Genomic DNA, 72,089 nt, shown 5'->3' with positions numbered 1-72,089 from the left:
CTTCCAGCAGAAAGGAGGAAGGATTTACCTGTAGTTTAAAGTATAAAAGAGATGGTTCTTTTAAATGTTTAGTAAATGTCAAACATTTGCTGCCTCCTCTGTTTCAGTGAAGCATCTTAAATCTAAATGCATTCTTGAGGCAAAGTCTGTTAGCCCCTGGTGTCTGAGGTGCATGGTTGAGCTGATTGACCATGGTGTAGTACACGACTTCCATGAAACCTTCCACTCTCTAAGTTTTTCCCTCTACACTCTTGATTTGTACCCTTCCTTGGTCGTTCAGGTGGTGTGGCCTTATTAAGGTCCAATGACCACCTTCCAAATTAGCAGAAAATTCACTTTATGCTGGGATCCAGCATACTGTCAGTGAGAAATCTCTTCATCAGCCTTCTCCTAACTCCTTCACCCCCTACTCGTATTGTGGCATCTGGATGATGGGGTACAAGAGCCCTTACTTCAAAGGAAGTACTGGAGCACCTACTGAAAACATCATTTACCCAGAGAATACAGTAATACTTCATATAAGGAGTAATAACTTTACTAAAAAGTCTTTAAGCAACCAAATATTGTTAAGAGACACATTTACTACAGGGGTCAATCTCATTCCGTTTTATTGTAGATGTGTGGTTTGTTTCTCTGTCCCTCTAGTCCTCCAAAGAATATAAGGCAGAAAGCAAAGTCTTGGCTCAAGCCAGACTCCTCACATGCCAGATTGGTAACATCTTCAAGAAAGCTCTAAGCTGAGGTAGTCCAGAAGGCAAAAAAGCTCAGTTTCACCACAAGACAAAGGGATTCCAGGCATTTTCCACATTTTCCTAGTAAAATTACAAGTGGGGTGCAAGGACGTGTGTCAGTGCACAAGAGAAGGGCTGACAAAACTGGAAGTCAGTAGAAAGTATGCAAGCATAGTGCATTGCCACACATCCTTTACCTCACAACCAGATCATTTGGCTCTCTCTTTCCTTTGTTCTTTCTTCCAGCTCTTCATTCCATCTGGCCTAGAAGAAAAATATGAGACCTTAATGAGATGCCACGCTATCTTTGGTTTTACCAGCTTCAAGAAAAATGTGAAGTCTTTTGATACTCTAATTGTGTAAGGCTAACAGATTTTAATTGTTTCAGTTATTTCCTTATAAAGCCTGAGTAAAGTTACCAGGCCTTCATGATTTACTCAAAGTTCATAAGAAGCATAAAGCTCCCAAATAGCACCAACTAATGGAGTTGCTTCCCCAGCTCCAAATTCATCCTTCCAGCTTCAGTGACTTCGTGAATGAGATTATCTTCTAAATGTTTCTGACCCAGTTTCCTTCTCTAGCATTCAGACTACCCTCACTTTGCTGGTACAAGTCAAATTAGGGTTCCCATGACACTCCCATGTCCTTTTCGTCCAACTCCTACCTGATCCCTTCCCCAGCAAAGTACTTTATTATACTAAGAATGCAATGGTTACACTCAATTAAACCACTGGTTTGGTTCATCTCTCAATATCTTAGCTGTGTGTAAGCTGTTGCTGAATGCATAAAATATTATTCACTGAATCATCACTGGTCATCTGTGGCGTTGTTAATGCATTAGAGTGTCTCTTCAGCTTCAAGAGCAGTTGTTGTAGCAGGTTGAAAAAAATCAATGGGCCCTTTCACATCAGATAGCACAAATCCCTTCCTGATAAATGCAGTTTCTCAGAGAATGCTAAGACAATCTGTAATGATTGAGGACCACACGAGCAGAAATGAGCTTAGCCACAGGTCTGTGCCAGAGGTTTGAAAAGATAGAGCAACTTTTGCTCTGAAATTGTAAACCTCTTTGAACTGTAGGAGGTTCTCCACCACCTATCATTTCTTGTTTCTTTTTTGTTAGATGATCCTGACAAGTAGAGAGGCACAGGCTTGACTTTATTGCATGGCCATGCCAAGCCTTCTACAGGTCCTATTATTGAGGGAGTTAATTTCCTACCTACATTAAAAAACCCTTCAAACTGATGCCTTTAAAATACATGCCAGACAGTCACCAATAGAGCTCTTCAAGAGGTCAATACATATAAATGGGTTTTAGGGAAATAAGCTCCAGAAAAGGTATCCATAAGGCCTGTATAACCTCTGCATATTCACTGTGCACACCAGACCACACTCCCTGTTGCTGCCAGAAGTCTCTTCTGCCAGTATGCGCCCAGCCCCTCTCTTCCACCCAGCTGCTTTTATCTCCAGAACTCTCCAGGCATCTCAGTGCACATTCCAGATCCCCGGTGGGACAGGAGCTGACAGCTGGAGATGTCTGGAGCGCTTTCAGCTCAGTGAAAATGAAGTGTGAGAACATGAAGCGAGCCCACGTTGTTGTTCGCCTGAATTAATTTTCTGTATTCGATATGAAGAATATTAGCGACTCGCCCGGTGTTTGTGTAGTGTGTTATCTACTCCAGAACATTATGCAGGTGAAAATTACAAATGCTGTTAACTGGTGAAATCATCTCATGAAACCTAAAGTATTGTTAATTCTTAATAGAATTTTTAATTCTTGGTAGGAGCATGTATAGTCACATTAATACCTCACATTGTGGCACTTGTTAACAGTGTGTTTTCAATGCCTTTTTGGATTGTGTGTAGCTTGCTTATTAGACAAAACCTGGAACATTCCTGATTCCTCTAGAATTAGGCTTCAGTGGACCCATATGTGGGATGGTCAGGTACAGATGAGATAAATTATCTCATCTTTAACTACTTGACACCTTTGGCAGTATTACTCAAATCTGAGTGCCAGAAGTGTGTTAGGATCACACTTAAACTGAACTAACAAATAGTTCTCCAATCTATTATGCTTTCTCAGTGTGTACAGTTTTAGCAGCATATACAAATTTTAAGCTTTTCTGTTTTAGAAGTAACTGAAATTTATCTGTCAGTGCACTAATACAGTTCCATCATGAGACCTGATCTGTGTCCCTTAAGCTTCATTACATAATCTTTTTTGTTGTAAATTAATACCTTGTGCAGGCAGGAGCTCATACTTGCCTTTCAAGAAGGTCTGTTTAGCACTCTCATGTCTTCATAAACAGCCATAAGCCTTCTATGTCTGTTGTTAAATTTGACTTCATTGAGGGGTCTCTAAAGGATTAAAAAAAAATTGGAATCTTTTGGTTTCTCAAGAAATAAACAATGCTATTGGGTTTTTTAAATTAACTGGGATCAGTTTAGTTTTTAAAATTTGAATACTTATTTTAATGCTTTATCAAATATTTTAATGAATAGCTCAAATGTTAGCATTAATATATTAATTGAGTTTATTTTTCTGAAATTTTCTTGGAACTTATTTGACACAAGGTACAGTAACTGTACTAGACTTCAACCCCACAGACTTTTACCATATGTCATTCCTTGAGCATTGTGTGTGTTCTTTTGTAAAGCATTCTGGTTTAGATACATTGTCAACATTTATATAAAAGTGTTAGTGGAGATAAGGGACATTATTGATGATAAAGTGTTTTGTTTTTAAATTGTTCAGTAAAATTACTTGAGGCTACCCTTGAAAAAATGCACCTTAGAGCTTTTCTGTGATTCTCTCCTGACAAAAAGGTCCATAATGACAAAACAGGAAAAAAGATCAAAATATCCAAGACTAGAAGATCTATATTAAAATTAGTAACAGTTCTCCTCCTCAAGTAAAGCATCTAATGTCACATCTGGAGAGTGCAAAGGGGTTTCAGAGACTGTCTGATCCTGTCTTGAATGGTCTGATTGATGCTACTTGCAGACACGATGTCAAGGGCTATGAAAGAAGTAATTGCAGAGTTTCTATTTGTCACAATATTCCTTGATGGGATTTCTGATGTTAGTAATTTGTCACAGTGGTTCATTGTCTTGCCGGATGTCAAACAAAATGGAGATGCCAGAGAGCTGATGATTTGCTTTCAGCGTGTCAGTGTCAGGCTGTGATGGATGTTGGGGTGGCTGGGAAAGGGCAGTGTGCGGCGGGGCTCCGGCTGTGGGGAGAGGAACTGGGTGGTTTAGGAGAGAATTAATGACTGCTGGCTCTTTTTTTGTGACTGCAACACCCCTATCCAGACTCCTATTACCCCCTGAGATTTCACTCCAAAAGTACTAGAGGATGCTGGTCTTTCTAGCTAAACAACTGTCAAAGGGTTGGTGCTGGCCAAATGCCAATGTACCCATGAGTGTATATTTTTCCTAATGAACTACTGTGAGATGTGGTCAAGAACAGAGCAGAGCAGGCCTAAAACTTGAAATAGAAAAAAAACTTTATTAAAATACATAACAACCGAGAATAGAAAAGAAAAGAAAACCTAAACACCCAGAAACAGAAATGAAAACCTCCCAGAACATTTCTTCTCCTCCCCCAATTTCCATCCCTTACATGCTCAAATGGTTAATGCTTGCACATTACCCTCATCTTACTTGCTTAAACCAAAACCCATCATCACTCAAAGAAAACCAATCTTCAATCCATCCAGGGAGAGAGGAGTCTCTCTTGCACCACAGACCCCTCCACAGGAAACACAAGTCCACCCTCCCGTGTTCCCATGTCACCCATGGCACCACCCGGGACAGTCTGCCAGGGTGACACCCTCCTTTCCATCTCCAGTGCTCTCACCACCGTCCATGGACCAAAACCACATACAGGGCTCTTTCAAGGATGTTTGGACAAGTACCCAAAACCAGCCATCTTCGCATATTGGGACTAGCAGTTTTACCCACATTTACCCCTGGGGCTGAGGGTTCCAAGAAGAGGCCACAAAGTCTTTGGTTTTGAGCCAAATGCATCCACCCAAATACAGTTATATTTATGTTCAGGAGAATTCAGGGTCCGTCTATGGCTAACATTACGCAAGAAAAGTCCAACCCAAAAGCCACTCCTCTTCATCTCTGCCCATCTGGGGGTTTTTTTCATCATCCTTTATCATCTCGGTCCCAGGCTGTCTCTCTCTCTTCTGAAACCACCAGCCATGAGAATCAATGTCTGGGAATAGTTTTCTTCTGCCTCAGAAAGAGTTAAAAGCTTCTGGCTCCCGGCAAGGCCACAGGCTCAGGCACTCGCAGACTCGACAACTCCCCCACACAGCAGCTCGGCACCTTCTCCCTGGGTGGGGAGGAGACAGGACGAGGGGGGAGGACAGGGGGACGGGAGACAGAAGGCACCTCCAAAGTTCTCCACCCCTCCATCCTGGATGGGGCTGGCTCAGCTCCAGTCCCGTTCTCTCTCTTTCCACCCCTCCCCCGGGGCACTGGCCTACCTCAGCCCAGCCGCATGGTTCCCCTCCCCCACCCAGCCTGGTCAGCTGGGCAGGGGAGAGGAGAAGGATGCTCCTCTCCTGAAAGCAGAGCCAGAGAAAGGAAGTCCCTCTGGGAGTCTTTGCTTTTAACCCCTTGTGTCTTCAGAGGCATGTTCAACCCCTCAGTGACCACTGAAGGTGCCAACATTCAAACCTGACCACTGATTGTTTTGACCACAACTTCCTGGAAAACTCACTTCCCCTCAAAGCAGGACAACAACACACATTATGAATCTGCCCAATGTTTGTTGAGTGACATGTCAGTCTGGGAGTGTGATTTACAGCCTTGTCATGGTGTTTTCCCCTCAGCTCACAAATGTGGGGAATGGTGTGTGAGACACATCACCACAACACTGTATCACTCAAAAAAAAAAAAAAAAGAAAAAGAAAAAAAAAAAAGAAAAAAAAGAGTTTTTTTCAAACTGGTGCCTTCCTATGATGGAGTAAAACCAATATAATCTCTGGTAGCTGTAGAGGGGGCTGACCTAAGAGGTGGGGACCTTCAGGGTGCCCAGGACAAGTCTTCTCTGCCACCAAACCTCCTTACAAATTGTCTCCTGTTATCTGGTCTTTCCCTCTGCTCTGCCTAGCAAGGGATATAGTGGGGATAATAACATTTTCTTCCTCCCTTTGTCTTTGTCTGTCCTATTTTTATTAAAAACTCTTTAAGCCATGGACAAATTGTTACTGCACAAATATGTATTGACTATTAGAGACAGAGCTTAACCTTGATGGGAGGGATTTTAATCTTCATGAAGGTAAAGATTCATTTATAAAAATAACATTTCTTTCTTTGGGTGATGTTCTGTATGGATTTAACACAATGTAAAAATATAGAAGAAAATCTATAAACAGAACTGGAAGCAAAATCCTGGCATTTCTCAGAAACTGTTCTGTTAGGTTTATTTTATTGTTATTCTTGAACAGATCATGCATAAATAAATGATAGGAAGTATCAGTGATCTGCTCTGGAGAAAGACAACTCTGCCTCCTGTTGTATCAGAGCATGGAAAAACAACCTGGAGATCAGACATGTCATTGATGGCAAGTTCCAGGCATGAGCTGCTATAATCACTCCAGGAGAAAAACAAACCAACAGGAATGGACATAACAGAGAAAGCTGACTGTCAAGACACATCTCAGTAAAGTGTCTGTGCATGCTCAGGGAGTGTAAATAAATAGGCAGAAAGGAAAATGATGCAATAAACACAGTACAGAAAGTTCTTTTATGTGTTGAACAGCACTTTGGCCCCTTGTTAGAATAGTTGGAGGCTGCCAAAATTTGGCCAGTGAGTGAGCTAATTGTCAAATAGAATGGACCACATGAGAAAAAGTGTGATTAAATCACTGTTTTGAACAGATTCAGTTGTTTCTGACCATAAAAATGTAAATACAAGAAGACTGAGGGTCAGGCCTAAAAAAAAAGGTCATTGCTTTCTGGATAAGTTGATACACCATATATAATGTACATGTTTTTGTTCTTGGTGGTGCCTATTTCTATTCTCAGCTTGCACATTGGTCTCTGACACTTCATGGCCTGGTGCTGTGGCTTGGGGACTGAGGAATGGCACCTGGTGTGCCCTCACAAGCAGCAGAGAGGCTGAGACAGGAGCTCAGGGGGGCTCCCAGCTCAATCCAGGGGTGCATTTGCACGGGTTTATCTCAGAAGCAGGTTGCTGTGTCAGGTAAAATGGAGCCTGTGCCTGCAGTTTACAGGCAAGGAGAGGGCACTGTGGGGAGGTGTGGTGTAAAATAAATGGCTAAACTGGTTTCCCAGGAGGGCTGAGACCCCTCTGGCTCCCAGCCATATGTACCAGGGCCTCCATTCCTCCTCCCTCAGGAATGCTCTGCCTGCAGCCTTTCTGAAGCTCAGAATGTGTGAATGTTTCATAAAAATACCAGGGGATATGTGGAGGTAGACAGATGTGGAGAAGGGAAAGTGAAGGGAAGATTGATAAGTTGTGAAAAAGACAACAAGGATTTTGAGAGAACTTCTGAAATAAGAAATGATAAAAAAGGAGAGCAAAGCAAGTTAAGCAACACTGCAGAGACAAAATAAAAAGTTAAGATTGTGGCAGAGCAGAGAAAAACAAGAGAGGCATAGACAGGAGGAAATTTGTGACTCAGGAGTGAGCCATGGTCTGTTACAGGCACATAAAGGCAAGAGCAAATGCATGAGGGGAAAACACCACGATGACAAGAGAGAATAGGACATGCTGAGCAAGGGTGCTCTAACTACCCAACAACTACGGTACTTCATCGCTAAATGGGTCTTATCAGAGTAAATACTTCCTGTCAAATTCATTTTTGGCTGAATTTGAATAGCCCCTAGAATGTACAGGAACATAAATGGCTCAATGCACCAGGAAAGTGGGGGTGACAATTGAAAAACATGATGGGCTATTTTTTTCTGTTGTTTGTACAGCTTAAAGTGATAATTTCTGAAAAAGGCATGTTTCAGTTATTCATTAGAAAGCTGAATACTGATGTTATGTACTCACTCTACTGTTTTCTATTTCAGGAAGTATGGCCAGAGTTTTCCATTGGGTAGAAGCACATATGAGGTCAATGCTCTCTGTGTAAGAGCTCTGTGTAAAACCTTCTCTAGAGACTTTGTCCTTATAAGAAAGGCACAGGCCCTGCAGTACCTTGAATGTTCTCCGTGGACCTCTGACACTCACTGGGGTTATGTTCATGCTTAATTGAAAACAAACTTAAATGTCTTAAAAGGCATTTCACTGGCAAAGTCAGTGCTTATAATTTTTTTTTTTGTCAAATTACTTATTTATTTATTTTCAAATCTGTGTCTTTAAGCAAATATGAAATACTTGCATAGAACAGCAAATACCAATTCTGAGCTAGCCTCCTCTCTCAGAGATAATTAACTCAGGAAGAAAGGTGAAATCTTTTGTGTGTGTGTGTTCATGGTTCAGCTGCTCATTATTCCAGCCTTCCACATGCCCTGAATTATGTCAGACATCTTTGTCCAAATGCATTTTTGATTTTCATAAGAGGCAGATAGAAGTAGTTAATGATGTCACTATAATGGATCATTATTTTTTAGAGTTAAGCTCCCAGTAATTTTACATTTCCTGTCTTTCACACCTGTAATCTATAAGGGAAAAAAAAAGGGTTTGGACTTACCTAGAGGGTGAGGGAAAATGTGGTGCCAGGCTGTCACGTACTGCAGCGCCATCTAACCAGACAGTGATAAAACTGAACAGGCTTGTCTATAAATCACAATAAAGCTTGACACAATTCACCTCTGCCTTCAAAGCCTTAAGAGTGCTTAGAAACAAGCCCAAAATGTATTTATTAGAAACATCTGAGGTCTGGGAGAAGTAAAATGTATCATCGGGGGAATTTTTGTTGGTATCAAGAAAAACATCTATCTCTGATTCTTACCTTATAATAGCAGATACAAAAGGAAAACTGGGAGTTTTTGTGGAGGCATGGATTTCTAATGGAGCAGGCTCCCATCCTCGTGGCTGTACAGGACACCATCCCATACACAGGCTGTACAGGCTTCCCTGCTGCCCAGAGCAGCCAAGGTGGGAAACATGGGCTGGTGTTGGAGCTGCTTCCTTTTCTGGAGATCCTGGGAGCTTTCTGGAGGTCCTGGGAGCCTCCTTTGTGTGGCATGGTGGCTTTCCGGGAGATGAGGGCAGACTGAAGGAACAGCCACCAACAAATCCAGGCAGTGCGAAAACAACTCCAGGGTAAAGTAAGGAAACACTTCCCCAAGAGCTGGCTTAAGAATGGTCATGTGGCCAGAAATTGCCCATGGATTTGTGTTTCCAGCAATGAAAGCTAGAGGTTTTAACATTAATCTGCCTCAGAAACCTATGCAACTCTTTATCTCTGAGAACATTATAATTTTTTGGCAGAATTTCCTCTGTGCATCCTAGGATGCTTGTCCTCTGTGCTCCTCTCCTTTCTGCTCACTTCTTTCTCTCCTCCTAGATGCATCCCTGCTCAAATCCATGATAAGCACCCTGTGCTTCTCCCCTGGCCATCTCCTGATGTGTCCCAGGCCTGCATGAGTATTGACAACAGCTTTGACCATTAAAAAAGGAGATATTATTGTAGAAGAAAGGGTGGATAGCTTTGAAGATCGTTCTACTGAGCTGCAGTGCAGGAGGTTTTTGCTGTGAGAGGTTTTTTGCCATGAGCAGGGAACAGCAACTGAAGGCAGAACAAGATCAGAGCAGGATCTTATGGGATGAAACCCTGAAAAGAGACAAGTTAAATCTAGGGTAGATTGAGGGAGATTTTTATCAATAGAGGCACTGCACCATACCCTGTGGGGGGGTTCATCTGCAGCAGTTCTTCTGGAACTGGAAGGATTTCTTATCAGAAAAGGGCTTCAGACTGGCAGTGAAAGGTCTAATAGGGAATGCAATTTAAATTTTTTGAGTTAAAAATATCAGGCACTTGCAGAATCTTCTCATGGACAGGCAACACAAGCAAGAGTCCAGTAACAAACTCAGACTGGGAATTAGAAAAGCACCTCCACAATTAAGAAAAGGTCTGAACAGCCTCCTATTTGGACTAATGTGGCAAACAATATAATTGGTGTGGACCATAGTACATTTATGAATGCACTTACAGGAGGAAAAGGTTTTCTGGATAAGCAGAAATGCAGTTCTGTTGGATAAAGGTTACTCTTCTTGGTCTGGAGCCCTACACATGGAAGAATGTTGGGTGGAATATCTCAGCAATATACTGAGCATCGCAGAGTTTGTACCTCAGGCCAAGACCTTTCTCAGTTTTTATTATCTCTAAATGCTGACATTTCCTTCTTGCCTGATAATGTGTTTCTATTTGCCAATATATGCTGACTGGTAGTTTGGCCTGTTAGTTAATTATTTTTTCCAGAGGTTAAACATTCTCTAGTCTTAGCATATGATATTCTTGCAAGACTATTTCTCTTTTTTCCTTAAGTACAATCCCCCACGTTCAAAAAAAGTGTCTCTGTTTGTTTGGTAATTGACTGTATTTCATCTTGAGCAGTGATATATTGATTTTCATGTGAAGTGAGCTTTCAGGTTGCCATTTAGAAAGACGAGTATTGGCAAGGCTCCATTAGACTTCTTTGTATTATTGCTTATCCCTCAGCTGGGAGAGCAGGCAGCCTTATTCCCAAGTACAGGCAGCCTTAACCATCTCATGGATGCCCAATTCCTTTATTCCATTTTCTTTCGGTGTGGTCCAAAGTACCATTATTTTGATGGCCCAGTTAGGTGCTGACTCATGGCAGGGAGTTAATCAGTATTCCCCATCTCTTTCTTTGGTTTTTGTTTTTGTTTTTGTTTTTCCCTAGAAACTATATCTACTTGCTTTACCAGACACATTGCAGGCTGCCAGAAATTTTGCATGTATTGCATGGGGGTCTGTGAGTGACACTGCACCTTTAGAGTTCCCACTTTCATGGGGAGAATACATTCACTTGCACACTGTAGCCAGAGTAGAAAAATGAATATAAGATATCAAGACAACATCCCTGTGATGTTTGTGTCATTTCTGTTATTACCACTTCTTTAATGAGAAGTATGGAGGATCTTTTCTGAAGCTTGTGTTATAGGACAGCAACCAGCAAACTGTCACATAAATGTTCATTTAAAATGACGCTTCTAAATCATAAATATATTGCTGATTTCTCTTTAGCATCCATTGATTTTAGACAGTGACAATAACGATAGATAGTCCATGTCTTACATTAGATTGTGCTCCCACCTTTTTAAAAAAATATATTGCATATAGTTAAAATATATTGGCCTGGGTGAACAGTTTAGGGTGAGTGAGTACTCCTACTAGTGTTTTTTAATATTGCTCTGGAAAACGTGGCATGATTGCTGTCCAGTACACACATAAATTTTAACAGTTTATACCATCTCACCAGATAAACAAGTAGCTTGACCGTCAGATCAAACAGACAATGCAAGCAAGACACATTCCTTTGGAGAAAGTGGTGGAAAAAAGAAAGCCAAGATGACAGATAATGAGCCAGTCATGCACAAATGTCTGTTCATGGTAGGGATTAGTAATTTCACTCAAATATGGCAGACTGAAAGAAGGGAAAAAAGAAAGTTAAGATGTGCAGAGTCAATCTTTTTTTTATCCTAATAAAACAATTTCAGCTCCAATTACCGGTGGTATTCAAGCTCCACATAAAGGTCAGATTTAGAAAAATGTTATAACAGGCACTGATTTTAGACGGAAATGCAATAGAGGGCATTACCAAGAAGAAACAACAAATAAATACTTGCAAAAACAAAGCACTGAAGTAAATTTTGAGTTTGTATTAGAAAATGTTTAACAGAGAAAAATACGTAATTCAGAATGGAAGAATCTGCACAGAGTCAAAGATAGTAACTCTCAACTGCAGTGATTTATGCAGGCAAGGGATGTGGCTGGGATGACAGAAACAACTCTTAAAAAATCACTCCTCTCAGGCTTGTCCCCTTGGCCAGTGAAGGAGACAGAAAATAAACAGAATATTAAGCAAGCCTTCAAGCTCATGTGGGAAAACAAAAGTAACAAGAAAAGATCTCTTTACAGAAGGGATGGGTGAAGAAATTTTCCTGGGCCAGAAACTGAGCAGTTCACCCTTGGCTGAGAGCAAGAATGTCTGTCAGCACAAGGCATTAGCTGGACACTGCCAGCAGTGGGACTCTTTAGTGACAGCAGCGGGAGTCCATCGAGAGCGTTTCAGAGAATTCCCAAATATCCCCAGGACCGCCGCCAGCTGAATGAGTGATTGAGGCTGACTCACCAGTGACTTTGCAAGGCTCTTGTTCAAAGAGTTCAGACACAATGATCCCTGACACAAACACAGGACTGGAGCGAGATGCTCAGTGTCCCTCCCTGTGCCCAAAATGTGCTCCCAGGCTTTGGCATCTTTCCCCCTGTTGAGTGTAACACTGCTTGTTATCCAATGTAGGATTGAATGTGCCCTGCACTAAATTGTGCAAATGGCTTTCACATGTTTTTTTCTGCCAGCCAAAGACCAGACTATGTACCCAATAAATTCACAGGCTGTCAGAGATGCCAGTGAATGACTGATACATTACTAAGATTGCATGAATCTGGTTAAAAAATGTGCATGAGGACCCCCTGCAGAAGATTTGAAGAGAAAGAATGTCCTCTCTTTGCAAGGTAATAAAAGTGATGAAAGGTCCAGAAAGGAAATAGTCAGGAGTGTGAAGGTCTAGTGTCAAAAGGAAAATTAAAAAGTGGCACTATGGGTGGTGGCTTAATAAATAAAAGACCATGTGGCTTAAAAAGATAAAATATCAGAGCATATCATAAAATATCAGAGCTTGTTGTGTGCCTCATCAGAGGCACACAACAAGCTGGTATGAGCTTTAGGAAAATGTTGAACAGACCAAGTCCCAGATTTTATTCCTGTGCATTTTGCAGGGCTTCATGCTGTGAATTTGAAGGAGGATTGCTTTTTCTTGTGGCTCAAAGGGTATTTTGAGAAGTATTTTAACAGTGCTTGAAGAGTAGTGCTACAGTCACACGTGGTCCCCATGCAGGCCTGTCTTGTGTCATCCACTAAATGCATTTTGCTTTAATAGCACTGTAATTGCTCAGTGCTTGGGGCAAGGACTGTCGTGGTACTTACAGGTACTGCTACAGAACAAATAAATCATTGAAATTATGTCTTTGCTCCTTATTCTGTACATTCTAAATATATTAAGCCTCCAGTCACTAATTTTGGCAGATACTTTCATTATTATTTTAAATTGGTCACTTTGGGGATTTGGCAGTGACTTGAAATGGTCAATAACTGTGAATTCCTTTCTCATGAAAAGTTGCATTTTGGAACCTAATTAGCATTGTGGTGTGATACATGTTTAAATTAGCACCTACATTCTCAAAGCTGTGTCTTTTGGAGGAATTTCTGTGGAACTAGATCTGAAATTGGGAAAAATAACTAAAAGGGTAACTGAACTCATTGCTAGGTTTTCATGCAGAGAAATATATATATTGACATACATGTGAGCTGTATTCTAAATAGATGCTTTCAGTGTCATTTGAAAGGATATGAAAACTGTAAAAGACCTGTGTTTTGCTTGTTTTTTTGTGTTTGCTTTTCTTAAAGTGTGTTGGGGGTTAGATTTTTTTTTTTTTCACTTACAGAATTTTTTTCCCATAAGTTTTCAAGAAGCTTTAATGACTACTTAATCAGAAAAAAAAGGAGTACTTGAAGAACATGGCAACACAAGGCTACACCTATTGTTTTTAAGTCCCTGGCAGTGTCCCTCAGAGGAGAAAGATGACCAGCTTTGAGAAAGGCAAAATGCAGAGCTGGGGGAGGGGAACTCACTCTTGCTCTCAGCATCGAGGAAGACAGTCAAGCTGCCCCTCGCTGCAGGAAGAGTTCACAGCCATCACTCTGCCTCTGTCTCGTCCTGAGAAATCTACTGCCATCTGCTTGTGTACCCAGGAATCCTGAGCTCGTTTTCTCCAGTCCTCCCCCCACTGCCGCTGCTTCTTCAGAGCTTTGAAGTTCCCCTGCTACTCTGTAGCCCTGCACTGCCAAGCCCTGCTGGGACACCCCTGCTGCTCCAGCTGCCAGCGCAGAGCTCCTCATCTCATCCACCAGCCCGAGACTTTCCTCCCTTCCAGCTCAGCCTCTTGGAGTCCTGCAGGGGCACCAAGATCAAACTGCCCCGGGCTTTTTTGTGAAAGAAAGCCCTCAAGGTTCTTAGTTCTGTTTATTATTAATGCTGTAGTTGTTGTTTGTTTGTTGTTTTGTCATATATACTAGTAAAGAACTGTTATTCCTATCCCCATACCTCTGTCTACAAGCTCCTTTAATATTCTAAATTAGAATAATTTGGAGAGAAGGAATTCGAATTCTCTGTCTCTATGGAAGTCCTGCCCCCTTCCTAGCAGATATCTGTCTTTCAAACCAACACAGATTTTTGGTGCCCAACGTGGAGCTTGCAAGCATTGAGAAGAAAAGGAATAACAGTTATTAAGTGACCTTGTGCACTGGGTATAGAAACCTCCCTAAATAGCATCATGTGGTCTAGCTTACCTTGGTTTGGGTGGCATGTGGTTGTGGCTGTGTTTCTCCCATTTGCAGGCCCTTATTTAAACATGGGCCCTATAACTAAGGCTACTGTGGCTGTTATCCAGTTTGCACTATAGGTTAATAAAGTGAAGAATTCATGAATTTTAACTTCCTCTGGAAGGCGGGCACATGGATACATGGCTATCACACTCTAAGTGATTGTTTGTGGGGTTACTTTAATAATGGTACCTCTTGTGAGGAAATGACAGCAGGAGAAATTTTTTCCCAACCCTTCACTCAGCTGTTTAAGTCTATTCCACCAGTTTTTGAAGGGTTTAAATCTTCTCTAAATGCTAATGATACCATACAGTGGCTGGTGCTGCTGATACGCCTGTTCTGTTTAGCATTCAGAGACAAGGGGAGATTGACCTGGATAACCACCCTGATACCTACCCCAGAGAATAAGGATACTGCCCTAGAGACTGAGGGTGATGCCATGGAGCCTGACACTGCCCTAGGGACTGGGGATGCTGCCATGGAGCCTGACACTGCCCCACAGACTAAGGATGCTGCCCCACCACCTGACCCTGCCCTGAAGCCCACCTCAGAAATGAACAACCCAGATATGGAAGGAGTTCTGGTGAAAGAGATGGGCCAGATGCTGAAGGAGCACACTTCCCTAGTGGTGGCCTCATTGGCCTCATTAGCCCTAGCTGGTGGCAAACCCTCCCCCTTCCCTGAAGAGGGAGAGTCTGAAGGTGCAGCAGTGGAACCCACAGATGTTACAACCGTCCAGGTTCCAGCTGAACCACAGGGGCAGTCACAGCCAGCAGCAGTTGCCCCTGTGGAAAGAAAGAAATATAAGGTGAAATCAGAGCACCCAGGTGGTAAAGATAAAAAAAGAGGGCCCTCACAACCCACAGGGGAGCCAGAGGTTGAGATCATCACTGAGTCCCTGTCATATGAAAATCTCCGTACCCTGCAAAAAGATGTTGCACGACAAGGACGTGAGCCTTATACAGCCTGGTTACTTAGGGTCTGGGACCTTATGGGTAGAGGTGTGCAACTGGATGGTGGTGAGGTAAGGAATATGGGACCCTTGACCCAAGACTCAGGTGTGAATCAGGTATTTGTAAAGAGCAAGGACCCCTTCACCTTTAGGACTGGCTTTTAATGAGTGTAAAGGAGAGGTTTGTCCACAGAGACAGAATGCAAGAGCACCACCTTAGCATGTGCTGGAAGACTGTTGAGGAAGGGATCCAACAGCTGAGAGAAGTGGCAATACTGGAGGTAGTTTTTGGGAGAGATGGACAGCATAACAATGACCCCGACAAAGTCAAGTGCACAGGGCAAATGTTGTGGAATCTAGCAACTAAAGGGCCATCTGAATACAAAATATTTACCACCGCGGGGCCTGACCAGTAAGAGTTAGACTCGAGAGACATTTCTGGGTTCCGAGCAGAGCAGGGCCGGAAGCAGGAAGCCTCGAGGTTTATTTACAAAGGCACTTTTATACATTTCCTATAATGCCCATAGATTGGAGGATGGAATTCCCACCTCCCAATCCACACTGGTCAAGCCAACTGTCAATCACCTTTCTCCTCCCAACTAGAAATATGTAAACAATGAAAGACAGTTACCAAAACATGGCCAGTGTTTACATTCATGAGCGTGGGAGACTGCCCGTCTCTCCTTCAGCATGAACGCTCGACACACAGGAAAAAACCTCATGGCAACAAACATTCATGTCAATGATTAATGCTGATACCAACCAAGTGACTGTAGGTTCTGTAGCCAGCAAGCTTAGACATTTTGACAGTATGATCAGTGGCCCAATGCAGACTCAGGTCTCTGCTGTGGTTAAGGAACTCCAAGAGGAGATAAGGAAAGTAAGGGAGGAGATGAGGAGGAACAGTTCCCATGTGGCACCGGTGCGAGCCACAGGCCCCAGAGTCAGAACCCAACGTCCTTCAGCTAGAGAGAGAGAGTACATCCCAAGAGCTGACCTGTGGTCCTTCCTGCGAAGGAAGGTGGGACAGGAAACCCACTTCTGTACTAGCAGCATGAGTGCTTGAGCTCAAAGAGAGAAACACTAACCGAGGGGGTTCCACTAGAATGAAGGTAGCCTCAGCCTCCCATGACCAGGCTGTCAGGTATTACAGAAATGAGGATGCTCTGTCAGACCCCCTTGAAGGAACCTCTACTAGGTATGCACAGGAAGAGAGTAGTAACCGGTGCTAGAGGGGCACTGCCTCTAGCCAGGAAGAGGCATGGGAAAACCGAGTCTTTTGGACTGTGTGGGTTCTATGGTCTGGCACATCAGAGCCACAGAAAGATAAAGCTTTGGTTGATACCGGTTCTCAGTGTACCCTAATGCCATCAGAACATGTGGGAACAGAACCTATTTCCATTGCCAGTGTGACGGGGGGATCACAAGAATTGACTCAGTTAGAAGCCAAGGTGAGCCTGACCGGGAAAGAGTGGCAGAAACATCCGGTTGTGACTGGCCCAGAGGCTCCGTGTATTCTGGGCATGGACTATCTCAGGAATGGCTATTACAAAGACCCTAAGGGGTTCAGATGGGCTTTTGGAATAGCTGCTGTAGAGGCAGAGGGCATTAAGAAATTGAACACCTTGCCTGGATTATCAGAGAACCCATCTGCAGTAGGACTCCTGAAGGTAGAAGAGCAACGAGTACCTGTTGCCACCTGGACGGTGCATTGCCGGCAGTATCGAACGAATCGAGATGCTGTGATCCCCATCCACAAGATGATCCGAGAGCTGGAGAGCCAAGGGGTGGTCAGTAAAACCCACTCACCCTTCAACAGCCCCATTTGGCCTGTGCGCAAGTCTGACGGAGAATGGAGACTGACTGTGGACTATCGTGGCTTGAATGAAGTGACTCCACCGCTGAGCGCCGCTGTGCCGGACATGCTGGAACTTCAGTACGAGCTGGAGTCCAAAGCAGCAAAGTGGTACGCCACAATCGATATTGCTAATGCGTTTTTCTCCATTCCTCTGGCTGCAGAATGCAGGCCTCAGTTTGCTTTCACCTGGAGGGGCGTGCAGTACACCTGGAACCCACTGCCCCAGGGGTGGAAGCACAGTCCCACCATCTGCCATGGACTGATCCAGGCTGCACTGGAAAAGGGTGAGGCTCCGGAACACCTACAGTACATTGATGACATCATTGTGTGGGGGAACACAGCAAGGGAAGTATTCGAGAAAGGAGAGAAGATCATCCAGATTCTCCTGGAAGCTGGTTTTGCCATCAAAAAGAGCAAAGTCAAGGGACCTGCCAAAGAGATCCAGTTCCTGGGAGTAAAGTGGGAAGATGGGCGGCGTCAGATTCCCATTGAGGTCATCAATAAGATCACTGCGATGTCTCCACCGACCAGCAAGAAGGAAACGCAAGCTTTCCTAGGCGCCATAGGCTTTTGGAGAATGCACATTCCTGAGTACAGCCAGATTGTGAGCCCTCTCTACCGGGTAACCCGCAAGAAGAACGATTTCCACTGGGGCCCTGAACAGCAACAAGCCTTTGCCCAGATCAAGCAGGAGATCGCTCATGCAGTAGCCCTTGGCCCAGTCAGGACAAGACCAGAAGTGAAGAACGTGCTCTACTCTGCAGCCGGGAGCCACGGTCTGTCCTGGAGCCTTTGGCAGAAGGTGCCTAGTGAGACTCAGGGTTGACCACTGGGATTCTGGAGTCGGAGCTACAGAGGGTCTGAAGCCAACTACACCCCAACAGAGAGAGAAATCTTGGCTGCCTATGAAGGAGTCCAGGCTGCCTCAGAGGTGATTAGCACAGAAGCCCAACTCCTCCTGGCACCCCGACTACCAGTGTTGGGGTGGATGTTCAAAGGAAAGGTTCCCTCTACCCACCATGCCACCGATGCCACATGGAGCAAATGGACTGCCCTCATCACTCAGCGCACCCGTATCAGAAACCCAAATCGCCCTGAGATTTTTGAGATAATCACAAGCTGGCCAGAAAGTGAAAACTTGGGTCTCACTGATGAAGAAGAACAAAAGCAAGTGACATGTGCCGAAGAAGCTCCACTGTATAATCAGCTGCCAGCAGAAGAAACGCGCTACGCTCTTTTCACTGACGGTTCCTGTCGCATCGTAGGGATGAACCAGAAGTAGAAAGCAGCCATATGGAGTCCCACACGACAGGTTGCACAAGCCACTGAAGGAGAAGGTGGATCAAGTCAACTTGCCGAACTCAAAGCTGTTCAATTGGCCCTAGACAGTACTGAGAGACAGAAGAAGCCAAACCTCTACCTCTACACTGATTCATGAATAGTAGCCAATGCTCTGTGGGGTTGGCTGGAAAAGTGGAAAAAGGCCAACTGGCAGTGTGGGGGAAAACCAATCTGGGCTGCTGATGAGTAGAAAGACATTGCTGCTCGGGTAGTCAAGCTACCTGTAAAAGTCCGCCATGTAGATGCCCATGTCCCCAAGAGTCGGGCTAATGAGGAGCACCGAAACAACGAGCAAGTAGATCAAGCCGCCAAGATAGAAGTGTCAAAGATAGACCTAGATTGGCAACACAAGGGAGAGTTGTTCCTAGCTCGATAGGCCCATGACGCCTCAGGTCATCAAGGCAGAGATGCCACCTATAAGTAGGCACAAGACCGAGGGGTGGATCTAACCATGGACAGCATTTCTCAGGTTATCCATGACTGTGAGACATGTGCTGCAATCAAGCAGGCTAAGCGAGTGAAGCCCCTATAGTATAGCAGGCAGTAGTCCAAATACAGGTATGGGGAAGCCTAGCAAATTGACTACATCACCCTTCCCCAAACCTGCCAAGGCAAGCACTACTTACTGACCATAGTAGAAGCCACCACTGGATGGTTAGAAACCTACCCTGTGCCTCACACTACTGCCCAGAACACCATCCTGGGCCTGGCCTTTTTCCATGGGCTTTCAAGACCTCCGTCGATCTCTTCTCAGCCCCACGCTGGGCACCACAATTTATGTCACAGTGCTGTGTTTCGAGACCTCAGCGTCTCCACGGACAGCCAGCCCGGTACACCGTGACACAGGACGAGGATCAGTTCGTGCACCGTGCGACGATACTGATTGCTGTGGGTTCTTTGTTTTGAGAGATCCTTGGCAGTGGTCTTAAAATGAAGCAGAGGCAGGATGGAAGGCAGGTAGCAGCGTTTATTGTGCAGCAAGCATGATATCACGCGCCTGCGTCTGCTCTCGCAACTGCCCCGAGGGCAGTTCTCCGTACACTTTTATACAGATTGTGTCAGGGAGGGGTAAAGGCAAAACAACCAATAGAGGGAGTTCTAGGGACCGTTAGACAGGTGCAATATTCAACTTTTTCCAACCAGGGGACAGGGAGAAATACAAAACTCGCGGGCTTTCTGACGGACAGAAACCTGACAGTTACGTCACTTGCCGCAGGGGTACACGTGGATGAGGAGGGAACAAAGGAACATATAACAAACTTAATAAACTAAATTTCACACACCGCCGCAGAAAAGCAAGTCCTGTGAGACATAGCACCCCTGAGAGAATCGAGTCAGACAATGGGACCCATTTCAAGAACAGCCTTATAGCAGCCTGGGCTAGGGAACATGGCGTTGAGTGGGTGTACCATATTCCTTATCACGCACCAGCAGCCGGGAAAGTTGAACGGTGCAATGGCCTGCTTAAAAACCACCTTGAAGGCACTGGGTGGGGGGACTTTCAAAAACTGGGAGATTAATTTAGCAAAGGCCACATAGTTAGTGAACACTCGAAGTTCCACCAACCGAGCAGGCCCTGCCCAATCTGAGCCCCTGAGAACAACAGATGGAGATAAGGTTCCAGTAGTACACATGAGAAGTATGCTAGGGAAAAACGTTTAGATTAATTGTGCCTCCAGCAAAGACAATCCCATCCGTGGGATGGTCTTCGCTCAGGGACCAGGATGCACCTGGTGGGTGATGCAAAAAGATGGAGAGACCCGATACATACCTCAAGGAGACCTACCCACATCATGTGTCTGTACCCATATCTGTATGTATAGATGTATATAATTTAGGTCATGCATGTGTGTATATATATATATATATTTAAAAGTTTAAATTCAATGGAGTAGGTTGGTATGGGAAAAAATTCGGGGTGGATAATGTTGGGGGTTAGAATTGGTGGGGTTTTTTTTCACTTACAGATTTTTTTCCCATAAGTTTTCAAGAAGCTTTAATGACTACTTAATCAGAAAAAAAAGGAGTACTTGAAGAACATGGCAACACAAGGCTACACCTATTGTTTTTAAGTCCCTGGCTGTGTCCCTCAGAGGAGAAAGATGACCAGCTTTGAGAAAGGCAAAATGCAGAGCTGGGGGAGGGGAACTCACTCTTGCTCTCAGCATCGAGGAAGACAGTCAAGCTGCCCCTCGCTGCAGGAAGAGTTCACAGCCATCACTCTGCCTCTGTCTCGTCCTGAGAAATCTACTGCCATCTGCTTGTGTACCCAGGAATCCTGAGCTCGTTTTCTCCAGCCCTCCCCCCACTGCCGCTGCTTCTTCAGAGCTTTGAAGTTCCCCTGCTACTCTGTAGCCCTGCACTGCCCAGCCCTGCTGGGACACCCCGGCTGCTCCAGCTACCAGCGCAGAGCTCCTCATCTCATCTACCAGCCCGAGACTTTCTTCCCTTCCAGCTCAGCCTCTCAGAGTCCTGCAGGGGCACCAAGATCAAACTGCCCCAGGTTTTGGGGTTTTTTTGTTTTGTGAAAAAAAGCCCTCAAAGTTCTTAGTTCTGTTTATTATTAATGCTGTAGTTGTTGTTTGTTGTTTTGTCATATATACTAGTAAAGAACTGTTATTCCTATCCCTATACCTCTGTCTAAAAGCTCCTTTAATATTCTAAATTAGAATAATTTGGAGAGAAGGAATTCGAATTCTCCGTCTCTAAGGAAGTCCTGCCCCCTTCCTAGCAGATATCTGTCTTTCAAACCAACACAAGTGAGGAGATTAATATTTTGCCTATACCTGCTTGAATAATGATGGGTAAGGGCAAATACCTGTGGCAGAGCTGCCTGTGCTGTGGTAGCAATTAGGTAATGCCTACCTGGGTTAAAACAGTATTCTACCAGTTCAACCCAACCGAGCAGCTGCGTAATTATAGACTAGTTGGTAAATTCTTTTCATTATGTGTAGTAAAATGTTTAGGCCAGAAAGTGTCTCTGTTCTTCAGCCACCTGGCACAAATCACAACCCTATTTATTGATTAAGTCATACTGGATTCCAGAGCATGATGATAACATAAATATTTATCGGTTTAATTTATATCAATATTGATTTAGATCATGGTAGTAACTTGACTATTGTAAAAATTCATTTTTGAAGTCAGTACTGATTTAGAGCAACATGGCAATCTCCAAAACCAGTAAATGTCCAATTATTTAATATTTATATCCATAACCTAAAATGAAGTCAGTTTTGCATCTTCCAAACTTGTGAAAAAAGGATTTCTCTCACACACAGGCTGGATGAACCAAATATAACCCTGAAAAAACCTTTTTGCTGTTGTGGTAATAAAACTCGTCAAAGTCCTGGTTCTGCAGGGTAAGTGCTGATCCAAGCCTTGCTGCAGAGATACAAATGGCAATGCTGGAATAATCATTCTTGCTCATTTCTCAACCAATGGATGCAGCAAGGAGCTGGAGTGCTGGTTTGAATGCTGCCTCCCCAATAAGATGAGCTCTTTGAAACCTGTGAATCTCCTATTAAGATAGTTTTGTAAGCTGATGTCTTGTACAGGTTTCACATTGTTAGGATCATACTTATATTCTGAAGCCCCTGCAGGATGCAACACTTAGAGTGGACTAAAGCAGCTTCCAGTCTTTATCTTCCCTATCAAATTGTCTTCCCAAGACAGGTGGAGCTCTGCTGTCTGCCCTTTTCAGTATGTTTACCAGCTCGAGTCTTTCATTCAAAGCATTTTATTCCAGACAGTTTAAGACTGCTTTTAGGAGTGATTGTATTTCCTCCACCTTTTTTCCTGCTTAAGCAAGATTATACATTCTTCAATGGGTCTATTTTTATTTCAAGTTCATTCCTCCAAAGACTGAGATGAGGGCAGCCCTTTCTCAGAAATTATAGGCTATCAGCTGCATGGAACAGTCCCTGTCAGGATACTTCTGTGATGCCTTTTCCTGATCAGTTTTGGAGACGATGGCAGATGGAGCTGTTACTGTTCTCACTAACTTAGAGGGGTAAAGGGAGATGCAGATGTCTTGTTGACAATTTTATGGGTGAGCTTAGTGCAGGAACTGAGAGAGGATGGAAGTGTGGCAAACAAAACATTTTTAGAGCTTTCTAATGAAAACATTTCTATGTCTTGCTTTTGGCCTCTTCTTGAAGGATCTCTTCCCAGTGCTAGAGGACGTCTGGAGGCAGAGGCCCCATTCCCTCTGAGCCCTGCAGTGAGGATGGGATTTGACCATGGCCAGTCTTTGCAGGCATGAATAGGTGCACTAACAAGTGAAGGACAAACATTTACAGGAACATACGGGGAATAAGATGGGACAGGCTGGCTGCTATCTCCTTTCTCACAAGTGTTATCCTTTGCAGTTGATTCTCTCCTTATGAAGGACTCCAAACCATGGCAGCATTACCCTCTCAGCTGGGATATTAATATTCTTTCTGCCAGTCACTTGAGAGTGGTATTTAATACATGCACTTCCAGTTCTGCAATAAGGGAAGATGGCAAGATGGAAGGGATTCAGTTTTTTTCATTTTTCAGTGAGCAGATTGTATGGCTGGGGTCACTTTCAGCTACTCATACTTACATTTGGTAACAAATGCCATCTGGTAGCATTTTGCTGATGAAAAAGAGGTCTAGGAAAACAAGGCTATTCCTACAAATTATATTTTAATTCTTGTGGCTACTGCTATTTTCAGGTTTTCAGTATTTTTGAAGAACTGTATTAATTCTTTGGGAGGAAAAATAAATTGCTTGACGAAAAACTGTTTATTCTTTGTAGTTAGTTCTTCCCCAGCACTATTGGGTTAGATAATCCATCAACTACAAAACATTTGCCATCTGCATATCTATATCTCTAGATTCTGAGCCCCTCTTTGAATAGACTCATTTGGGGTTTTAGAAAATAATCAACCTCTCAGCAATTCTCAGAAGAAGTTGCTATTTCTTTCTCTTTTTAGTGAATGCATTAGATAAGAAATGAGTGATACAAGTCAATAAAGTATCTGTCTCTTCATGTTTGCATGAGGGATATTTTTTCAGAAATTTGGCAGAGCAGAGCAAACTGAATAAAAAGTGATAACCTAGACTGTCCCATGCTCTGAGCACAAGAAAAGAAATATCCCCTTGCCTTATAGGAAAAACAAATACACCTCAAACCTGCCTGGTCAAACATGTTTTGACCAGCAAACAAAGAGCTATCCTGCAGTCTGGATTACCAGAATATGATTTCAGAAATTATTGGACTCCAGTTCCTTATTTTTTTTTAATTAAAGTTGTGTAGTACTTATGCCAAGAATTAATATGTAATTCTCTGATCTGAATACTTTATGAATATAAATGTATTTTTGCTAACATTGACTACCATAAGTGAGTCTCTTTCTCACACTGTTTGACTACTGGAAACCATTAAAAAAAACATTTGTAATGATGAAGTCTGTAGAGCATGTGCCAAATATATTGCCATAAGATACACTGACCACCAGGAGGAGGGAGAAGAATTGTCTGTGTTTTGAGATATGTCTTATAGGCCAAATGAGGATGTATGTTATCATCATATGTTACATCTCCCAGACATGGTGCAATGCAACAGGGATCATGGGGGTCCTCTGCAATAAGAGCATTTCATGAACTGCTGCTTCTTTACACTTTCCAGCCCCAAAACTGCAGGACAATTTTCCATTTTAAGATTTGAGTTTGAAGCATTGCATTTCCACTGTACAATACTCAGTGCAGGCTACAGAAACTGTGTTGACCTCTACTGGATTGATGCCTTAGAGAATTTGGTCCAATATCATAAATGCCATCCTGGCACGATCCTCGTAAATCAGCATGGTGCTGGTTTTCTCTGTGGGTGAGAACAGTGTCACTGAGATCAATAGGATTGGTTGGGTATTTCATATAAGGTGTGTGTTAATGTGCAGGATTGAAGCATTCCTAGGACAGGAAAGCAATGGTGAGAGGAGAGTGTTGGACCTTGTCCAATAGTGCTTTCATTTCCCAGGGTTTTGAGGTAAAATATCTCTCAAGATGAACTTGGCTGAGGTAGTTTGGGACAGGGGAGGCACCTAAAGCTATCCCTGGGACTGGAAGTGATGTGCAGCTCCAAATCCTGAGTGCTCTCTTGCGTGCCAAGGATTTGTATTTACCTGCTGCTTGTCTTTAGAAAAGGGTGAGAGTATGGCTTCAGGATAGCTGAGACTTCAAGTCAGAGACTGGTCATTCAATTCCCTTACTTTATGAAATACTCAGAAAAGAAAGGTATTGTCTAATAAAAAGATACTACCTTACAGTTACTCAAAATAGGAAACATTTTAGGATGGTTGTTAAGCAGCTAATTATTAAGATTGTTCTTTTTGGTATTAAAAATGTTCAAAATACTATTTTGGTCACAGAGACTGACAAGTAAAAAGTAAGTTGCTAAGTAAAACTTCATTAAGTTTTGCAAAAGAAGCAAGAATTAACAAAATACTTGTTATTGACCTAACCATTGTCTGCAAGGATAGGATTCCAAATACGTGTAGGATTTCTGGTGAAATAAATGCTTTCTGCCACTAGAACTATACAAAGTAAATGTCAACAAATCATAACAATTTTCTTCTAAATTTGATCAGATCACACTGTTAATACCTCTCACTGAAGTAATCCTTCTCACAAAGAAAAGGCTTTGTATCAAACAGAACGCTCTCCCTGACCTGATTATTTTTGTCAAGGTTTTGGTTTTTTCCTGTCCTATTTAACAATTTCAAACTCAGAGTTCAACAAAGTGAATGTATTTTAAAGGAAAATATTTACACTGACTTTTCAGCTTTAGCAATTTTAACCTAAACTAGTATGCCTAACTTGATGAGTGCATGCACTTTATCTGCATCCTCAAAGAGAGGAGTGCTGCCGTAACTGCTCCCCTTGTGTTTTGTGGAGAAGTGAAGAAAGAGTCTTCAGATAAGATCTCTCTTCTGTGGGAATTTAAATTCCTGGAGGAAAAGTGACTTTGCTCCACAGTCTTTCTGCTAGCTGCCACACACAAAAGACTAATGACTTTTCCCTTGCTCCATGAAAATCTGACTGTGATTCGTTAATGGCCTTCATTAGATGTGTCACCCATCATCCCCTCATTGTCCTCCCCTCCCGCTGAGATGTTTTATCACTCCTCTAACGATGTGAAGGAGGCACGATCCTCCAGCAGCAGCACCAACACGTCTGCAGGGGGATGATGAAATGTCCTGTCATTCCCAGGTCCTGTGCAACCACCCTAGCTGCTGGTCATCCCAGTTCCCTCAAATCGCTCTTTGTTTGGTGGTACCTCACAAGAAGCGCATGTTGGAAAGCTTGCTCTGCTGCTTGAATTATGTTGCATGTTTAAAACAGCAGAATTATTTACACGGGAAGAGACCTTTAAGAGCATTGGGTGCAAGCACTAACCCAGCACTAACCCCTCCACTAAACCATGTCCCCAAGTGCCACACTTGCTCTCTTTTAAATACCTCCAGGGACGGTGGCTCCACCACCAGCCTGGGCAGCCCCTTCCCAGGTGGGACAGCCCTAGTCCTGCTGGACACACTCTTTTTGGTAAGCTGGGATGCCACTGGCCTCCTTGGCCGCAGGGCACAGGCTGGCTCATGTTTAGCCAGCTGTCCACCAGCACCAAGGGGCCTATTTCCACTGGAATGTTTTCCAGCCACTCTGCCTCCAGCCTGTAGCACTGTGTGGGGTTATTGTAACCCAGGCACAGGATCCAGCACTTTACCTTGTTGAACCTCACACTGCTGTCCTCTGACCATCAACCCAGACTGTCCAGATCTTTCAGCAGAGCCTTTCTGCCCCCCAGCAGATCCTCCAATGCTCCCACCCAGATCAATGTCTACTTCAAGCTGACTACCCATGCACTTGATTTAGTGTCTCACTAGTAAGCACTACTTCAAAGGGAGCATTAAGTACTTTGGGCTTTTCCCCTTGTCCTTTGCTGCTGTTTCCCCCAGATCCCACAAAGGCTGGAAGTCCCCCTTAGACCCTCTTTTTTTGCTGGTGTGTCTATAGAGGTGTTTTTTGGTTTGGTTAATGGCAGCCTGGCTCCTGGTTGGCAGTGTGTTCTGGCCTGGACGGCTGCCTCAGCTGGGGTGGGAGCAGGGCTTGGCTTTCTGCTGGGCAGGTCCCATTGCTCCCTGGTGGAGCTGGCAGGGCTTCAGCACCCACCCTGCTGTGCCATGCCTGGTTTTACTCCCCAAGGGCCTGCTTCTGTTCATCTTGGGGGTTTGGCTGCTATTGCTCCTGGCCCCATCAACTGCAAGCTCCTGCTGTCTCTCTTTACTTCTCCCAAGTTTCCCCCAGTTTGGGAACACCCCCCTGTGAGAGCTCTGCTACAGATCATGCTGGCACCAGAGCCGCTTGCCTTAGCAATTAATGCTTAATGAGTTCATTATCCTATTTAACATTTCATGGATAACTTGCAATTACTTAAAAATAAACATGTATATTCAAGGTCTGGCTGCATGGAGAGAAAAAAGTGCTGAAATACATATGTATTGATAGGGTAGGTAATGGCTTAGAACAGGAAAAATCCTTGTCTCTGCTCCCACACATAACCTAAATATATAAATAGGTAGGTAGATACATGCACATATATACAGACGTATATGTACGTATGTATTTTAAATCACTTCACGCCTTTCTTTAAAGGGCAGAACAAAGATAGCTCTTCCTGCTGCAATGAAATGGTTTATTCAAAAGAGGTCACTCTCACCTGTTTACAGAAACACTGAGAGCTAACTAGCTGGTTAAGCTGTAGATGTTTTCACGAGTATTTTGGTCATTTTCCCTCAGAGGTACATGGGGAAATGCAGAACATGAAAAGTAAAACTGGAATTTATTTGCACGTGTTTTGTTGAAGAGTACGTTGGAAAGCATAGATCCTGCTTATGGGGAGGGCTGCATTAGAAATGAATCCAAGCATTTTTGAAGTGTCTCTAGATCACTTACAAGGCATTCCCTGTGTCAGCTTTTCTCCTCTTCCGCTGCTGCTTTCACTGCTGGTGTGTTGCTGTTTCTTTTGCTGTCCTCCTCTGCCTCGAGAGCGACGATCTCTACGGCACACAGGACACACCTGATAGCATCATCTCCTGGTAGATGTCACATGCCAAGCAAAGGGATTTGTATTTAGTGTACAGCACCTGAAGTGAATATATGTTCTGCCTCCACTTGACAGTATCCTTTAGATTACAGTTTCTTGGCTTGTTTAATATGGTATAATGCTGGACGAGACTTGTGAGTCAGAAACTGTTATAAGATATTTGTGTCCAAATCAAAACCAATATTCACCTTAGATGAAATTCCAGTCCCCTGCAGAAGCCAAGGAAATTTTGCCTTCACCTTTGCTGCGACCAGAATTTCAATCAGTCGTTACACAGAAAAACAATTGAATAGCTTTGGTGGTTATCATTTCAGTCAGAATCCCCTGCATTTTTATTAAATTAGTACCCAATAACAATAGCTTCTGAGAGTGTTAGAGGACAAGAGAAGAACAAAGGAGGAAAGGAAAGCTTGAGAGGTAAATACTCTTCTTGGAGAGGCACATGCTTGTCTTTAACAATGGATGTAGATACACCCCATCTGTGGGAACCTCAAGAGGAACAAATAATTAGTCTGCTATAATCTGTATAAAAGCAAAATTAATGGTAGCCTTGGGGGTTACATGTGTCTGGGTAACTTTTGATAGTGAGAATTTATTGGAAATACACTCTGGAACCTGCCCAGGAATAGATTAGTCCATTATACAGACAGACAAAAGCTTCCTTATCCTTCTGCTCTAGTAGTGGATCACAGCTTACAGTCTGTGGAATTCTATTTTTTTGTGCAGCTGGAATGAGAAAAGAATAGACCACATGCCTGTGGTGAATGGTCAAGGCAACACAGAGAGGAAAACACAGAGAAAGGAATCATATTTGAAAAGCAGTTTTGAATGCTGCTTTGTTCTCAAGGGAGAACAGCATCAAAATTACAGCTTTGTCCTGTCACTTGAGAGTTCTGCTGGGCTAATGCAGGTACTGGAGAAAAGTTCACACACCATGAGAAGATATTTAAGTTGTAAGTTTTGAATATTTATGGGAACCAGGAAAAAATTGTACATTGAACTTGCATGTTGAGTTTGCAATTATAGGCTCAAACACTTAGCAACAGCATAAATCTCTATTTTTACTAAACAAACTCAAGATGCAAAAGAAGGGCATGAGATCAGCCTAGTTTCAGATACAATACTTCTATTTCTCCTTTGCTACTTTAACTGTTGTAGGCTAGGTCAACTTTAATTTATTGTATTTTCTATTTATATTAATTTCTTCAAGAAGACAATTCCCTGCTCTGTGTCCTCAGCACGTTACTAAAAGGTGTTTTGTAGTAGGAAGTAGAACCCAAACAGCTTTGATTGAGAGCATCTTGCAAGGCAAAACTCACACAGCAGATAAGAACTGGGCTATCCTCATTTTTATCTTCAGGTTTTCCCATATTTCCATGCAGAGAAGGAAGGGAATTCAGCCCAAGGAAAATATGCAAGTTTCCTGCCCAAAAAAGCAGTGGGCGTTTTTCTGCCCAGAAAAAGTCGTAAGAAATTAAATGCAGAATTTCAGTTCATCTAGAAAGTAAGGGAACTTGGGGAGACAATTAGAATTAAGAAGTATTTAAAAGCCCCACCACCATTTGTACTTTTCTAAATTACTCAGCTCTCACACCTGTGGCTAAGGGTAAGAGAACTGAACAACACCAGAAATCGTGTTTTTCTTCCTAGTTCTGTTACATTTACAGTTGAAGTATAGACTTATCTGACAAGACTGAGCTAAAGCCTTTCAGGTTCTTGTAATATATTTGAGTTAGAAATGCAGGAATGTTGTATCATCTTACAGCTAGAGTACAAAATCATGGGAAGAAGAGAACATTTAAACTAGATTTATCCCCTGTGGAGAGCTTTGTACGGAAATTAGAAGATGATCAAATCTCTGAATGGCAATTTAATAACTAATTTAAAAGCCTCTCTCGCTGAAATTATCAAGAAACCACAAGATACACAGTTATATATTACACAATGCATGTTATAGCCCAGGCATACACCAGTGAAAAAAGCACTCCGAGAAAACAGTTTGAGTTTCATATTAATTTAAATATATAAGATTACATAAAATGCCAGGTGTGTTTAATCATTTTTAAAGCAGAAATTAGCACAAAAGCAGCCCATTGTTCTGGCTTTAGGCAGATTCTACTTAACTCAGTACACCACCCTGGTAGTTAATTCCTCATTAAACACCCTGTCTGTTAAATTCACCTGCAAATAAATGAGTGTTGCACTGCAGCCAGAGACTTGGCAAATTTATCCAATTTGGGACTGAAATTTCTCAACCTTCACCTCCATCTCTTTAATATTGAGGGCTGTGACTTTAATACCTCCAGTAATCTCAAATGCAGCATGAGCTGAGCCCTAATCACTCAAGTAGCAAAGTGTCAGGCCACCTGTAGATCTGCACTAACACTGGTGCCTCATATTCGGGCTCACACTGCCTCTTACCCTTTTTTTGTCTCTACTATTACCTTTGGAAGTGTTTTTTTATTATACTCCCTTTTATAATAATATTCTTCGTGCAGAGAGGTCAAGAAAAATCAGAACTATTAAACTGATTGCACCAAGCACAATAGACTTAAGTAGCACCCCATTAAAATCTTGCAGGAAGAGTACATTTCCAGGGGCTCTCCACTACATTAAAAAAGTAATTTCCTATTACTTATTAAATAATCACTGGCTATTTCTACCCCATCTCTTCTTGGCTTAAAGGTGCAGTCATGAAAATGGGGAGGTGTTTTTGATAGCACAGCTGCACAGGGAGAATGGATTTTTTTTTAATGGGTGATGATGCACAGTTTCTCTTTATCTTCTGGTCAGGTGGATGAGACATGAAGGGATTTATCCCTTCACAGAAATTCTCGGAGGGAGCTTTAAAGTCCTGTGTCATTCTCTCTCCCAACAACTCTCCCTTTCATTTAGGAAGCTGTGAAAAATATGTTTTCTTTTCCTGCTCAGAAAATAAAAAAAGAGGTAAAAACAAACCAAAAAACTACTGAAGACTCAGCTAAACAAGCCTAAAACACGCACAGGTTTCCCCACAGGGAAAGCTTCTGACTGATATGTTGAGTCAAGACAGCATCAAACTCTTCCAGCTGTCACAGCATGGCAGAAGTGCAGGTCCATCTGCCAAAAGCCATGAGGTTACTGCTTTTGGACTGAAAGTCAGCCTTTTACTTAAACTGCAAAAAGGTGTGGAAGTTGTACTTGCTTTCAGAAAGAGAAAAAAAAGTTTTAATTAAAAAAAAAAAGGGGGGAGCGGGGAGGGTGGAACTAGAATTTTAGTGACCACTAAAGTAAAACTTTGAAAGAATAAAAGAACCAAAAATAATTTCCCTCTAAATTTCACAAAGCTTTTTTAAAGTTAAAAATTCAAGCAGCATGCAGTAACTACCTAATTGTGGTGGCCTGTCAATAACAAACACAGAAGAAGAATAAATGAGTGTATTTTCCACTGAAAAAACATATATCTCACTGTTTTGGGGGGCAATTTCTCATTTGCAGATAAAATCTAAAATTATCAGTTTGATCAATGATCTAGGTAGATGAAAAATCTGGCCAACCCATTAAATAAGAGAGTTAATAAGAAGGGAGAACCGTCTCACAGTTCATGAAATAGTACAGCAAAGTATAATTTTTCAAGATCTAGTAATTATGTTGGCTATCGCACCATTACTGACATAATGTGAAGCTAATAAGCCAAGTAATTGGAATGCACTAGGTCAGAGTTTTCACCTTAATGTGTGAAGGGTAAATGAGAACGAGGCATTCTAATATTTTGCATATGCCTAAAATGGTACAAAAGTAATAGAACTGGAATGTTACATTTTAGAGGGAAGATGTTCATCAAGTCGGAAGTTGTTTGTATTGACTTACACGCTGAGCCTAATGAGGGTCGTTATGGAGATTTAATTGTGTTGCAGATGCACCAGAGAGGTCTGGCTGAGTTTCTCCTCCCTGAATGCCGTACTGCATCCTGCTGCTATTGCCCAAGTTCTCACCGGCTGAATCGCCTTTCTCACAAGCCACTTCCACATTGACTGCAGCACTACGAAAGACCAAATCAACCCATAGCTCAGAAATCAGAAACGTGATACTCCTGAAAAGCAGGGGGAAGTGCTTCCTTTCCTGATGGTTCAGTTCACAACATTGCCAGACCCAATTCTTTTGTTTTGTGTTCAGACTACTCAGCTGTTTTTGAAAGAAAGCTGAGTACAGGCCCCTCAGAGTCTGTAAGTTCACCAGAAAATAGTGCGATGCTCCTCTCAGCACGAAGGTCATTCGCTGTCAGTCATTTGCAAGCACAAAATACCTGAGTGCCTTTCTCCTCAGCCACAAATAGAGGAAACAGTGGGCATACAGTTTCAAAAGATCCTTGGCTTTCAGTTCTCCAGGAAACAGTGACAAATTCCAAACAAATATGTAAAATGTAGAGATTAAAGAGCACAGGTTATTAAAAGAACAAACTGGGAAGTGGTCTCAGTTTTGTAGCAGTAATTAAGCAAGATAACCTATCCTACAGCACCACATTTTACCTCGAGGGTGCTAAAAGAGAAAGTTAAGCTATTTATTGCAGGTGTTATGGGACATGAGGATGAGTCATGTTGGACTGTGACACCTTGGGCTGCCAAATGTGATGAAATAGAAAGTGCCATGTGACACAGAGTTGAAACCTTTGCTTGACTCTGCTTTGCAGGGAAGCCTCTCTTTTTGGTCCCCTTTTGTCAGTATCAAAGGAAAATGTAGATCAGAAAATCAGTCTGCAGCAACTGTATGGAAAAGTTCAAGGAGTGAATGAAAGAAGTCAATGGGAGAAGCCATTTGATTTCTTCTGGTAAAGCTGCACCAAAAAAAAAAAAAAAAAGGTACTGTCTCATGGAATATTCTGAATTAAGAAGGTTTCTCTTGAGCCTGCACATTGTTTTAGCAGTGCATGTTGTTGTAAGCAATATGCAATGCTGGAGATAATAAGGAATGCACATTGCCCTTGAGGGGTAGGTGTGTAAAGTCCTGAAAAACCACTTCAGAAGATGAAAGAGAAAATTAAACTGATGGGACAGTGCTTACAGCACACTTGAAACAGTGCACTGAAAATGTGGGTACTGTCACAGATACACAATCTAAGGACTTCATCCTGATGAGAGTGGGAGTGAAAGTGTTTCACCCCATACCCTTCTTACCAATAAAGATTCATGGAAAACCAATATAACAATGGGCTTATCCTTGGCAAGGAGATAACTTTAACAAATGTGCTTCTGGTCTAGTCATAAGAGAAATGATATTTTAGATGGCAATTGGGACATTTACAGCAAATAATAATAAAAGAGTCAAATTAACTGCTTCATCTTGCCTGAGGAACTGGCACAAAATAACTACATCAGTAACTGTAAGGTAGATATTTACATTGGGTATCAAATATAATGTAAATATGAACTAGTCTAACCTTGACAAGTTTCATAGACTGAAATTCTCCTATTCAGGTCTTAGGTACATGAACTACATCAGGCAGAATCTCCTGGAAAGGGACGAGGTCCTTGACATCAACTTCATTCATACTGCTTTTACATAGCTAATATGCAGAGAAATTTTAGGGAATAAAGCCTGACCTAACTTCTACAGCCTTTATTACATGGAATTTCTTGAAGCAGCAGTGACTACTGGAGGATGTGAGAACTCAGATTTTCCCAAACCTCAGAGAAAGACATTTCAAAGAAAAGGCACAGTCTTCTCATGGCAGCAGCACTACCATCCTCTGCGCTGTCCTGCTCACAGTCTGCCCAAGGGAAGAGGTTTGCTGAACAGCACTGGCAGCAGACGGAATGAGGACAGAAAAGGGCACACGCAGAGGTTTGGAGCTTGGGCACCAGTGGTGGAGCCCTGGGTCTTGAAGCAGGGTCTGTGCCACACCAGTGCTCTGCAGGGGGAATGGGCCATGTCCCCCAAAAAATCCTTACTGACCTTGTTCAGGAACCACTTGATCCTTCTTTGCTTCTACTTGTTTATATCCTCCTAAATAAATTGTCAATGAAGTGAATATAAATGAGCATAAAAGTGACTTATCACTGCCAGACTGTGCTCTCAAATTATACTTCCTTGATAATTGCTTGACTGACGCTTTTCAGCAAATATCTTTCATATCCGTACTAATTATTGAATTGGCATCTCAAGAGATTCAAAAACATGTGTTGCTATGGTTTTCGGACGGCACAGAAATAACAACATGACTCTCTATGATGGTAAAGATGAGAGCAAACTTTATTCTTCTACATTCTACTTTTATAGAGTAGTTCGGTACAAAGAACATGATTGGTTATTCAGCGTCTACACTCTTTTGTAAATATTTCTTTCCAGTAAACATGTTGGAAAAACACTACTTACAGATAGTTTCTCACTTCCTAAGGTTTGTTTGAATTCTTCCTTTAGATTTCTCAGGCTAACATGAGAAAGTTGCTCGTCTGCTTTTTACACAGACACTAGCAGAGCCTGAAGCTTAAATTCAGACTAATGTCAGGCTCACAAACATGCCTTTTCCTTCCCTGGAAATGATGTGTAAGACTCCAGAGTATTTCCATGTAATATTCCATCTAATATTTATGTTTCATTAAAACACACTTTTTACTTTGGTAGCCATCCTTTATCTCCCACAGGTCTTGACTGTGTACACAAAAGGGCCTGAATAATTCACGGCTCATTTACACAGCAATGTCACTGCTGTTGTTTCTCTTGCATGCCCTGCTCACCGGAGCTTGGACTTCTCAGGTTCGCTTCTTCCCCAGCACAAGCTTTGCAACTCTTTAGTGAGCAGGGCTTAGCCTGCAAGAAAGGGGCTGAGGGAGGCTCAGGGAGGGGTTTTTTTGCTTTTTGGTTTTTTGTTTGGTTTTTTGGTTTGTTTGGTTTTTTGGGGTTTTTTTTGCTAATTTTTTCGGGAGGTAGCAGAGGGACTCTGGTTTTTGAATGATGGTGATCAACGAGCTTCTCTCTTCCTGTTGCTTCTCTAAAGAATTTAGTGATAAGATGCTCAGGCATCCATTTTCTACTTTTTTTTTTTTTTTTTTCCAATCAGTGAGATACTTCAAGCTGATAAAAGACTGAAAAGTGTTCAGATTTCATCTATTCATCCACTCTTTTCCGCCCATGGCCCACGTAAGGAGGAAGAGTGATTCTGCAGTATCAGAATATGATACTGCAGCTGGTTAAAAACTTGCCCTTCTAGCCCAGAGTAAAGTTAATTTTCATCAAATTACAAGTCTCTGTCACAGATGCAGGTGTGAATGTCACCAGAAGACATGCATTGTCAGTTTTTATTTCATCATGCACTGAAATCAGAAGGCAACTATTCATGTTTAATATCTGCACTTTAAATAGCTTTAAAGATGTTGAAGTAAGTGTCCATTTGAATAAAAAGGGGAAATAAAGTTTAAAATTCCAGCAGGTTTCAGAGGATAAGATGAGGGAAAATATCACTTTAATAAAGACCTGCCATAAAATGGAAAAGTAATTTTTTGTTTTAAATCTCTTCAGGTTCTCAGTAGAGCTTACCTCTGCTTGGTTCTTTCACAGAATTATGGTCAGTGCCTAAACCACAGTGAGGAATGCTGCCTAAATCAAAGAGATGTGTGTTGTAAAACAATAAATAATCACCAGTGCCCAGTTTTAATTTCCAAGTGAAATTAAATTTTAAGTGAGTCTGACAGGTTTCTTTTCTGATGGAATGTAGCAGGGATGGAGCTCTAGAGGAGCATGAGCTCACTGCCCTGTGGTTGAAGTCCCAAGTTTTGATGCTTCTCTGACCCCCTCAAGACTCCCAAATCGGAGCACAAATCTCCTAGGGCCTGCAGGAAATTTATTTTTCAAGTTCTAAGGGAAACTGAGAACAGAAGCTGCAGTGAAGAGCTGTCTGCAGCATTCCCAATATTGCTTCTGGCACTCTGGGGTCTCCAGTTCCAGCCAGTGTGGGTTTGTTGTTGGGAGCAGGGACTTGGCCACCCTTTATAGTGCTGCCACTTTGCTCTGGGACTCGATCCATGGTGAGAGCAGTACCAGGTCAGGATGGAGCTGGCTCCCTCCCCATTCTGGAAATCACCAAGGTAAATGTTACTGAACTCAAAAAAAAAAAAGTCAAAACCTTCTACAGTTTATTGAGAACGATCTCCTTCCTACCACTAATTTTTATTTAAAACTTTATTGCCACAGCTCAGATAAAAGATAGAAGCTTGACATATGCAGGCCATAAACCCCTGACAGCTGATTGTCAGCCAAGTTTAAACCATGACTTTCAGAATGACAGGTGGGGAGAGGCTTAAAAAACCTGACCTGTCTTAAGCACATCAGCACGGCCACCAGATGCAGATTAATAAAAACCCTTTGCTGTGAGCACATGCAAAGGGGCTGCTCAAGTCTAAGGAGTTGCCATATGGCACAGCCAGTGCACCTGTGGTGCTGCAAGGAATGATGGATTGTGTGCTCCAGCAGCTAAATGCTGCCATATATTATGTGGATGGGAGTGGGAGAGACCAACCCGAGAGCTTGGGAACACATCCCCTCCAGAGGTTTTCAATAATGCACCGAGGTTTGGGGAATCCTACCGAGGAGCTGGCCCCTCTCTGGGGATGGTGCAGAGCTCTGTGCTGGGCTCAGGGCAGTGAGGAGCAGCAGCCTCCCAGCCTGAGGGGGATAAACGCTGCCCTCTGTGGGAGGAGGGGGCTCCTGCAGACCTGTCCCTCCCAGGATGGGTCAGACTGGCAGGAATAGACGGTGCCAATGTCTGTGGTGTGGGTGAAGGAGAGCCCACTTCCATCCTGGTGAAATTCTCTCTGGAGATAGCCTGGAATAAGGCGTGGGGTCAGTTTTGGCAGTGCCATGTTATTATAAAGGACCTCAAATTCCATCAGAGAGCTGAAGGGCAGAGAAGACTGCCCTATCAATTTAGATTCAGAAAGAGAGGGGGGACCTCGCATCTGCCTGGTCTGATCTCCAGCCCAGAGGGTGCTGTGGGTACCTCAGGTGTGTTGTGGAGTGTGTGTGCTAAATAATCCCACTGCTGAGATTGCTGAGAGCCGTGAACTATTCCTGCTGGAGAGCTGCTCTGTGGTACAGGAGTTCCTGGGAGCAGTCCTCACTGCCTCACTGGGACACTGCTCACCAAAAAAACCCCAAAATGACAACACACAGACCTTCACTACTGACTGCATTTTAATAGCTCACTGCTATATTTTTTGTTCAGACCACACAGGATATGTGAAACACTACAGTACCATGTATTCCAATTCTGTTTCTTGATAAAAGCACAGATTTTTGGTGGTTTTATGCATGCAGAATGCTCTTTCCTGAATAAGCTGTTTTGTAGCATGAGTAAGAGCAAGTAGCAGAAGCTGTCTCTGTTTGATTTTTCCCGGCCAGAATACACAAGAGAAACAAATGGAAAACAACACAGAGCAACAAATCTTTTAAATAGATCCTACTTGGTATGGAGAGCATTCATGTGAAATTACAGAGAGGGAGAAACTGAATGAGCAGTGTTGTCAGGTAGAATGATTCCATAATTGAAGCAAAATGTGAGTGAAATCAGTACAAAGCAAAGGCTCAGCAAACAGAGAAAACAGGCAAGAGCACCACAGGAGGGTGGCAGCAAGCTGAGCCTCACTGCTCCAGCTGATGTGAGCAGAGGAGAGGGTGTGTGCTGCATGTCAGGAGGTATTTACTGCTCTGGGGTCTGTGCAGCTGGAGATGTTTATTGATAGCTGCCAAAGTACAGCAGGAAATAAAGCAGTGTGAGGAAAGGCTCCGGGGTGACTTTGTATCTCTGTAATGTCCTAAGAAGCAGAGCACAGTCACACTCAGGCAGGGAGGCAAGCACAGGTTTCTGGGGCAGCAAGGGTCTGCCCACACACAAATGCACTGAGCAGCAGCAGGGAATCATCATGAATCACAAAAAATAAAGGTACACAGACCCACTTAGGGGAAGCAGCAACTTCTCTGGAAATGGCTGAGGATATGCAAACAAAAAACCCACAGAGACATGGCTGATCTCACTGGGATGCATTAATCAAAAGGGCAGGAAGTCAGGCAGGTTTTGAGAGGGAAAGTGGATTTTCCAGGTCCTCTTTGACACATGGGCAGAGGAAGAAGAGAACAGGGGCTTTTTAGCAGGTTGTTTCCAGCCTCTGCAGCTCTGCCTGGTCTCTGTGCAGATGCCCTGCCTGGTGGAGGCTGCGCAGTGGGAAGGTTTCGAGGTGCAGATGGAATGACATCGGCCTGCAGAGGTGGCAGAGGCCAGACAGGTGTGCACACCATGTGCACATGGAGTGACACTGGCATCCCAGCCTCAGGGCTACCTCCAGAGGTTGTGTCCTTAGCAGGAGCAAATGGGTGTTAGTGACAACATGAGAGATTAAAGACTTCACCCTCATTCTCGGCAGAATCTGACAGCTCTGACCTGACAATTGTCTCCTTTTTACATGGTCTGGAGGCTCCTGCTCCGTGGAGATTGCAGACTTTGGACTCTCAGTCACAGCTGTTAGAGGATAGATTTGTCCTCTAGTCATTGATAAGCGCAATTAATGCTTCCTTTTAATTGAAGAACACATTGTCAACTGCTCATTTTCTAGGCAAACATCAAGAAAAGGGTTGGCACAAGTCACCCTGAGGGCTGTAATTGCTTGAGGCATTTCGTTTGTATTATCCTCCCCCTTCCCCAGATTTTCTTCTCTCCTTTTGTGCTGGGGAAGACCCAAAAACACAGCAAGGGAAACTGAGCAACCATTGGTTTTCATGGCAAAGCCACTCAACAGAGGGCTGTCAAACCACAAAGGGAAAATTAGGGCATATTCCTCTTCATCTTTTATAGTTATAAGTTGAATTATGAAGAATGATCAGTAAAACAACTGTGATTTTTGGACCAGTCCTAATGGTAATAGGATTTATTTTCCTCCTTTCATGTGGGTGAATTTTTATTCTGATAACCTGATAAGCATGAGACTATGAGCTTGCTCCTGGTTCTTGCTCACTTTACTGTGGCAGGAAGGGTGAGGAGACGAATGGACTGGAGCAGGGGCCTGTGCCAGTCTTCAAAAACACGTTCTCATGTCACAGCAGCTCTTTGAGGCATCCAAAAGATGTCCTGCACAAAGTCAGGATGCAATTAAAACTCTGTGAAGCTCTTTTTGTGAGATCTCACCTGTCTCAGATTAGACAATAGCTAAAATGTTCACCTGGGAGAGTCACATTGAAGTTTCCTTTTAGAAGCAAAATGGAGACTTGAATAGAGTGGGGATGATTCCCAGGTGCCCTGAAAACACCTGAACCATCATTTATCCTTTCTTTTTTCTGAACAGAAACTTTGTTTCAGATCTAAGAAAAGTCATCCTTCAAAACTGATGTGTGTGTTCCCAGATGAATTTTTGGTGGTAGGGAATTAACATTTTCTGAAAACACTTGTGCACGTTCTGAATGATGTGATTGATTTCTGATCAGGACAAGCATTTTACAGGGTTTGTATTTGTGGTGCACATGCCAACATTTTCTCCTTATTATCCATCCTCTGACTGATTTCACCCATTTCTTATTTTCTTTTAGAAAAATGGAGGGGAAAAAAAGGGGAGATGTGCTAAATTTCTGCATTTTTAGATTACTCCAAGCAATGCTTGATCAAAAGAGCATTTACTATTATTACTATTTTGAGTATGTCAGGTAAAGTTGCAATATTTCCAGAATATTTTTTAAGCATTAAGAGATTTCTTTGTGGACTGTTTAATTCAGGATATTCTGTTTCATTATCAGAAAAACTGAGAGGCCTTGAATAGTTACTTGTTTAGCATATACTGGTTCTTTTCTTTAGTATGGAGATTTAGGCAGTATTCATCCAGGCTGTTCTCATCCTTAAGAGTAAGAAATGCACTACTCATTATTTTGTTGGTGCCTAAAATGTAGTGCTATTGGCATTCAAGAATTAAATACAGATTATTTATTGTTAATAATAAAAAATGTTATTTTAGAAATGAGGCTTTAGTGATACATGCCAAATGTCACAGGATTTGTCTAATATAAGTGTTGAAACTAAAATAGTTCGCTTTTTAACAAAATAAGACTTTAGCTACAGGAATTGTTATCTCCTAATACTGACAGCTTTGAAACTTTTCCTTGTGGAAACCTTGTGGGAAGATTTTCAGGCAGTGCCACGTAGTAAAAACAGCACTGTTTTCAACATCGATCTGAAAGTTCTTTCTCTCTTGGAGGGACCAAACCTCTCTAATATTTCCTTCTGTTTTCTCCTCAACTCTCCAAACTTTACTTTGGCAGCCTTTAAAAACCAGTGAGGAACCAAACCTTCTTCCCGCTGCCATTCACAGATCCACAGCTCCCACGCCGCCGTGCACAGATCGATGCTGGTACCGGGGCCTTGCAAACCAAAGGGGAGCAAATGTAGCCCACAGGGAAAGTATTTTCTAATGGGCACTGCAAACCAGAAGGATCCCACGGCAGGAGGTTTGGTGGCCCCATCACCTCTAGAACACAACTTCACACACGCAGTCCCTCCCTGGGTGCCCATTCAGCTTCGGCTGTCACACGCTTGTACATTTTTGCTGGAAGGACAGTAACCAAAGGGAACATCTTCTCCATAAACACTTCAGTAGCTGCCAACTGCCTTTCAGATTTCATTTTGCCTTTCCTTTAAACCTGCAAGCACTTACTTGTTGTGGGTGCCGAAACAAAGGGCTGGAGGAGCACCAGGACAAAGCTGGAGCACCTCCAAGTGTGTGAGCTTTGGGCAGGTGCTGTTGACAAGCCTCCAGAAAGTCTGACACCTGAGAAGAGGGGTCAAACTCAAGCTACTGACACATGTATGTCCTCAGAGCCCTGTCATCCCGCCCTTGAGGAGTCCAGCTTTGCATCAAGATTGTCAGGAAGAATTGTAGAAATCAGGTATACAAAACAAGATGTATTGAACAGCAAAGGGACAGTAGCATGCATATTCATAAGTGTGCACAGAAAGCAGGGACGTTTGGTGTGACTCAAACAGTTTGGCGTCAGGGTCAAGAAACAAATGAGAACTGAGAACACCAAACGCCACGTAATGGCTTCAGTATTCAAGGCTGGGTTTTTTAAGCCACCCTTCTCAGGATCATTAAAGAACAAAAGTAAATTTATTCATGCCATTCTATCTTGCATAATCTATCACTTTCATATTTAAACAGTGACTTCCATATATGCATTTGTGTTTACTAGAAACAGAGGTGACTAGCAGAAACCTGATAGTATTTTTTATTATTAGGACTTCTTGAAGTTTAAGGTTCTAAATCATATGCAAAAAATATTCAAATAATACTATCAAAGGCTCTGTCTTTTGGAGATTCAGTTCATAAATATGCACTTTGATGGAGGAAATGCAGACCCTTTTAAGCAGTATGAATGTCATCAAGGAGATATTCTCATGCTAATTATTACAGACAATTCATGGCTGAACAGCTCTCAGATAATGTAAGAAATGGCAGGACTTATTTCCACATTCTTCTATTCTTCTCCTAAAGCTCCTGTTCAACACTTTTCCACTATCTCTGCTATTTCATATGCAAGTTGCCATCTCTGGGGAGAGTTTGTAGTTTGGAAATAGTTGTTGGGGATGGTGCCAATGGCCCAGAGCAGGCCCAGGTGGGACCTGCCCAGACCCACCCTTGGCTAGAGCCCCACTTCAGCCCAGCCCAGGGTGCTCAGCCCTTCTCCCTGGAGGAGTGCAGGGCTTCCTGCAAGAGCCCTGTGCGTGCTGCTGCCTTGCAAGGGACAGGGGTGTGCCCTCTGTCTGCCCTGCCCTGGGCTAGCCCAGGTGACAACAGAGCCACCCATCCATCTCACCCTGTGGTGACACCACTGTGAGCAGCAGCTGCTGCTGGTAGGAGTGTGAAACATCCCTCAGGTTTTGGCATGAGATGGACACAAGGAATGCATGATGAAATCGGAGCGTTCCAATGGGATGACCCACCTTATTTTGATGACCTCTCCTATTGGCATCTCTACACCATTAATGAGATAACATCCCAGCAGCCTGCAGAGAAGCCAGGAAAACCATCAGGCCCTTGCTGAAAGCTAGATTTCATGCCTGTAGCAGTAGTTGTGAGCATATCGGCCTGGAAGAGTTGGAGGAAATAAACAAGTGAGGGAAAACCAGCTTCAGACAGAACAAGTTTAATATGTTTTTCCCTTTTACGCTGGGGTGAAGGGGGAGAAGCGTGTGCCAAATTTGGAGTTGACTGCTGACAGCCATTACTTATGTAAGTAAGTTTGGCTTGCAGGTCCTGCACAAGGCTGGCTGACCCTGGCAGCCGTCTGTCAAAATTATTCCCCTACAAATCCAGAATTATCTGGCAGTTTCTGCAGTGCTCTGAACACAGGCAGGCTTGTCAGCTTGTAGAGAACCTACTTCCTATTTTTTCCCCTCCTTTCTTTCAAGAAGCAAGAGAAAAACCTATGTTGGAGTCTGGGTTTTTTTAAAGACATCCAGTATTCCTCTGTTGTTAAAGCAGGGGGGAATCTTTCAGTTTGCTGTCATAGAGCTGGGTAGCCTATAGAAAATGCTGCATAGGAAAGCAAGTATTTGAAGTGAATGCTGGAATAAATTAGCTGAGGTAGTAGAGGGGGAATAACCGAGGCTGGCCATCCTGACGAGGCTGTGTTGTTTGCGTTTCCTCTGGGTGGGTGCAGACTCCACTGTCTGTGCCATTTTCCTGTCAGTACAGATTCCAGGGAGGACTCGAGGGGGAGAGCTGAAATGTGCATAAGTGTGAACCAGAAAATGTCAGGTTTCCAGGTCAGGGAACTTGCACAAAATTAAAAGAGGGGTGAGGGTGGGGAGGAAGTCCCCTTTTATCTGCAGAAGAGCATCTGCAGTAACTGGCAGCTAAACCAGGGATTAATTATAGCAGCACCACATGGAACGATGGTGAGATCTGTCAGGATTTTACCACCCCGGGTGTGAAGCACAATCAAGCTGGTAGAATCCCACTTTTTGGATCAGATCACAGCTGGGTTCCATTTGGGTAGCCTGCATCCCAGGACACAGGTGTCTCCCATAGCCCATACAAACACCCTGGGTTTGCTGCAGCTGTGCAGAGATAAGAGTCACCCAGGTGTGCTCCAGATTTGTTTTTTACAGGGATGAATCACAAATCAGAAAAAAAGTAGGGTAACCTAAAAAGCTCTGGTGGAGATTTGTCAGGTTGATTTCCAGAGGTTCTTCCAAGCGATCTTGAAAAGGCGCATGAGGAGGGTTGGGGTGGCTGTGTCCCAGCACTGAGCAGGGCAATGCCATGAGAACATTTCCCTCCTGACACCCCGAGGCAGCTGCTGCCATCTCACCCTGGGCTGGCAGCCTCCTCGCTCAGGGCTTTCAGCTCTTCCTGCAAACAAACCCCTCTTGCCCACTCCTTCCCTTTGGCCTGAGTACAGATCACTTTCAGCTAAATCTGGGTCTAAGGCACTAATACTGACTAGAACTCTGTTAGTGTTTGTGTCTGGGTTATGCTTTGTGCATCCAAATAAAAAGGGAAGTTCATATGAGTTTGCCCAACCTTGCCCTTTCCATCTGCAGCCAGGGTGCCTGAGGATGGTGTGGCCAAGTCACACAACAGAAAGGCAGAGTACAGGGGGATTGGGGGATGTATATATATATATAAAATTTTGAACAGTCTCCCTCTTTAAAGGGAAGGAAAACTTCTTGATGTTCAAATTTATGTGATTGCGGGTGTACTCCAGGCATGAACAAGATTTTTTTTTAATTTCAAACAGGTCAATTTAATTTAAATGTGGATAACAATCTCTCCATCCTATGCTTTCATCTTTTCAGAAAAGATGTATTTTAACCACCCCTTTTTCAGTAATGGCTCAAGCATCTAATTCTGTATGGATAAGTTTTTAATTTGAAGCGTGATCCTGCTATCATTCCAAGTCAATCCATACCTTAGGCATCTTGTCCCCATGTGAAGGATCAGACCTGCCTTTTGTCAGCTGATCTGGCAGGCTGTTAGTCTGACATACTACTGTCATGGGTATAGCCAAGATCTTCCAAATACAAACCTCTCATAACCAAAGTACTACCATCAGTTCTCTCATCACTTTTAAGCCTTTCAGCTGTAAGCCTTCCTTTGTCATAAGAAAAACCTTTAAAACCTTTAAAACTTTAAAAGACCACTCTTGAGACACAAATCAGACTTGTCTGGTTTTGCTACTTGTAGGAATATTTGGAGTTTGGGTTTGGTTTAATTTTTTCCCTTTTTTCTGCTGCTGGAATGGGCTCTGATTTTGCTTTTCCACCCAGCTGTAGTGTAAGTAGTAGGAGAAGGCAATACAGGATAGTAAAGTGCCGAGGTCCTTGTACGGGTATAAAGTCTTTAAAGGTCTTACAGCATTTTAGTATCTAAGCAGAGTGGTTTATTTACAAAGCATGTATCTGAAGGTATGAGAGTCCTAAGAGCGGTCTTACAATACGATCAGTTATAAACATAAACAAGCAAAGTCCAAATAAAACAATAACCAAAGCATAGAAATCTTAACACACAGAGTTCTAATGAAACAGCAAAAAAAGCATAGAATTCCTAACAAGCAAAACTCTAGTAAGACTATAAGCACGGATAAATCTGACATTACAGCCTCTAGGTAAATCAGCCTCCCATCTGACTCCAACCAGGATTTTCCAACCGTGGAATCACAATAACAGAAAGGGATCACAAGATCACAGATCCCAGACAGGGGTCCCGGCCGCAGGGATCACAGTGGCAATGGGGGGGTCCCGAACTCGGCAGAGTTCCCGAACGCAGGGCCGCAGGGACAAGGAGGGGTCCCGGGGGTCCCAAACCCACACAGTTCCCGGTTGCAGAGACAGGAAGGAGGTCACAGGGTCCCGGACCCTCGCAGACTCCCCAGCAGCCCCGAACAGAGTTCCGGGGCAAACGCCGCAGGGGGAAAGTGAAGGGACGGGATCACAGGGGCAAGGAGGGGTCCCAGGGTCCCGAACCCTCGCAGGGGGAAGGGACGGGACCCCAGGGCCCAGATCCCAGGCTACAATAGATGGTACCTTTAGAATCCCATCCAGCTCCCTGGCAGGGCTCCTTCCTCAGGCTGCAGGAGGTGGAGGTTGGATCGATAGATCGGATTGATCAATCAGTCAGTTCACTGACCGACTGACACAGAGGCTTTTTATCCCAAATTGCAAAATGCATATTCATATTTTTTATCTACACACTAACCAATCTAGCTACAATTCTAAAGTTCATAAAACTATGAAAATCAGCGTCAAAACCTATGCACATAGCATATCTATTAACGTAAAACTCTATCTTACTAGCATAAGGTTCTACCTTGTGATGTACAAAACTTCTATCTTAGCATATATGAAAAACTCTGTCTTCCCTACATAAAGTTCATACAAATTACAAACAGCAGTCTACCCTATTTTTGTTATGTCTATACTCTATCACTAGGCCTGAAGCTGTGTCCTTCTACACTGGCAACTAGGACTTAGGGCATGTAAAACTTAAAGCTAAGGGTTAGATTTCTACTTTATGTAGAAAGCTTTTATATATTCTAATTTTTCTAAAGGTTTTAATTCAATCTCTGTACTTCTCACTCTCGGTGGAGGATCCATGGAAACATGGACTCCAACAGTAAAGTATAATTTTAAGTCCATGTCCTTCCATACTCTGACCCTTGTCAGCTGGTCCCCAGGGAGAGATTTTCCAGCAGCACTCTGGAGAAGGAAGAGCTTGCTGAGACCTCCCAGTAGAATTAGGGCTGCAGAGCTTGACCTCCCTCTCTGAGCAGAAGCAGCTAAGGGAGAGCAAATGTACTTGCTCAAAATTAGAAGTAATTCTCTGCATTTGTGTGACAGTTATTAGGGGATGCCACGTGAGAGGGTGATACAACCTTCTTTGTAAACTAAAATTTTTAAATTTTCCTTAAAAAAAAAGAATTGTCCTTTTCATTCAGCATTCTGTAAGCTTCTACCTCTTTTGTATCTTAATAAAGAAAGCAAAGCTGAGCTGAGGTTTTTAATATGTTAAATCAGAAACCTAGACTGGAATGAAAGATAAGGATCCAATAACACCAAAAAGACACACAGAATAGAATGGGTTATAAAAGATTTATGCACCAGGATTAGGAGGTTAAAAAAGCAAAAAACTTTAATGTTCACTCATGCAAGAATGTCAAGTCACTGGTCTAAATAAGGAATTTGCAGTAATAAGATTCTAAAAGTGGGTATTTTCAGGCAGTGCTATCTGCAGTAATAAATAGAGGTTATAAAACTTTGATCTAAGTACATTCCTTGGACATTCGTGGCTAAGGTGGTCACTATCTGAACTTTAAAAATGTGTTTTATAACCTGTTTTAATAAGCAGCTATTAATACAAGGCATATTTATATGCCTTGGTAAGGCTTCCTAGGCTTGCTTTTCCTTATCTGTATCTCTGCAGTCCTTGTGTAGCGGCAGATGGTGCCGGCCTTCTGAAGGATTTGCTGCAGGGATAAACCTCATTTACTTTCCACCTAGGGTGAAAAGCATGCAATTGCCCTGAAAGTTCAACAAGGGAGGAATTTGTGAGTGCTGATGAAGCACACTGTCCTTGAGTTCCTTGGGATGCAACTTTTCATCCAGGATAGCACACAGGATACGTCAGGGAAGCAGTTATTTAACTTGCCAGAAAATGAAGTCTGCTCCCTGCTAGCACACTTTTAAATTTATTTTGAACACTGAAGGGCTGAACAACATCCAGCCTAGCTCTAGATAGGTCAAAAATAGTACTGAGGATCCTGCCCTTCCAAGTAAATCTAGTTGCTGAATCAGAAGTTTGCAGACGAGACTAGAAACCACACGGGAGCAAGCAGGGCATAACAGGTGCATTAGACCACTGCTTAAAATCCCTCGTTACCCTTTCTAAAAATGTCAGGTTGGGCTAGAAATCTAACGGGAATGACAACATCATTTTCACTCAAGCCTCTCAGGGAAATGTCTGAGCCTTGGTGGCTCTTTTCAGAAGAGGGAGGTGGGAGGCACCCGCCGTTCAGCAGCTGCAGCAGCGCATCCTCAGCGGCGTCCGGCGCTGCTCAGCCCTGCCCGGTGGCACCGGCCATGACAGCGACAGCGCCGCTGGCCCGAACCGGAGCCACGGGAAAGGGACCAGGGCCACAGCCAAGCACCTCTGGGAGGGAAGCGGCCACGACTCAGCCTTTCCTGTCCCTCTGACAAACCAGCCCGGCGCCGCTTTTGCACGGGGCCGCAGTGACATCTCACGGCTACGGGCCAGCACTGCACGGGCCCGCGGCCAACGGGGCAGCCCCCGAGACTCACACGGGCCGTGATGTTTTCGGAGAGCCTCCCTCAGTCCCAAGAGCTCCCTTCAGAGAGGGGTGACACGGTGCTTGTCACCCCGGGAGCGGTACAGCATCCCGCAGCATCCCACCGCATCCCACCACATCCCAGCGCATCCCCCTCCGCAGCCCGGGTGCCCGCAGCGTGCCCCCCGCCCTTCTCCTTTGGCATTCCTCCAGCTCCATCAGCTGTTTACTGCTCTAACTACATATGAGCAGCATTTTCCCTCGCTGGCAGCAGGAAGGAGGCAGGGCAGCTGTACTGCTCTAAACTAAAATGCTCCTCACTGGCATGTACGGAGAGTTAAGAGAAAGAGAGACAAAAATAGTGATTTCTGTTTGAAAAATGTTCAAAGCTCAAGGTTCTTTGCAAAAGCTTGGGAAACTCTTCTGAGAGTACAAGCTAGTTAGTCATTAAATTGGTAGTTTATTTCTTTTTGAGAGAGGAGAGAGTGGGGAGGGCCCGGGGAACACGTAGGAGTTGAAAGAGCACTCGTGTTATTCACCATGCAACCAGGAGCAGAAAATATAGAGGCAATTAGAAGGTCAGAAGCAATAATAAGGCACTGGCAACCTGCAGGAGCTGTAGAGCCCATGTTTGTTCTCCTGGATTTTTTTACTGCAAACCATCATTAAAGCTGTGTGACACCACCAGTTCTCACACCACAATTATTTGCATGCATATTTGTCGTCTTCAATGGGAAGACAGATTATATCTTCATTAATTTGGTCCACAGCAATTGTCACAATTTCCTTAAGAAAACACTGCTTTTCATGAGGAAATTATTGAGTGCCAACTGCAGGGTTTTTTCAAGAATTTAGTCCAGACAAGCAGACAGAATCATGCTTTTATTATCTACTTCCATGGTATAATCAGCTTTTCATTGAATATGATGGCTTTCAGCCGAGAAAAGCCAATGTGGGTTTTTTTTCCTCAGGGAAACAACAAGGAAGCAAAAAATGTTGAGCCTTTCAGGGGCTGAACAAAGCTGTTGGTTTTGCTCTTCCTCCTGTGCATATGCATAAATGTACTCACATATATGCACTCCAAGCATTCATGCAGGGAGCTGTGGGCTCACTGAAAATGGAGCCCTGTGCCCTGCTACAAGGCAGGTCTAAAGCAATGATTAGTCAAGACCCTTCAGGATCTGAAATGGAAACACAGAATGGATGGAAGCAGAATAGCTGTTGGCTTTATGCCTTATTACACAGGTGCTCTGATCCTCACAGCCTTCCTTCTCAGGCTTGAAATGAAGGCAGCATGTGGGGAAGGAGATGTGCTGCATTATTTCAGCCTTTCCCCTGTTTGAGTACCTGCAGTAGCATCAGGCAGCCCCCAGCAGAGCTCCACGGAGATGAGGGGTTTGGGCACAGGCAGGGGCACGGGGTGGTGGCCAGGGTATGTGAACCCTTGCCCTGGAAAGCTTCAAAAGCAGCAGAGTGCCTCTGGTTTTGTGCTTTCAGGGTGGCCAGCACAAGGCACCTCTTCCTGCAAAATGGTCAAGCTTGTAATTTCTGTGTATTACACCTAGGAATTCTGTGCTTTGCTTAGGTTTGGAGCTGAGGCTCATGGCTCAGGATCATGGTTAAACACACAGCTGTGATGAATTGTTCAAGGACAGGTTCCTAAACCAACCTTTCCGTACAAATACTGCCCTGCAACAAAACATGTCACTCTCCAAGAGCTGAAATGAAAAAGCCTTTGCTTTCCCTCCCTTTCCATGTCCTCAGGGTTTTTCCCATGTGCTAATTATAAAGTGACTTTTCTTGTTGCACCTGGGAAGTGAGTGCCCCTTTCACAAAGCTCATGCCTCACTGCTCTCCCCAGCCTGCCCAAAAATCAGAAACTTCTCTTTCTCATGCTTGGACCTTCCAGAGGGAATGCAAATTTTAAGCCCCACTGGATTGGGCCCCAAGTTGGAAGCCTCTGGCCTTTGTCTAAGGCCATGGAAAGTGCTGGTGTCAGTGAGAATCAGCTGCTGGGAGTCTCTTCCTCCTCTCTGCTGCCTCTCTCCAGATCCTTTGTGTACTTTTTTATCAAACCAGACAGGAAGGCATCGATCTTGCATGTACACTTTAAGCGGAAGATGGAAAAATATTAATGTTTCTTTGTCTTCATGTTTGAAAGTGGAACCTTTTAGAGAAATGAGTCCTCACCAAGCAGAAGAGGAATGTTTTTCTTAACTGCATAGCAACAAGCTATATCTGCAATTATTTATATTGAGTATGAAATTCCCTCAGTGCTTCATTTATTCAAAGCTATATTTTTACTCGGTTTTGTTTTCACAGATGGCTAAGCTAAGATGCTGTCTTGGGGTTAAATATCTACACAAACTTTGGCAGTCCCCACCAACAAACAAAAAAAGATAAAAAAAAGCAAAGCAGAGAAATTGCAGTTCAACTTGCAAAGCCCTCCAAAGAGCACAGCAATGTTTTTAACTAATTTAAAACTGTGATTATCTACTGAGGAATTTAATGTAATTTTGTCATTGGAACATGGTATTAAAACAGCCTCTATGGGAACCACTGGTTGTCAAATGAAAATTATGAGTAAATTTTTTTATTTCCTTTTTATAATTCCTTCTCAAAAGGCACAGGTTTCTAATTTGATTCGAGCACTTGTTCTGAGTGTTTTGCTTGAGGAAAGTTTACTACTATTCAGGAAAAGCAAGTTGAGTACTTGCAACCAAAACGTAGATGCTCAACCAACACTGAGATTCAATTCCAACGTTTTCTCTCACCCTGTTTCAGGGTGAAAAGGTGTGGTTTGTCTTTGTTGTTGGTTTTGTTTTGCCTTTTGCCTAGTTCCAAAAGCAGTGTCCATGGGGGTGTGCTACCCTCACACAGGAGTGCTGAGTGTGGGCACATGTCCCCACCTCCATCTCCACCAGGAAATGACTGCTTTCATATCTGGCCCAAATTAGAGCCCACTCATTTCTCACTGCATTTGCTCTTTACCAAGTTAACTTTAAAAGTAACTGCAGCTGCCTGGCATTTCCAAACAGTGATCTTGGTTTTGATGTCCTTTTGCATTTGAAGACCATAATTTAGTCAACCTTCTTCCCCCCAGAACAAGTATCACCCTCCTATGTCAACAGCCCTCCCTTACTTCGGCTGCAATGTTTCCTCCTTCTGTTTTTATATTCTGTGTGGAGTATTTGGATATTGGGCACCGCTTCAGCAGCCTACAGACATCCTTTTCCTCAGGCAAACCCAGCTGGCTAGCAATGCACAGTGTTGTTTCAGAGCAATGAATAAACAGGACCGGTTTGCCCCACCCCAGGGACCACAGAGATTTCAGAGCAGCAGTACAGGGTCATGGTCGTTTACTGTCCTTATAGGGCACCTACATATTGAGGAGGTGTGTTTCATCAGATGAGAGCATCCTTCCTCATCTGGTCCTGTCACCAACCTTCATTTTTAGTGCAACATATTTGAGCCCTGGAAAAAAATCCTTTTTGCATTGGCATGAACAAGCAGAGTCTCCTGATGTACCAAGTGTGAGTGCGTCAGACATTTCCTGTGGTGTGTGGGTCACTGACTCGGCTGCCTAAAGGCACTGAGAAACCTGCCTTTCCCCTCTCTGTTTCAGTTTCCTGAGCTTTAACATTGGATTTGGGCTCCTTAGAAATCTGCCAAAGATGTGGAGATGACTTCTGTGGATCAGGCAGTAAGAAATGACTAATTCAAAGTCATGTTCACCATGTAAAATAAAACATTGGGGATGCTTTAACTTCCATGAAGGTCTCACAAATGAGTTTCCATCGTGTCTAGCACAACCTCTGTGCCAGTGCTGTAGCACTCATCAGTCAGCACAAGAGCGGCTGCCACAATCAGAAACAATTACTTCACTCTATTGCAGCTCCAAACACAGAGAATAATGAATACCTTTCACCAGCTTCTGCCACTTTATGTTTTCACATCAACCATTCAATCAGACTGTATAAAACAGCATGTGTCTGTTCATTAGGAGGAGAAAAAGTTGATTGGTACCAGAAGATGACTGCAGAGTGATTTAATTGTAATCCTTTGGCACATCTGTGTTAGATATATTAGGACCTTAGACACGCCACACTGACAGCAACAATGGGAATGATACTGGAATAATATGATTATTAAAGCTGAACTTATACACACACACACACACACAAAAGCCAAACCCAAACCAACCTTTTTGATCTCTGTAATTAGGTATTCCTGGTAATTTCACATCATTAGCTAGTCTTTCTTCTAAACCAGACTGAAAGTTGTTGACTCCCCTCTGCAGCACAAGCTAGCTGATCTATAAATAAAGAATAGATTCTCACAAAGAGAGTGTTCCTATTGATTGGCAAGATGTATTGTCACCATTTCATTACACTTGATCACTATACACTCCTCTCCTGACAGATTTTTTTATTCATTGCCAAGTTAGAGACTTGCAAAGTTTGCAAAGACATCCCTGCCTGGTCTGTGGCTGGAGGGATGTTGTCTCCTGCCAGAAGCAAGGTACACCTGAGGGAAATTACTGGCAGTGAGCCCTCATTTTACTGTTAAAGTCTGTCATCTGAGAGACACCCTGGAATTTCTTAACTCTTTCTCAGAGTATTTTCATCATTCCTGTCTTCTGGAAAGTGTGAAAGGATAGCCATGAGAGGAAAGTTTTCTGGAAAGATAATTATGGACTGCCATTTCTTAAGGAATTATAGTCAATAGTCACCTATTCAAACAGAAAGGCAAATATTGCTGAGTGAGAACGATTCATGATCTTCTTAATGGCATTTTAGGTATTTAAATACCAGAGTCCACCTGGGAAGCAGCTGCAGAGTGGCTGATCTGCAAAGGGCAAGAGCTCAGGGCTCTGCTCCGGAGGTGCCTCAGCACTGAGCAGTGCAGCTCTGGCACCCTGCAGCTCAGCCTTCACCCAGCATTGCTTCTTGTCAGGAAGCTTCAGCACAGCCTCTAAATTTGGCTGCTTCCATCCTGCTCCTTGTGCCAGCCTCTGCACCTTACTGAGGGCTTCTGAATCCATAGGGTCTCTGCTGAAACCCAGCACTCCTGACAGATGGGGCATCTCAGTTGTCATTTTAAGAAGAAATTCCACATTCCTATAACGCCAAAAGTCAAACAAAGATAATATAGTACTTACTGTATTTTAAAAATATAAACTTTTAATCCAGTTTCAGGCTTACTGGACCTTCCTGAAGAGTGTGCACGTTTTTCCTTATTACAAAGTTCAAAGCCTGACCAAACTGGAATGCTGGAAACACTCAGCAAAGCATAGGAGATTTGTCCAGCCTCTCTCTCCCTAAGAACAAGGGGCAGCCCTGGTCCCAGAGCAGAGGGCAGCTCCTTCCCCACCCCTGCCCAGGTGCTGCATGCAGAGCCCTGCCAATCCTTGCTGTGGGTCAGGTGCTCACATACTGCAGCATTTTCCTCTAAGAGCAGAGGGCTTGGGGAGCATCAGCCCTGGGGGGCTGTGAAGTGCTACAACCCATAGAGCAAGAGCACAGGTACAGTGTGGCCAGGACTGCCCTGGGAAGCCAAGTGGCTGCCTGCCACCCCTGAACAGGCCACGGTGTCTGGCTGTCTGTGAGCATTGAGCCATCTGTGTTAAGGAGCCAGCAAGCTTTCAAATCCTGCCCTAACAATCCCAAAAGTGTCATCATGGGAACAGCATCGCTGAGCCTCTTTTATTGTTTCCGTTTCAAATGTATTCCCCACTAAAACATTTTTGTGGGGCTGGAAATTCCTTTCAGAACCTGCTAATTATTTTTACAACCCACAGTCTGCTCTTACATTCCTAATTGTGACTATTAGTCCTCACTCATCTCCGTGTCCTAGATGTGTGCAAGGCAATAAGGCAGATTATGCTCAGCAGCACCCTGCCTCTTGACTCATTTGTCAAAAGGATTATTGTACACTCGGTGCTGAATGTGAGGAATTAGCTGCATAAACCTGGCCATTAAAAAGAATGTCTGTGTATTACCTGTGCTGGGCATTGGTATGTAGACAGTAATTCCCTCCTCAAATATGCAAAGGTATCTCGCTAGTTTTGGTTAGATTCATCCATGCTGCAAACAATTTGGAAGTGATTTGAATGCAATTTCTCCTTTGTGTCAAGTCAAATGGTGTTATAATCATAATTAATAAGGACTGGACTTGACTTCAGTCTCTTGACTTGTATTTGATTTCCCAAGGAATTTTTTAAATCAATTTAAAACATGGTAAGTAGAGAATATGCTCTGTTGTTTCTAAAATGTGATCAGGTGGCTATCTGAAAGCATTAACATCAAAGGTCTGACAGATGTTTATAATCACCCCTTGTCGACACAGCCAAGACAAGGCAGCAGCCCTGCTGCTGTGTTCAAAGGCAGGGAAGAAAAGTCAGGCCAGGGTAGTGTCTGTTTTCCTTCAGCTGTGCAGGAATGATGTGCTGTCCAACTCAGCCTTCTAGAAAAGAAGGCTGCCTTCTCTTTTTTGTCTAATGAATGTTGTCTATCCAGGCATCTTTGGACAGCTTTCAGTGAGGGTTGTTTGATGGTGAAATCCATTATTCTCTGCCTTGTCCGAATGGCAGCTGGCATTGCCCCTACCCTCACTGCCAGAGGCAGCAGCCAAATATTTTCTGCTAGCAAAGCATGAAGAAGTCTACTTGAGCATTCATCCACATTAAAATTTGGCCCATTATTTTCATGGACAGCCTTCAAGCTGCACAAAGGTCTGTTCATTTCCTGGCTTATGGTTGTTCATATTCATCAAATGCATTCTACAAAGCGACTGCTGGGAGAAAAATGACAGAGAGACACTTTACTGGTGATGTCCTGTTCGTCCCAGCTGTATCAGGGCCTGTGTACCTCATCCTTGGTGCGTGGCTGAGGTTCTGAGGTTCATCTTCTCCAGCTGCACCTCAGCCTCTGCTCCAGGCTCTTGCACAAATCCACCATCACCTCCCAGTGCTGGCGTTCATCCCTGAGGCTCACCGAGCCCAGCAGGTCAGACCTCACCCTTCCCGTCACCAGCAGCCTGGTTTCCCCTGGATTTTCCCTTGGACAGTGGGACCTTTCATTTCTCCTGCCCAGTTACAGCCTCCTCTGGCAGACAGCTGGATTCACCCACCCCTGTGCCCTGTGCATGTAGGCTGCTGCTAGTCCCACCTTCAGGGCAAACCCAGCCCTGGTTTCGGGTCAGGATGCTTCAGGGGTCACTCTGTTCAACTCGTTCCTTTCCCAGTGGTCCTTTCTGGCTGTGTGGGTTCAGGGAACAGTCCCACCAGGGAAGGACTCCTGCAGGAGGATGTGCAGAGCACATGCTTCAGCTCTCTTGAAATGCCCTGATATTTGTAACTCTTGAAGTGATTTGTGTTAGTGTGGTACCTCACGGTTCAACTCAGCTGCATCAGTGCAAAATCTCTTCCCAGACTTTGTAGCTGCTTTAATTGTGGAAGGACAAAATCCTTCCCTTCTCCCTTATCTGAGACCAGCTTTCATAGATGATTACTCTTATCCTACTGGAGCCTGAAGATCCATCAGTCTGAAGATTAGCATGTGTCTGCAGGTAATTGGGGTGATGTGTTCTAAAGGGAACTGCTCAATTAGAGGAAGATTTCTGCAGGAGAACAGAAAACAACCATTTCCTGAGGTAAATCAGCTCTTGCAAAGAAGAACATTTGTTGTCCCCATCACCTGCTGCCACAGGGGAGGCCACCCAGACAGAGGTTGTCATTGTTCTGGCTGACAAGGATGACTCAGCTGGAATCTGGAACCCAGGCTGGCTTTGCAGAACTGCTTCTCTGCTCTACATCTGCCTTCCTGTCTCACTCAAGCCACTTAGCTGCTTGCTTTCTATTTCAAAAGGTGACATTTATTCTAATTCTTTGTTCACATTCATTCCATTAAGCTTCCCCTTTCAACCATCAGCTGCTGAAACACTTGGCTGCAATGCTGAGCAAGCCCCTGCAGCTGCATGGTGCCGGAACAGGCTCCTTCTTTATCATTTTGCTGACATTGAGCTGATAGAACTTATCTTCTCTGGAGGCTGGTGCAGGGAGGGGCCTGTAAAACAAAATGAAATTTTCAGTGTGCAAAGACAGTGCTGTTCCAGGACAGAGGGATCGAGGTGGCTTTTGCCTGGCGTGGTGTGTGGCCTCAGCCTGGGGCCAGCACACGAGGGCTTGGGGGAAAAAACTGCTGAGGAATGTCAGAAATGGCGCGTTACGCTCTCTCACATTCATTTATTTTTCATTCCAAAGTTTTCAGCAAGCGTGCCAAGAATGCTGGAGCAGAGGAGCACTTATCTGTGTGGGAAATGGGAAACACCTTTCTGGAGCGAGGGGAGAGAAAAGCAAGAAATTACAATAAGTTAAATACGAAACACACAAAATCCAGTAAAAATCAGATGAAAAAATATCATTTACTGCTTGTCCCACCCAACAAAAGAAAAAAACATCAAAAAAGGGAAAAAGGGTTTAGCACAGCTGAGCCAGATACAGACTCACTTGTGAATTCACCCCCAAGGTGATGCTGCCTTAGAAAACAGGCAAAGCCCAAACATGGAATAAGTGCACCTGTGGGCAAGTCAGTGCTGCTGGATTGCAGGGAAGAAGGGAACCAGGTGCAAAAGATGAGAATGTGAACAATGAGGGCTATCAAGGAGAGTCTCACAGCCCAGTGAGGGCTGATGGAGATGTGCTGGAAATGTAGACTGGAATGGCTCTCCTTGACTGCAGGTCTCTTCCTTTTCCTGTGAGTGAGTGTTGCATTTACAGCTTAGTGGTGGCCTAAAGCTTAAGTGTTTAGAAGATTAACTTTTCTCTGTCTGTTTTTTCCTGGGTTTGGATGCTCTTCTCATGTTCCTGAACCAACTAAATTACTGTGTTAATCTTTCTTCCTTTAGAAAAGAATTAAAACCCCACAAAACTCTTTCAAATGTTATCTATCAAGGGCAGTAGTGCTTTCTATCTTAATTTCAGACTTCTGGGTTAAAGGCTTTAGGCATTCTGAATCCAAAGAGCAAAAGAATCTCCAGTGTGGGAAGTACAAATATTTTAATTTTCTTGAAGGATTTAAAGTAGATTGATGTCCTACAGAATTATTATGTAGATTGTCTCAATTATTGTTTTAGAAGAGTTGTAAAATTTAAGGTTAATCTCAGCTTTTTCTTCATTGAAGGAAAAAATTCTTGATGTGGCCATAATTCCGAAGTCTTTCTGGAAGCAGGACTTCAGCAAGACCCCTGGGTTAAAACTGGAGTGCAGATAGAGACTTCCTCTATCTTCCCTAACTTTTAGTAACTGAATTCACTGAAATCTGAAAGTTGAAGATTTATGGGTAGATAATTAGGACATACAAAATGAAACATCTTAGTTGGAGCTAGTCAAGGGTTTCACAGCTTTTTGTTTAGCATACAGCTGTGTGGGTTATTAGAAGTGGAAGCACATGGAATCCTAATTGAAGAAAAGTCCTTTTTCTAGTGATAGGTTTGAAGATTTTTGGTCTCTGTTTAACATGTGAAAGTGGTGTGTCTGTTCAGAAGGTGGAAAAAAACTGGAGACAGAGGCCATGTCATAGCTGATTTTCTCATTATTTTTGTAAGTGTCACACTCAAATCAAAACAGGAGCAGCATTACAGCTTGTTTTTTTCCTGTTCACCTTTTTACTGTTGGTACTGAGGCAGGTGGGTGCTCAGGAAGCAGTCATATTAAATTTTTATGTGGCCTCCTTGTCAGGGAGGAAGAAATGTAACTTTGCAACTGATTAAATTGATGTTGGGGGTTAGATTTGCCTCTTTTTCCACTTAAAGAATTTTTTCCCATAAGTTTCCAGTAAACCTTAATGACAGTACTTAATCAGAACAAAAGGGAGTAGTTGAAGGACATGGCAGCACAAGACTACACCTATTGTTTTTAAGTCCCTGGGAGTGTCCCTCAGAGGGGAGAGATGAGGAGCTTTGGGAAAGGTAAAAAGACAGATCTGGGGGAGGGGGAGGCACTCTTGCTCTCAGCGCCGAGGAGGACGGTCAGGCTGCCCTCTGCCTCTGCCTCGTCCTGGGAAATCTATCTCATCTGCTGTGTACCCGGGAATCCTGAACTCGCTTTCTCCAGCCTCCCCCCACCGCCGCTGCTTCTTCGGACCTTTGAGGTTCCCCTGCTACTCTGTAGCCCTGCACTGCCCAGCCCTGCTGGGACACCCCTGCTGCTCCAGCTGCCAGCGCAGAGCTCCTCATCTCATCCACCAGCCCGGGACTTTTCCTTCCTTCCAGTTCGGCCTCTCAGAGTCCTGCAGGGGCGCCGAGATCAAACTGCCCCAGGCTTTTTGTGAAAGAAAACCCTCAAGGTTCTTGGTTCTGTTTATTTATAATGCTGTAGTTGTTGTTTGTTTGTTGTTTTGTCATATATACTAGTAAAGAACTGTTATTCCTATCCCCATACCTCTGTCTGAAAGCCCCTTTAATATTCTAAATTAGAATACTTTGGAGGGCGGGGATTCAAATTCTCCATCTCTAGGGAGGTCCTGCCCCTTCCTAGCAGATACCTGTCTTTCAAACCAAGACAATTGATCAGATGAAATATTAAGCAATATGGCTTTTCAGTGTCCTCTTGATTGGCCACTGGTTATCTCAGGTTCTTCACTGTAGGCTAAGTATTAAAGAGGAATAACAAATATTTCATTGATCATTGATACCAACAATTTCTGACACAAAGCTGAGGTTTCCTCATCCTAGTCTTGGCTAGACACAGACTGGCAGACAGATCACATCTCCCTATTTATGTGACGGAAATAAGTTGCAGGGGGAAGTTTTGGAGTCATTGTGCAAATTAGAAGAAACCCAAACAGGTTACTTCCTGAAACTGCACTAGTTTTTCTCCTTTTTAGGGCTGAGGGAAAGGCTTTAATAATACCAGCATGTTCAAGAAACTGCCTATTTATATATTTTTCAAATGTAACACAGTAGTCTCTTCTGGGAGGGAGGATTATGCTTCTCAAAGTCGAAATTTTCCTCTTTGCCTTATTTTTATTTTTTATGTAGATTATGTCTCAATTGTATTTTGAAATATTCCATACCAAAAATCTTTTTCCCAAGCTTTTTCCCTTTTTCTGGCTTCTGCTGCAGAAGTGTGAAAATAAATCAAAAGCCAGGATTTGTGGTGCTTAGGCTGTAATAAGCTTCACTCCTTTCCTCTGCCTCTGTCCTCCACTTGCTGCAAAAGTGCTGCTGAGGGATCTAAGTTGTAGGACACTTTCTGTAAGACAAGAGCAAGAGAAGAATTGAAATCATGAGATAAGAGCTAGATGTTTTGCCAAGTGCATTTTCCCTGTGGAATGGAATAAGTTACCAAATGAGGATCTTTGGGATGGCCATGCAGAGTTCAGGAAGGCAACATCACATCCCAGTGCTCCGTGCCTGCATTATGGATGGGGTTTGTGTTGAGTCTCAAATTATTCTACTGAGTACATTTCTTTTGTCTCTCAAAAGTAATATGACATTTGTAAAATATCTTTTTGTGTCTCTTAAAAGCTACTGTGCATGTCTTGAGAAATTTGTGTTTAAATGCAATAAGTTTCTGGGGGTTTATGGGTAGCTTAAGATGAAGCAAATAGGAAGCAATTTAATTTGAAATTTTGATTTGTGCTGTGGAAAAGATGGGTGTTTATTCCAGCTGATCCAAAAGTCGGGCAGCAGTGAAGCCAACAGAACAAAAAAATATTTTCTACTCTTTGAACCCTGTTGCCACACCAGGTTTGAATATCCATTTTGTAATGGTGCTTCATACTTTGAAATATGACATAGTCCACAGCCATTGGTTTTGATTTTTTAGTGAAAAACTGAAAAATTGACATTTAGTAGGTGGTGGGTCTTTGTAAGCCAAAAAAAATCAAGCCAAAAATCACTGCTTAGCTGAAGTGCCCTTGGAAAAGCTAGCAATGTTTTCAGCAATAGCACTGGAAAAGTGGATTTGACAACTCTTTTACAATTAGTAAAAACCTAAAAATATTACAGGAGAGTCCCTGTGCTTTTTTTAACAGTTATGGAAGGCTTGTATGTAGTTTTGCCATATGGTTTCTTCTGCCTTTCCAAAAAGAAAAAAAAAAATGAACTCATTCCCAGAACAAGATACCATTGCAAAGATTTTGAGTGACTGGTCTAAAAATGTAGAATGTGCAACTTACAGCCTGATAAATCAACAGTCCCACAGGCATATCTAAACTCCATTACCCTGAAATGGAGTTGGGAAGGAAAGTGAATCATTGTAGCACCTTTGAGTCAGAAAAATATAAATGACTCTTGCAGGATTAACTTTCTTTATAAACTAAATTAAGTTAACAATAGTTTATTCTCTTCTCTTAATGCTGTTAAGCCTCTTAGAATCTTTTTCTTCTGAAGAAACCAAATGTTTAGTTTTATTAAAGGGGACTTCAAATTCTGTATTCTATCAGCAGGGATATTAGGTTTTGTAATGTTTTGCCAATTGTTTCATTATGTATTTATACAAGTCACATATTTTAATTTCTGAACATCCTTTCTCTGTTGCTGCATGGGAGAGTTTATCTGAAGCTGGGAGGATACAAAGATTTAGCTTTTTGTAATGAAGAAAAATAAGTGTAATTCTTTTCAAAGCAGATAAAGCAGTACTAGGAGGTATTTTTTTTTCAGGGAATCAGTATGTGGAAGTAATGTTTTTGCATTCCCTCTTTGTCCTGCAAATGGAGCACTTACGTGTTTTGGTGTAAAGTGAGTCCTGTAGTGCTGTGATTATGTGCAGCCAAAGGGCTTTTGCCTGACACCAGGTTGCTGTTCTTAATCCAGTGGGGTCTGAGAGACACCAGAATTCCTGACTCCCTTCAGTCTGAGCCAAACAAATTGGTGCAATAATCCTAATTAGATGATCCAACGAGAGTCAGCACGAGTGGCAGGGACTGTCACTGCTCAGGTCTGGAGAAGGTGGTGCTGCTGTGGGAAGCAGGGGCTCAGGCACACAATCATCCATCGCCCCGCACACAAGCAGGGCAGCCATAAGTACACAAACATCCTGAATATTTTTCCCCAGGCTCTTTATTCCTTTCTGCACTGAACCTGCCCTGATGCTTCACCACTTTCCAAGCAAAAGGTGCTGCAGTGGTATTTCAGTGCTACTGTGCTCGAGGTACCAGACAGGGCACCTTTTTCTGCTATGTGGTGCCTGTTTATGACTCCCCAGACTTGCATTCCTCCAAACATTCATCTGGGCAAGGGCTGCTCTCAGTGCCAGAAAGCCCGTGTGTCTAGCAGATTAGAAAGTAATGTACTGGCTGGCTATGATATATTGACCTGCATTAAAGAAATCAGCAATCTCATGGACAGAGCTTTCATCTCCAGTGTACAGTCAGTGTGGAATCACATCAGGTGCCCAGTAGAAGGTGTTAAGCCATTAACTCAAAATGCTTGATGGTGCAGGGATAAGTAGCAGTGCTCGCAGTTGCTTGTGGTGCAAAATCGAAGCAGAGCATTGGTTTTGTGATGTGGAAGAGCATCTGGTGGATGTGGGTTCTCAGCCACCTGCAGGTGTCCTCGGACAGTGCTGCACTGGCACTTCCACGGTGTGTTGTGTTCACAGTGATGCTTCCACTCTGGGAATTTACACCCCATTTCAAACCTGCCTTGTCACTGATCTGTCACTGATGCTCCAGGAAGTGTAAGGAGATCCCCAGCTCCCATCACCCCCTTCCATGAAATTCTTCCTCAGAAATACTGACAGTATTGGACATTCCTCAGTGCAGTTCAGGTTTTAATAACATCGCTTGCTAGGCTGTGCTTGCCTTCACTGAAGTTTTGCCTTCTGTGCTGGAGAACTTAAAGGGAATTATGTTATATAGAAACAACAGAGATCATATTTCATAGAGCAGAGGCAGAAAACGCCTACCAAAAAATCAGGCAATTAAAATCATATTAGAAAGACTCCACCAGTCTTTGCTTAGTATCGCTTCTGTCAACGTGTCTGTCACTGAACCACTCACAAAACAGGCATTCTTCATCTTTTATGTCTTTCAGTGATGTCACTTGCATTTTAATGATTTGCTGTGTTCTCTGTTCAGTTCTAATTTGGTCATTAATGTGCTGTTGAAAGTAAAGCTTTGGAATAAAGCCTTTCCCACCTTTAAGCCTTTTGCTGTGCTGGCATTCAGCAGAGAGTTTGGAACAGAAGGCAGCCCTGTGTTTCTCTTGCTGCCACTCAGGTACCCACTGTAGCCCCTGACATGAGAACCTTGCTCAATCTCTGACTTAAAAAGGGATGTCAGTGTGTTCAGGGGGACACACAAGAACGAGGATGTTTGCTCCCCTGGCACAGGGAATGACCCCTTTCCTTGCTGCAGGGCGTAGCAGGCACCCATCTGAGCAGGGAGGGCAGGGAAGAGAGAACCTGCTGCACAGCAGCTGCTAGGATGCTTTGGGATGCAGCACAGAACCCAGTGCAGCTTTCTGCTCTGCCTTTCAAATCCAAACTTCCCAAAGGCACAGGGATCATTGAACTTGGAAAAGGAATGGAGCATTCTTGTAAAAGCAGTGATGCATGTGGCTGGCCCAGCAACTCCTCAGGGTGGCTGTAGGATCAAGATTTCTGCTTGGCCAGCTGGGATCATCTCTGCTAGTTCAAGCTGTTTTACAGAACACATACCTGTCACCTATCACCCTCTGCCAAGGGACAGAGTCACCAGCTTTATTATCAGTGGCTGCAGAGGGAAAACCACAGAGACTCGGTCTCCACAAATAGTGTGGGACATTTTTGTAGTTACTGCAACAAGCATCATCGATTGCTGCCTCACCTGCACAGCAGATGGGCTGTCCTTTGATGAAACCAGAAATAGTTTCCAGCTGGCAGTGAAATTCCAGCAACTAGGAAGGGCACAAGTGCCCCAAATCACAGTAGAAATTGACAGGATGAGTCCTGTGGTCTGGACAGAGACACCCCAAAATTCCTACCACACAGGAACAGCTGATGAAAGCAAGATGGCAGGTGAAAGCCCTAAAACTAATTTTCAAGCAGGTGAAAATGGGTGACTGATGTCTGACATTGACACTCAGGAGAACTGGAAGAAAGATGTCAAGGAAATTATTTCAGGTTGTATGACGTAGGTCACAGAACAGGTACAGGTGATGGTTGGAGAGGGGTGCAAAGAGAACAGACACAAATTACAGTTGCTTTTACGTGTCAGCCAATGCATACCTCTCTTTTTTTTTAATTAAAGTAGATCAAAAGCTAATCTATGGAAAATCATCTGCATTGAAAAAGTGAACAAGGGAAACAATATCTTCATGAACCTAAGTGAAATGAGGAAGCCCATTAGCTTGTCTCTATGACATTGTTAAGCCTTTTTCTATTATATTTCTTTGTGTAGTAGCTGTTCTTTTTGAGCACAATGGCATTTTTCATCTAATCTGATGATGATTCGAAGCATTTTTGCATCCTACTTATAATGTGAACCACTGCTTTTTCAGCACAGGGTTCACATTTAAGATTAGATTGCCATGATTTTCACTGCTGCTCTGGTTGAAGGTCATTTACTTTGGGAAATGGAGACGGCAGTTGCCAAAAGATAATCTCCTTTCATTTCACCTGGCAGTTGCCTATCAAGTTCAAATGATGGCATTCAAAACCCACTATTACACCCTGTCTATAGTCTAGCTTAGAAAAAAAGAGATATGTTTCTGAGACAAAATGCAGTGGTTTCTCAGTAAATTTGAATCTCAGCTTTTCCAGAATTTTTGCTTTGCTGATATGGTCTTGCAGGGCAGGTCTGATTGAGTGCTTGCTTCAAGTGCAGCATCCATTTTGTAACCCCATGTCATGATTATGCAGTTTATGATATGCTGGGTCACTTTGTCATAGCAATTATGCCTTCTTTCACTTTTTCTCCCTCAAACCCACAAAGTCTTGATATCATTTCAGAATGAAACTATTTTTCCAAGTTCATCTCACTCTGAGTAGTGGAATTGTGATTTAACAACTCAAGTCATCAGCCCATCAAGTTAGGTATTGTATAAATTCATCAGAGCTTAGATTCTCTAGTTCAGAGAAGAACAATGTTAGGTCATCCTAATTATTTTCATATGTTATGTTCAAATACATGTGAGCATTCTGTTTCTCTTCAAGCAAAATGGAGAAGTCAAGCCCATCATCAGTGGCAGCAAAGTGTGGCTGAAAATGTTACCAGTGAAAATTTGTTTAAAGGTCAGGTCACTTTCTGAAAGGCAAAACACCTAAGTAGTTCCAGGGTCAGTGCCTCAACCTGTTTTCTTCTGTGCAACAGCATCCAGACCACAGGCAGTGCTGTTACATTTCAGAGCTTGGCTGTGTCGTGTGTATTTGTTTTACAAGAACAACACTGCTAGGGGAAGGAAAATGTGACCTCCCCTCCAGAAAAAACTGGCCTTAGAAGAAGCCTGCAATATAGAGTGGCATCAGTGGCGTGAAGCCAAAAAGGATCGAGCACTCCCACTTTGCCATCAGGCATTTCCAAATCTCCTCTGCACTGTCTCTGCTGGGTATATTTTAAGAAAAGCCTGGGAGCATTAAACTGAGCCTGGTGGAGAAGGGCCAGCATATGGCCTTCTCTGCGTGGTGCCCGCTCGGGGAGCGGCATCCACGGGGCGCAGCGGGGAGGGGAGGCGGCACTCGCTGCTTTCCCTGCGAGGATGTGGGGAGCACAGCGGGCCACTTCAGTGGAAGGGACAAAAGGCACCCAGGGGCCTCTCTGCCCTGAGGGCAGGAAATACTGGGAATGCTGAACCTCCCCTTGGGAAGCTGAATGGCAAGTTCAGAAGTGGGTAGAAACTTCCATCCGCTGCCGAGCGTTTCAGCTTAAGCAGAAGGTGACTGGAAGCTTTGGTTCTGTGTTGTTTCCTGTTAACTTTAGCTGCAAAAGGGCATGATGCTCCATCCCAAGGCTTTGCATGTCCCTACATTGCAGGACTAAGAAGGACAGTTGGCTTTTGGCTTGCAAACAGAAAATTCCCTCCCACTGCAAGCCAGCAGCAAAAAGCCATGGCTTATGATTTTGACAGATTTTCTTGTTACTTTCTAAAGAATTTTTCCTATTGCTTTTTACTCTGTGAAGGTTTAAAAATCATCAGTGTGACATACAGATGTGAGTAACAAATCTACATATCCATGAAAAAGTGTTTAAAGGTGGTCTTTAATGAATATGAACAGCCATTAAATTGCTTTTGCCTGTGTGAATCTTGGGGGATGTCGTGCTTCATGTTCAGGGCCTCTGCTTACAAAGTAAAAATTTTGCCTGTTTAAGGGTGTTTGTAGGAAAACTGATTTACCTTCAAGAAGTAGGATGTGAAAGACCCTTTCACTTTACCAAATGTGTGCTTACCTTTCCAGGTGGTTGTGGAGACTCTAAGAAACATAAATCTTACCCTATTTTGCATAGTAACAAACATTTATAAATACCCTCTTTTCCTGGTTTTTTTTCCTGGAAGCTGGGTTTAGGCTTTTTCTGAATCTGAAAGAGAAGCTAAAAGTATCCACTGGCCTTCTGTCATCCTTCTTCTCTCCTGTGTTTCAATTTTCAGAGAGTGCAGGGTGACTGTAGATGAATTGTTTTCCACAAGAGTATTTTCTAAAGCCTTTGTGTTCATCTGATTTAAGGAAAATGCGTATAGTTCAAAAACATGGCTTCTAGGCCCACAATTTCACTTAGGGAATAAACAAAGCAGAGACCTTTGAGATGCATTTCTTTTCTTCCCTCTGCTGGGAAGCCTCTAGTATGGCCTTGCTGGTGCTCCTCCCATGGGACTAGTAATGGTTGCTTTATGAATAAATGCAGAATAAAATGACCTTGATATACCTGGCTAGGAATAAAAGAAGCTGTCTGAATGTAAAATATTTATATTCATCTGGAAACTGTTTATATAAGTTATTTACCAAATGTGGATAGTTAGAAACAGACTCTGGAGGTTTCGGGAAGAACAAAGAAAATTCCTGACAAGTTGTTGAAATAAAATTTTGATAACCACTATTTTAATTTAAGTCTAAAAGTAGGAACTCAAAGACTCTTCTGAAAAAGGATTTCAACTTTGATTTTTAGCCCTGACAAAAATCAAAGAAATTTTTGAATAAAGAAATTCAAGCTCCAGCTGATTTTATTAATCTTTCAAAAGAAAAGTCGTCAATTTGATACAAACGGAGCTTGACAAAGTCACCGAAAAGTGATTAGCAGACTTCATTTAATTTAGTCAAGTTGCTCTTAATTGACAATTCACTGCAAGTGTTGCACAGTTATTTTGGCAATCCACACAGCATCCCCCTTTGTTGTCTTTGGCCATCATGCAAATTAAATTATTTTAAACCCTAAAGAAAGCATGGGACTTTTTTTGTTTGGTTTTATTTGGAGTGAGCTGGAGCTGGGTACTGGGAAAGCTGGGAAATGCCAATGTCCCAAGCCAGATATATTTTAGAACAGCACCTTCCAGGCAGTGTTGCATGTCCTCCAAGGGTGGTACTTGCTGTGGGATGTCACCCTCAGAGGAAGAAGGAGGCTCCTGGAGCTTTCCATGGCTTTCCCTTCTCCCTTTCTTTCCATACTGTATGCTTGATACTACATTTAAAGGAGTATTTCCTGTGAGGTAAAATTTGAAAGCAGCCACCACCAGTCAGTGAAATATTTTCTTTTTTATCAATATCCATTTTGGAACTGAAATTTATGTCTGAAGAAAAAGTAGTTTATCCTGGTTTTTGCATTCTGTATTTCTTCAGGGTCTGAAATGAAAGTCAGTATTTTATTTTTATTGCAGTTGAGACACAGTAACAGAAATCAAGACCAGAAAAACAACCTGCAAAGTTGTAGGTATACCTCTAGTAGATGGTCTCCTGCAACTGGACACTTTAGAATCTTTGTTTTAATTGAATGTTTGTTTGGCTGGAGAACAGATCCTTCCAGTCTGCTTCAGTGGGGGCAATAGGAGTTTAGTGCCAGCCTGGTTAATTCTTCCACTGGGAGCCCCTAAAATGGGCCCAAAAATGTTCCGTAGGGCTGTATGTGAGACCAAGCAGAGGATTTTACACACACCCCGCCCCCCCCCCCGCCCCCAGAATGGCTTTTTGGGAGAGCTGGCCTTGGAGATCTCCCACAGGAGGGTTCCTGAAGCCCTCCCATCCCTGAAGAGCATCCATCCACGTCCAAGGTCGGGATAAGCCCCAGCAGAAATGCACAACCTAAACATAAATCCCAGCCCCATGAGCTGTTTGCCTCCATAGACCCTTTGCTCCTGTACTGCAGCATTTGCAAGGCTAGATATTCCTGTATCTCCTAAGGACAGAAAAAATGGTCATTGCTAGCATATTGTTTGTTGCCTGGCAATTAGCTGCATAGTTCTGTGATGAAAGACTATATTTCCAGCATTGATTCCTTTTATGACCTTGCCAGAAAGCATTCATCCCACTTTAAATTCTGGCTATCAGCTGTACATTGTAATAGCCTTGTAGAACATCGTCTTATTTTTTGTAAGCCATCGGTAAACAGACCTGAGTTCATTACTCTGTGTATCTAAGCAGGTGTTTTACCCTGTTTAAATGTCCACTGAAATTGCCTCTTTAGGTCTGAATATTTACATAGGTGTTGCTGGCAATTGTTGCAAATCAAATCACTTTTTCCTAAAAGTGCGATCAGCAAACAAAATTAGAGAAACTTGACACCATAATAAATCAGAGCAACAACAAAATTGCAAAAATCATTTGTAATGACATATTTTGTTGCTGTTCTTTTTTGTTAGATTAGATTTCTGTTAGAGGTAATTGAAGAAAAAATTGTTCTGGTTAGAGGGATAAAATACATTAAAATTAAATGAGCTTCTTGAGCTCTGCTTAGGCTTTAAGATATCATATCAAGGAGTGAACACACATTGAAGAAGCATGATGGTTATTTTGTGCAGCTGACCATAGAACAGTTATGGTCCTGCCTTTCTGTCCCAGCCCAGGCAAAACTCCTTGGGTGAGGGCTGTGGCGTTGGGGCAAATTGGAAGCATGGGATCCCTTTGCTGCTCCACACCCCAATTCCAGACCTTCCTGTGTGTCTGTCTTGCTCAGTCATTTGGTGCCTGAGGAGCAGGAAGGAGCTGTGGGGTGCAGATGGGAGCATCATGGATCTGCCCTTGGCTGCTGGCACCTGGCTTGGGGTTCTGCTGGCACTTGAAGTTCTGGCTTTCATTTCTTAGGTTTTTCTTTAAAAGAATGTAAAACTGAGCAGCCTTTCTTCTGGGCAGCATTTTCATGCCTCTTTCAAACACTAACAAAATACAAATGGGTGGAAAAATAATTAATCAGAAAACAATTATTGAACAGCTACAAAGACCAGTGATTTTCAAATGGGAAAATCTGAGCCTGCCAAACTCACTTTCTCCACTGGTTTCAAAACACAATACCTTTAAAAATATGATTAATAGTTTCTCCTGGCTGAATTTGGAAGTGACACATACTTTGTTTTATTAATTTTTTAATTACTTCATATTCTGCTATTAAATATCCCCCACTTTTTAGACAGTTTTTAAACTTCTTTTCACTTATGTCTGTCCTTCCTCACTCCCTTCCTTTTCTCCCCAGGAAAGTTCAGTCATCAAGGCTGAGAGTCCAGGGCCTGTAGGAGTGTTTTAAAGAAAAATAAAAAGAAAAAAGAACAATCAACACCCAGTCAAGGATGGCAGTTCCCTCTGCAACTGGTATGGGGGGAGAAGCAATAACATTTTTTAAAGAGCATCTTTATACAGCTATAGAAAAGCACTTAGGATTTTTTTCTTTCTTTTTTATTGTTTACTAAATCAAAACAAATGCATCTGTGGCTTATAGTGATGATAGCAAAAATTACAAAGACCTTTCATATGCAAAAAGACATTTTTGTACAACTGAGGATTCCAAATGCATTATGCCAATCTTGTATGCAAAGACCAGCTTTGCAGGGCTTATGTTCTATTATGTGTTTTTTCTGAAGGCTTTTTGTTTCTTGGGTATTTTCCTCTTTTTTTCCTTAATTTTCATGAGGTTTTTGTTAGTAGTACTTTGTAACATTTTCACGGGGTCTTTCTTTTGAACCCTGCACATGAAATGAATGAAGTATCTGGGTTTTGCTTTAATGATTCAGCCTCTCTAATATGTCTTCTGGCTCTGGATATATCCCCAGCATTCAGAAGGCTATCAAACAAATCTTCATCAGCACTTTAGTGCTGGCTGCATGCTGCAGCACACAGCTTTGATATTTGAAAGGTCTTTGTATTTCACTTTTTTGCCTCATGAAGGCATGTGTTGTCTGAGTGTCAGGGGATTTGGAAGAGAAGGGTGAAACATTCACAAGAACTAAAATCACAAAATATTTTTCTGAATGAATACCCTGTTTTTAATGACAATTGTCAGCCTCTCCTAGTTCAAAGTAGCTCTGTTTTGCTGTTGCTGTGAGGGACATGATCTGTCCGTAGTGATCCATCAGCTGCTCAAGACTTTCAGAGAGATAACTGCTGTCAGGTTTCCTGACTCATATCCATTAACTAATCCCAAAAGTCTGACTTGTCTTTGACCCATCTCCTAGCTCTGCTGTGGGTACGTGCCTGCCTGTTAATTACAATGGATAATTTCTACACTCTGGGGTGCAATCTTGGGCCTCACGACTTCTGTGGCATCAGGATTTACAGTTTCATTATTCATTTTTCTGCTTTGGTGCCCCATTTTCATTTTTATTGAATTAAATTGCCTTTATTGCTTCCTTGCAACTATGAGACTCCCCTCTCTTGCTTCCTTGCAACTGTGAAAATCCCCTCTTCTACCACCATGGTAATAACAACTGGAGTTAGGTGGGATCTGGGAGGCAATGTATGGAATGAAGTGGGCATCAATGCATGTAGAAATTCTTGCAGCATAATAAGCAAAATATTTAGATTTAGTCATGCCCTAAATGTCCAAAAAGGTGTCTGTTCAGACCCCTGCTCTCTCCCCTCATGCCTTCTCCTGCAGTAGCACACGTGAGCTGGGTAAGGCTTTGGGAGCTCCATCTCCTGCAAGTCCTGGGGTTCTGCTCCCCACTGCGAAACCCAGTGGTGGGTATAAGCAGCTGGGTGAAGAAATGATGGCTGCAGCCACTACCCTGGGCATGTGTTAGCAAGCATGAGAGCAGCAAACAGCCAGCATGGGGTAAAAGCCACTGATTTTGAAATGAAACTGATTCAGAAGGTTAAGGCCAGATATCCTCTTGGAACTGCCAAAAACAGCAGCTACCAGAATGGAAATCAAACAAGATGTGCCCTGGGAGCTTTGGAGTTTACAAGTTACAGCTATATTTTAAATTGAGGGCAACAGGGATCAGTCACCTATTTAGAAGTGTTTGTGCCTTTTAACTACCAGCAGTTCCTGTGCTAAATGAGAGAGATACAATTACAAGAGCTCATGAAGCAGTTTTTTTCCTCTGGATGGCATCTTTGGATACATACAAATGAGAGATAGCCTACAGCAGTCAAGCACCTCAGAGTCCTTTTCATAAACAATCCCAAAACTGCCCTGCAAAGCGTTATCTACCTACCTTGCTGAGATTCAGAACAAATTGTGCTATATGAGATTTAATTGTTTTAAAGAAAATTGCACAGCCATGCAGATGTGCCAGCCACTTGGCTTACTGTAATCAAACATGGTGAAGGAGCTCCAAGTGCATTTTAAGTCTATAGCGTGTCAGTTCTGTGGCAAATCTGTTAGAAAATGCATTCAGTTGAGCAAAATGGTGGTGCTGCTAAAATTAATAATACTTAGCACTTCAGTTGCATCTTGTATTTTCAAAGTGCTGTACAAATGCTAATTAATTAGGCTGTGAAGCTGAATGCCAAATAGAGGGAAAGTCCTGTGCCACTGCTTGTAGAAAAAGTTTTCTTGATTATTGCACTTTTAGTATTTTCCTTGGGAAAGCACAAGCAATTCAAGGAGCAGTTCAATTGCACAGAGCACAGCAGGGTTAGGGGGGACAACTGCCACAAAAATCCAAGGATGTGCTGATCCCAAAGCTGAAACAACCTCTTATGGCTTATGGCTTTAGTGTTTGGAATGAAGGAAGGTGTCTTATTCCAGGTTTAGGCTTTTACTTAAATGACAGAAGTGGAGCAATATATTTCCCATTCTGCACAAAATCTCAGTTTGTTTGGGTTTTTTTTTCCCTAATTTCCCTCTAAGTTACCACTTTTACAAGCTTTTCATCCCTCCTCAAATGTAAAATGTATTTTCAGTACCCCACTACTAAAAAACTCAAACAACTTTACAACTGGCCAATAAATCAGAGCCCTTTTTGAAATCAGAGTGGCCAAGACCATTCAGGCCAGAGGGAAGGGACAGGGAGGCTCAGCTCACAGCCAGAGGCAGACCAAGGCAGGATGGGAGGAGAGGAAGCTGAATCTGCCAAATTCCCTTCTTGGGAGACTTCACGTTGGCTGGAGCAGGGCAGCTGTCGCCAGAGACTGGGCCACAGGCTGAAAGGCACAGAGGCTTCCTTTCCAGCCCTTTTACAGGGGTTGCTAACGCTGTTTGCAGCTGGTATAAAATAATTTTCTGTGCACAACTGATACTTGCTAAATGTAAGGTGGATGCTGCATGTTGTGGCTACAAAAATCCAAGGCACCACCTCTGTCCTTCAGGAGGTGTCCCCCACTCTGGCTGCTTGAAGAGATGCTGGCAGTGAAGCCACTTCTCTGAGAGCTGAGCTGCTGAAGGCAGTGATAGGAGTTTGCCTTTTCCTGAAAGCAATCATTCAATTTAGGGGAAAATCAAATGGGAATTATGGTGAAGTCAGACCCTGGTCTGTGCCCTGGTGGCATTAATTTCCTGTCCAGTGGCATAGAGTCATCCCCAAGTGGAGGGTGCCCTGCCCTAGCTCAGGGTCCTCTCCTCAGGGAGGCACCCACAGGTGCTGCTGCAGCTTCTCAGGCAGCGCTCCCCTGTGACCTGCCTGTGTCCTTCCTTGGGGACAGTCCTGTGCTGCCAGACCCAGTCAGAGACAGGGCTTTTCGGAGGAGGCAATGTGGTGTTATCCCCCTCAGGAGCAAAGGCATGGGAGAGTCAGAATGTTTCTCATTTGTTACTCCTTTTATAAATCTCTTCCATCCTGACCGACTTTGTCAAAAGCTGGTTTGCACATATTGTTCTCAGAAATTATTTTCTTCTGAAGAACATGAGAGAATTTGTACAAGTGAGCTCTGAGCTAGCAGGGAGGAAAGCAAATCAGGTCCAGCATCTCCTGGGTATCAGCAAGGGCTGAAGCATTCCCTGGAGCCCAAACTGCAAGTCTGTGTGTTTCCCTTGCCAGAGCTGCCTTCTGACACAAACAGGCTGTGAGATCACCAATAAAGGACATCAGAGGGAAAACTACCCCAACTTGAGTTAGGGAGCTGCTTCTAAAGATGCTCCACTGACAATTTGTCTGTGTGAAAGAGCATCCTGAGTTGGCTGCACATAATGTGTTTTCTCAGTCTCCTGTGCTGTGTTATCCTTTTGCATATCCACACCACAGGGAAACTCTGTGAAGGAATCAGGCTGCTTAGAAAAAATTATTCACATTTGAAAGGGGCTTTAAAAGCTGTCATAATCAATACAGAGCTAGAAGTAAAGGTAAAATAGTAGTCCTTCATTTTCCTTCTCTCCTAAAGGTAATGAAATATTTGTAATTTCTTGTGAAAGAAACAGGCTTTTATCCTGAAAATGTCTTGGAACTGCTATATCATGTTGCTGTTTGAAAAAGACAGAAATAGGCTACTGGTTTGGAATCAGCAGGTCAGGAATTTTCTTTGCCTGTACTGATTTTTATCAGTATATATTTTTTTTCAAATTTTCGCTGTAATTACTGTGATGAAACAGCAGCTAAATTTTGGTCTGCCTGTCAGGCCTTTGTTAAACAATTCATCTTTGGTTTTATGAAAGCTGTGTGCCTGGCATCCTATTTTCCAATTGCCTCTTGAAAGTGTCTTTTTTTCTTATAATACACAGAAATCACTGTTATTATATTTTTTTGTGTAATTTGCATACGACCATCTCCTTTTTGCTATTGAAATACAAATTCAAGGTGCTTTTATACTTTGTTGATGGTATGTTATGATGCTTATTTCTCATATAGTACTTCTCCAAAAATGTATACATTGATACACTG

Source organism: Prinia subflava, chromosome 6 (genome assembly GCF_021018805.1).
Source record: "Prinia subflava isolate CZ2003 ecotype Zambia chromosome 6, Cam_Psub_1.2, whole genome shotgun sequence".
Classification (NCBI taxonomy): Eukaryota; Metazoa; Chordata; class Aves; order Passeriformes; family Cisticolidae; genus Prinia; species Prinia subflava.
This window is presented reverse-complemented; position numbering follows the sequence as displayed.